This window comes from Mauremys reevesii, linkage group 16 (genome assembly GCF_016161935.1).
Source record: "Mauremys reevesii isolate NIE-2019 linkage group 16, ASM1616193v1, whole genome shotgun sequence".
NCBI classification, from domain to species: Eukaryota; Metazoa; Chordata; order Testudines; family Geoemydidae; genus Mauremys; species Mauremys reevesii.
The window spans coordinates 356928-429016 of record NC_052638.1 but is presented as its reverse complement, the minus strand read 5'-3'; the positions used below and the strand labels follow the sequence as shown (position 1 = coordinate 429016).

At 50.8% G+C, this 72089-nt stretch overlaps 1 long non-coding RNA gene across 1 annotated transcript; it reads right to left on the bottom strand.

The window, feature by feature from the left end:
- Positions 1 to 25745: 25745 nt before the first annotated feature.
- LOC120384692 lies at positions 25746 to 53715 on the bottom strand. Its single transcript, XR_005589029.1, has 3 exons — positions 53674 to 53715; positions 44413 to 44492; positions 25746 to 25777 (listed from the first exon to the last, which is right to left on the bottom strand). It is a non-coding gene; the product is annotated as an uncharacterized LOC120384692 (long non-coding RNA).
- Between the last annotated feature and the right edge of the window lie 18374 nt (positions 53716 to 72089).

Here is a 72089-nt window from a genome sequence, read left to right as displayed (position 1 = left end):
TAATGCAAGAAACCTACAGGACAAAAACCTGCATTTTAAGCTAAAGCAAAGTTAGCATAGCTATATCCTGTGCCCTTTTACCCAGAAAAGGAACTGTTTTTCCTATACCCAAATAAAGTGCCTATGCTTAGGTCTAAGACCCTTTACCTAGACCAATAAACAATGAAGAATAGCAAAGGGGATTTTTCAAAGTTGAACTCACAGACTTAACAAGTACCCCACAAGTGCGCAGATACCTGCCATCCATACGCACATACATACTAGCCTATGGAGTAAACGTACCCTACCATTTCTATGGGGGAAGACTGAAATTTGGGTATAAGAGGAAGGATTTCCGGCATTTATTTCTATAAAAAGAGGTAACCTACCTCACTATGGTATCCCCACCCCCACCTCGACCTCCTCCTTCTTCTCTACACTTCACCATCTTCAACTACGTATTCATGCTATCCATCAAGTGATCTCTCTCCTGCCATCCATCTCCATCCTCTGACGAACAGAGGCTAGGGACACCATTCTTACCCATCCTGGCTAATAGCCATTTATGGACTTAGCCACCATGAATTTATCCAGTCCCCTTTTAAACATTGTTATAGTCCTAGCCTTCACAACCTCCTCAGGTAAGGAGTTCCACAAGTTGACTGTGTGCTGCGTGAAGAAGGACTTCCTTTTATTAGTTTTAAACCTGCTGCCTATTAATTTCATTTGGTGACCCCTAGTTCTTGTATTATGGGAATAAGTAAATAACTTTTCCTTATCCACTTTCTCAACATCACTCATGATTTTATATACCTCTATCATGTTCCCCCTTTAGTCTTCTTTTTTCCAAACTGAAGAGTCCTAGCCTCTTTAATCTTTCCTCATATGGGACCCTCTCTAAACCCCTAATCATTTTAGTTGCTCTTTTCTGAACCTTTTCTAGTGCTAGAATATCTTTTTTTAGGTGAGGAGACCACATCTGTACACAGTATTCGAGATGTGGGCGTACCATGGATTTATATAAGGGCAATAATATATTCTCAGTCTTATTCTCTATCCCCTTTTTAATGATTCCTAACATCCTGTTTGCTTTTTTGCCCGCCTCTGCACACTGCGTGGACATCTTCAGAGAACTATCCACCATAATTCCAAGATCTTTTTCCTGACTCGTTGTAGCTAAATTAGCCCCCATCATGTTGTATGTATAGTTGGGGTTATTTTTTCCAATGTGGAAAGGGACTCAGCTAAGCTTGGTCTCTCTAAAACTTTATTTTAATTTGTGTATTAGATTATTTAGTTGAGCTAAAAAGTAAATTCCAAAGTAGCTTTGGCAGCTCTTTACATTAGTTTCCCTTGCAAGAGCTGTGAAACCAGAACCACCAGAGGCGAGGCCAACGCCAGTTTATCAAAACAGGGTGTGAATATTAACCAAAGTTTGCAGCACATAATATTGTATCATCATGTGTGTCTCCTGAATAACAGTAATACAATTGTAACTCTGTAATTCTACCTGTTTTACAATTTACTTACTATTTCATTGATTTTAATAAAAAGTCTTTATGACTATATCTGTCTCACTGTGAGCTTCCTGTCATACCCCCCGAAGGTCCCTTTATCAATTCTGTGGAACCCGATTCGAAACACGAACTTTTATCTTCTGATCAAACAAATTGACGAGCCTAAACTCATATTAATTAATATAAATGATTAAGTATTATTATTAATGAATTGAAATAATTACAATACAAATTAAATTAAGTTGATAAATCAAATGAACATTACTAACACACTCCAAATAAGGCTACGCATCCCAAGGCCATCTTCCTTGGCTCAAAGTGGCAGGAGAGTTACTATTATAACAAATCATATTCACTACCTTAGTGCCTAAGGACCAACTAACAGTGGGTCCCCATTGTGCTAAGCAAAGTGCAAACAGAGAATAGTAGATGGCCCATGCCCTGAAGAATTTACAATCTAAATCAGGGGTAGGCAACCTGCGGCAGCGAGCTGATTTTCAGTGGCACTCTCACTGCCTGGGTCCTGGCCCCTGGTCCGAGGGGGGGCTCTGCATTTTAATTTAATTTTAAATTAAGTTTCTTAAACATTTTAAAAACCTTATTTACTTTACATACAACAATAGTTTAGTTCTATATTATAGACTTATAGAAAGAGACCTTCTAAAAACGTTAAAATGTGTTACTGGCACACGGAACCTTGAATTAGAGTGAATAAATTAAGACTCGGCACAGCACTTCTGAAAGGTTGCCGACCCCTTATCTAAATACACAAGACAGACACAGAACGGGGGAAGGGCTAGAACCCACTGTTAGAATAGACATATTCAGGCCTGCCTGTAAAGCCTAGACTTTAAGAACTTAGGGGTATTTTTATCACTTGTCTTTATACCCCTGTAACTAGCTAAGAATCAAAATCTCAGTCTGCCTGTGTCTGGGCCTTCTCTCACTGTGACAGTCTGAGGCCTTGTTCTTACGCTAAGGCCTTTGACTAAGCAGCAGGGGCAGCCATAAGCTGGGAAGCGAAGGGTCACATCCTCACATCCCAAACCCGTCACACTGAAATAAGGTGCTATTGGGCTGTTAGGAAGACGATCCTGTCCTGATAGTGCCCATCACCACCAGATAAAGAAACAGATCTTAAGATGGTTCAAGAAAACTTAGTTTGATAGCAGCCTGTCTGGCAAGAAATCCCTTCTCAACGCTTGTGGTTGTGAAACACTCATTTCTGTATTGTTTTATCTTTATGGCCACCACTTTTACCTTGTTAATCAGTCTGGTTCTCTAATTGTTTCTGTCTGCTGTATAAAAGACGGTTACTCACCGTAGTAACTGTTGTTCTTCGAGATGTGTTGCTCCTATCCATTCCAGTCAGGTGTGCGCGCCGCGTGCACGCTCTTCGAACATTTTACCCTAGCAACTCCGCGGCCGCTGGGCGCCCGGGAGTGGCACCGCCATGGCGCTGAATATATACCCCAGCCGGCCCGTCCGCTCCTCAGTTCCTTCTTGCCGGCTACTCCGACAGTGGGGAAGGAGGGCGGGTCTGGAATGGATAGGAGCAACAAATCTCGAAGAACAACAGTTACTACGGTGAGTAACCGTCTTTTCTTCTTCGAGTGATTGCTCCTATGCATTCCAGTTAGGTGATTCCCAAGCCTTACCCAGGCGGTGGGGTCGGAGTGAGACGTGGCAGAGTGTAAGACTGCTGAGCCGAAGGCTGCATCGTCTCTGGATTGTTGCACCAACGCGTAGTGGGAAGCGAAGGTGTGGACAGAAGACCAGGTGGCCGCTCTACAGATGTCCTGGATGGGAACATGGGACAGGAAAGCGGCCGACGAGGCTTGCGCTCTTGTTGAGTGAGCGGTGAGGCGGCATGGTGGCACGCGAGCAAGCTCGTAGCATGTCCGGATACATGCCGTCACCCAGGAGGAAATCCGCTGCAAGGAGACCGGCTCGCCTTTCATGCGGTCGGCAACCGCCACAAACAGCTGTGGCGAACGCCGGAAGGGCTTCGTCCGCTCGATATAAAAAGCGAGGGCCCTGCGGACGTCCAGGGTGTGAAGCTGTTGCTCACGAGGTGAGGCGTGCGGCTTCGGGAAGAAGACCGGAAGGAAGATCTCCTGATTGAGGTGAAAGGCCGACACCACCTTAGGGAGGAAGGCCAGATGTGGTCGAAGCTGCACCTTGTCTCCGTGGAAGACGGTGTATGGTGGACTAACCGTTAGTGCCCGGAGTTCAGAAACTCGTCTTGCCGATGTAATTGCGACTAGGAAGGCTGTCTTCCAGGAGAGGTAGAGTAGAGAGCACGTGGCCAGGGGCTCGAAGGGCGGTCCCATAAGCTTGGCCAGAACGAGATTTAAATCCCAGGTTGGGGAAGGACGCCGCACTGGCGGGTACAAGCGGTCCAGGCCCTTAAGGAAGCGGAAAACCATCTGGTTGGAGAAGATGGACCGACCTCCCATAGATGGACGAAAGGCGGACACGGCTGCCAGGTGCACCTTCAAGGAGGAGACCGCGAGTCCTTGTTCTTTAAAGGTACCAGAGGTAGTCCAGGATTGTAGGGATAGGGACTAGGAAGGGATTAAGGCCGCGCTGATCGCACCAGAGCGCAAAACGCTTCCATTTCGCGAGGTAGGTGGAGTGAGTGGAAGGCTTCCTGCTTTCAAGTAGGACTTGCTGTACTGCCACTGAACAGTCCCTCTCTGCATGGGTCAACCACGCAGGTACCAAGCTGTAAGATGGATGGACTGTAGGTTTGGGTGGCAGTCCTGCCGAAGTCCTGTGTGATGAGGTCCGGCCATAACGGAAGGGGAACGGGATCCCGAACGGAGAGCTCGAGCAGCAGAGTGTACCAGTGCTGCCTCGGCCAGGCCGGAGCGACGAGTATTACGTGGGTCCTGTCCCTCCGAAGCTTGAGTAGCACCTGGTGTATGAGCGGGAACGGAGGGAAGGCGTAGAGGAGGTGATCCGTCCAGGAGCACAGGAATGCGTCCAACAGGGAGCCTGGGGAGCGACCCTGGTACGAACAAAACAGGTGGCACTTCCTGTTCTCCTTGGAGGCAAACAGGTCTATCTGGGGAAACCCCCACCTCCGGAAAATTGTGTGCGCCACATCCGGACGGAGAGACCACTCGTGGGAGAGGAACGATCTGCTGAGATGGTCGGCCAGCGTGTTCTGCACTCCTGGAAGAAAGGACGCTTCCAGGCGAATCGAGTGGGTCACGCAGAAGTCCCACAGGAGCATCGCTTCCTTGCAGAGCAGGGAGGAGCGAGCTCCGCCCTGCTTGTTCACATAGAACATCGCCGTCGTGTTGTCCGTGAACACCGCCACGCAGCGGCCTTGCAAACGGGCGCGGAAGGCGAGACACGCCAAGCGGATCGCTCGCAGCTCCCGGACGTTGATATGGAGGGAGAGCTCTTGGGGCGACCAGAGACCTTGTGTGTGAAGGTCGCCCAGGTGAGCCCCTCATCCCAACACTGAGGCGTCTGTGGTCATGGTGACGGATGGGCGAGGAGGGTGGAACGGGACTCCTGCACACACGACCTCTGGGTCCAGCCACCAGCTGAGCGAATCGAGGGTAGGCTTCGTGACCGTGACCACCATGTCTATGGGGTCGCGATGCGGGCGGTACACCGACGCCAGCCAAGATTGAAATGGGCGAAGGCGCAGCCTGGCGTGCGTGGTCACGAATGTGCAGGATGCCATGTGGCCCAGGAGGCGCAGGCAGGACCGAACTGTCGTCGTGGGAAAGGTGTGTAGGTCCCGAATGATGGAGACCATTGTCTGGTGCCGAGACCGAGGGAGGCAGGCCCTGGCTAAACTGGAGTCGAGGACCACTCCGACGAACTCCACTCGTTGTGATGAAGTTAAAGTGGACTTCTCGGCATTGATGAGAAGGCCCAGGAGCCGAAATAGGGATAGTATTTCCATCATCTGGTCCATTACCAGCTGTCAGGATGTCCCGCGAACCAGCCAGTCATCGAGATACGGGTAGACGTGTATGCGATGACGGCGGAGGGCTGCGGCCACCACTGCCATACACTTGGTAAAGACCCTTGGCGCGGTGGACAGGCCGAAGGGCAGCACCACAAACTGGTAGCGCGCACTGTTGACCATGAAGTGCAGGTAGTGTCGATGGGGAGGGTAAATCGCGACATGGAAGTAGGCGTCCTTCATGTCGAGGGCGGCAAACCAGTCTCCCGGATCCAGGGAGGGAATGATGGTCCCCAGGGTGACCGTGCGAAACTTGAGCTTGAGCAGGTACCTGTTGAGCTCCCGGAGGTCTAGTATGGGTCGGAGACCTCCTTTCGCCTTGGGGATGAGAAAATATCGGGAATAAAATCCCCTGCCCCGCATGTCGTGCGGCACCTCCTCTATGGCCCCCAAGCCCAGCAGAGTCGCGACCTCGTGTAGGAGGCCTTGCTCGTGCGAGGGGTCCCTGACGAGGGACGGGAAGGTGGGTGGGAAGGAGGCGAAACAAACTGAAGGCGGTAACCATACTGGATAGTGCGAAGGACCCAGTTGTCCGATGTTATTTGGGACCACGCCGGGAGGAAGTGGGACAGGTGGTGGTAAAATAACGGGGTAGGATCCGGGAAGGAGACTGATGGGCTTTCCTCGGGCGTCCCATCAAAAGGCCTGTTTGGGCCCTTGAGGGGCCTTGGACGGGGCCTGGGCCTGGTTGCGTCTGTTGCCCGATGGTCTACGGTGGTTTAGGTTAGCACGCCGACTATTATAGGGCCTTGACCTGGCCTGGGTAAAGGGCCGGTAGGGCTGTTGCCGGAATGACCTCCTCTGGGTAGCCGGTGTGTGCATACCCAAGGTGCGAATGGCAATTCGACCATCTTTGAGGGTCTGAATTCTGGAGTCCATTTTCTCCAAGAAGAGACCCTGGGTGTCGAACGGGAGGTCTTGAAGGGTGTACTGCACCTCAGGAGGCAAGGTGGAGGACTGCAGCCAGGAGATACGCCGCATGGTCACACCAGAGGCCAGGGTTCTGGCTCCTGAGTCCACAGAGTCCAGAGCGGCCTGGATGGAGGACCGGGAAGCTTTTTTGCCTTCTTCCAAGAGGGCCGAAAACTCTTGACGTGAGGCGGTCGGGATCAGCTCCGAAAATTTCGCCAGGGACATCAAGATGTCAAAGGTGTAACGGGCGAGAAGAGCCATCTGGTTGGCAATCTGGAGCTGGAGGCCACCCGCCGAATAGACCTTCCGGCCCAACAGGTCCATGCGCCGTGCGTCTTTGGATTTTGGCGCCGGGGCAGGCTGCCTGTGCCTCTCCCGGTCATTTACGGACTGTACCACGAGGGAGTCCGGAGTCGGGTGCGTATAGAGGTACTCGTATCCGGTGGGCGGGACCGAGTACCTGCGCTCCACGCCACGCGCAGTGGGAGGGACAGACGCCGGTGACTGCCAGATGGTAGTGGCATTCCGCTGTATGGTGCGGATGAAGGGCAGGGCCACCCGCAGCGGGGCCTCGGCTCCAATGACGTTCGTCACCCGGCGAAGAAGGTCTTGGTGGGCCCTCAAGTGAATAGGAGGGGGTCTGCGGTAGAAGCCCCTGCCACGGCCTCATCCGGCGAGTATGATGAGGACAGACCCTGGACCACCGCTTCTGGAGCTGGTTCTTCCAGGGGGTGTGAAGCCGCCTCGGACCCTGGATGCTGAGCGGGACCAGGTGGCGACAAGGCCTCACAGGGTGGAGATGGGGGAGGTCTGCTCACCGTGGCTTCGGGCACCCTATGTTCGGCGCCCACGTGCCTTGGGGGAAATGGGAGACCTTGAGGCTCGTGGTAGGCCCAAGGGACCCAAAAACCCCACTGCTGCGGTCCGTGGTCCTGGCCTTGGGGGACGGCCCGGAGATCTCTCCTGCTGCCCGCCTGAGAGGCGACTGAGGGCTGACGCGAAGGCCAAGGCGGGGCAGAGGCGCTGAAAGATTGCGCCGTGGATGCCGGCAGTAGGTCCCTGGACAGTGCCGAGGATCGGTGCCGGTCATTGCGGTGCCGGGATGGAGAGCGGGACCAGCGACTGTTGCGGTGCCGGGAGCTCGACCGGTGCTGGGAGCTTGACCGTGACCTCGACCGACGGCGTCGGGAGCGGCTTCGGGAGTCGGTGAAGGAACGGTACCGGGATCCGGACCTCCCTCGGTACCGACGGTCGGGCGACGGAGTCGACGGTACCGTGCACGGTTTGTGCACCACCACAGCCGGTACCGGAGGGGCTGGTGGTGGCTGGGCAAGCGGTCCCGAAGCATGCGGCTTGGAGGCCGTCTGCGCCGTCTTCTGTTTCCTCGTTGGAGAGAGGGAACGGTGCCGGGACGCCGGTGCCGGCTGCGGAGCTCGACCAGTCTCGGTACCGGAGCGGCTCGGGGCCGCCGGTGCGCTGCGCGCCGATGACGATTTCGGTGCCGCTGGGGTTGGCGCGGGAGGTTGAAGTGTCGCCTCCATAAGGAGCTGCTTTAGGCGAGCGTCCCGCTCCTTTCTAGTTCTCGGCTTAAACGCCGTGCAGATGGGACTCTTATCTGGATGATGGGTCTCCCCGAGGCAGCGCAGGCAGGAGTCGTGCGGGTCCCCGAAGCCGCACAGGGCTTAAACCCCGGTGCCTTGGGCATGAGCCCGCACCGGTTGTGGAAGAAGAGGGGCTAAACCCCCCTAATTCCCTAACTATACTATATCTAACTAAACTTATTCAACTAATCTAACAACTAAACTAACTTAACCAACTATGAACACGTAGGAAATGGAGAAACGCTAGGGCTGTGGAGGTAAAGGAGCACTCCACTGTTCCAACTGGCTGTCACGGGCGGTAAGAAGGAACTGAGGAGCGGATGGGCCGGCTGGGGTATATATTCAGCGCCATGGCGGCGCCACTCCAGGGGGCGCCCAGCTGGCCCGCCGGAGTTGCTAGGGTAAAAATGTTCCGAAGAGCCGTGCACGCGCAGCGCGCACACCTACATGGAATGCATAGGAACAATCACTCAAAGAAGAATTAATTTTTCTAGGTGTAAGTTCATTAGGGCAGTGGAATATGCTTGCTTGGAAATAACCCCAATAAACATCGCATTATCTGTGCTTCGGACTTCTGGTCTTTTGCTGCTTGCTCTCTGCGTGACAAGAACCAGGGAAGTGGGAGGGTGAAGGGAAAATACGCCACCTGATAACCAAGGAGGTGAGCCTTTAAGGAAGGTTTTAATACACTTTGGAACTGATCAGGGATTCCCCTGAGGACTGATGAGGGGGTGATGGTAAATACACATTTAGATCCTTTTCTTGTTTTATATCTTTTCCACCATAAGGCTGAACCTCTGGCACTGTCATGGATCCATAGGATCTCTGCAATGCCCTGGCTTTTAAACAGTCCTTGGGAGGTGCCCCTTGAGTGCACTAGACCCCTCAAGAGCTCCCACTCTTCCACAAGGAGAGGCCACTTAGCTTCAACACCTGAGAATGAGCCACTTCCTCAGTGCCCTTCCTCCACACTCCTCTCCACTTCTTCCCATTACTCTCAGCCAGCACCACCTTCCGGTACCTTGGGAGCTTCTTGTGTTCCCTCTACATCTCTCACTACCTCATCCCTCCCTGCTGCTTCTTAGCTCTAACCCTGCACACACCCTCCCCATGTCCTGGCACCCCAGAATTATCTACTCCCCCCTTCTCCTCCCCTCCCACAGCTCTGTTCTCCCTTCACCCATGGGCTCCTGAATGGCAACATTATACGCTCTCCTATCAAAATAGGAGCTCATCTGACTGTCACACAAGCCATGCATGAGTCATACACCCATTTACTCAATTTAGAATTCTACAGGTGGCGTATTTTCCTCTTAAAATGAGGAAAAGGCATGAAAGCTGCAGTTATTAATGTATCCAATAAGGATACATACAATGCAATTTTAAAATGACTGACGGCACCAAAAAGGCACATGACAAAAATGATACTAGTGGGTGGGAGAGGGCAAGGAAACTTGTCAAAACTTGTGTGACAAATAAAGGTATAACGTTATCACTACTCAGGTTTTTTAGAGATCCCACAGCTTCTAATAACCCAGGGGACAGGACTCCTTACCCAGCGAGGTCACCGTCTCATAGTTCTCCTGCATGACATCCCTGTAGAGGGCTCTCTGAGCGGGGTCTAGCAGAGCCCCCTCTTCCCTGGTGAAATACACAGCCACCTCCTCGAAGGTCACCGGCCCCTGAAAGAGCAAGAGTCCAACACTCAGGACCTGCTGCCCCACTCACAACCCCACTGTTCACAGAACAGCAGCACCAGGTAAATGGAAGCTCCGGGAAGCCCATGTTAACAGTCCCACCTCACCTTGCTTAGAGCAGCCAGGTGGCATCAGAAGGTGGAAAGAGAGAAACTTTGTGTCTCCCAGCTGACAGACGGAGGCAGGGTCATCACATTTATCACATAGCTACTAACCAGAGCTTAATATAGGAGATGGGGCAGGCTCTGGACCCTGCTGTTGGCTCCCTGGTTGGAATCCCAACTCTCTCCAAATAAAATATATGGAAGAAAGGGGAAGTCAATAGTAAAGAATTTAAGTTCGAAGGTCAGAATTGTAGAAAGCTGGCAAGGGAAGCTATCAGAAATCAATGATTAACCAATGAAAATAAGAAGGAAGTTTTTAAAAGTACAAAATTAATCCTAACAATGGTAGTGATAAATTACTAGATGGATATGGCAGAATTATCAACAATCATGCAGAAGGGGTAAAAGTGTTCAATAAATATTTCTCTCCTGGATTTGCAGAAAAACAGATGATGTAACTCATATCATAAGATGTTGACGCTGACAGTCTTTCCATTTCAACAATAACTCACGAGGACGTTAAACAGCAGCTATTCAAGTTAGATGTGTTTAAATCAGTGGGTCCAGATAACTAGAGTTTTGAAAGACCTGCTGGAGGAGCGTGGTGGACTGTTAATTTTAATTAGGACTTGGAACACTTGGGAAATTCCAGAAGACTGGAATAAAGCTAATGCTGTGCCAATATTTTAAAAACTATAAAAGAGATGACGCAGCTAATTACAAGTGTGTCAGTCTGAAATCGATACTGGGCAAAAGAATGGAGCAGCCGATACTGGATTTCATTAATAAAGAAAGGAGAGTAATGTAATTAGTATCCATTAAAAAGGTTTAGACACAATAGATTCTATCAAACTAAGTGGATATCCTTATTGGATGAGATCAAAAGTTTGGTTGCAGCTAATAGTACTGATGTAATATACGTAGGCATATGAGTTGCTTCAGCACAATATTTTGACTAGAATGTACAAAATACACACGGCATACATTAAATAGATTAAAAACTGGGATTATAAATAGAGAACCATGGTTGAGTGGATTTCTTTCTAGGGGGTTCCCGTAAGATTGGATCTTGGCCCTGTGCTATTAACATTCTTATCCATGACCTGGAAGAGAATATAAAATCATCACCGATAACGTTTGCAGTTGCCACAAAGATCGGGGGTGGGGGTAACTAATGAAGTGCCAGTAGATTCAGGCTCCAGCACTGGGAGTCTGGGAATTTTTCCCAGCCCTGGCTGGACGGTTATTTCCTGTTCCACAAAGAGGGCAAGTTCCATTCCCAACACCTGTGCCTTGACATTAGGAGCTATCTGACACTACAGCCCATATTCAGCATAGTGGCAGGATTATAATATGATTAGGACATGAGGCATTTTGTACAAGATGAGTCACGTGCGGTGTCACTGGAAAAGTTATGATTTGCTGAATATGATTATCCTACCTGTGTGCATGGATCATGTTTGTATCTGAAGTTATGGATATTGACTTGTGCTTACTCTGGGTAACACCCACAACGAGCCTTTCAGGTACAACAATGAAGAAGCCAGACAGTGCTGATGGCTTATCAACAAAGAGAATGGACTGTGGAAGAGCTTAGCCTTCCTGTGAATGTTTCAGCCAGCCTATGAGTCATGGCTACTATGACTCAGCAGGGCACTCTAGGGCATGTGACCAGACCACATGACAATGAACTTCATTTTGGTACCTGTATTTTTCCACAAACCGGACTGGGAACTGAGTTTGGAACAAATGGTTCCTGCCCTATGGAAAAGCTACATAAGGTGGGGTGTGACATCATCTCTTGGCCTCATTCCCCACACACAAGAGAACTCCTGGCAGCACCTGAGCAACAAAGACTGAACTGGGGGAAGTACTGGTCCCAGGGTAAAGGGATTTCTAGGTTGTGTATGGAAACTTGGTGGACTATCATCAGTCAGGGTGAGAAATTGCTAATTCAAATTCTATCCAGATAGTATGTTAGGCTTAGTTTGAGTTTTTGGTTATATAAGTAATCTGCTTTGATCTGTTTGCTAACATTTATTGCTGGGAAATTGGCTGTTGTCTTCTCTCTCTCCTTGAGTGGCTCAGGTAAAGCACTCAGGTAGCTTAGTTGGGTGTATGGCGCCACCTGCTGTCGCGTTGGGTGATAACAGGCCCTGGAGAGGCTGGCTGAATCTCCAGCAAAGCAGTGTGAGAAGGGCCAGCCCAGCTTGAGGGTTAGAGCAGCGGTCCCCAACCTTTTTGGCACTAGGGACCAGTTTCGTAGAAAAAATAATTTCCGCGGACCTGCCCCCTATCTGACCCCCACCCACTTCCTGCCCCCGACTGCCCGCCCCCTCAGAATCCCGACCCATCCTGCTCCTTGTCCCCTCACAATCCCCCAGAGACCCTCACCACCCTGGGACCCCACCCCAGCTCTCTGTCCCCGGACTGCCCCAACCCCTATCCCCACCCCGCTGAGTCCTGACAGACTCCCCCGGAACAACCACAATCCAACCCCCCCGCATTCCCTGACCGCTCCCCCAACCTCCGCCCCCTCTCTGTGCCCTGACTGTCCCCAGGACTCCCTGCCCCTTAGCCAACCCCCCTGGCCCCAGCCTCTTACCCCCGGCTCCCTCCTCACCCGGAGCCTCAGCGCCTCGCCCGACAGCTGCAGCGTGTCTCCGGCGGGGCCTGAGCTCCGTCCTGCTCCGAGCCACGTGGGGAGGGGGCGGGGCTGGGAGCTCCACGCCGAGCGGAGGCAGCTGAGCTCAGCCCGGAGCTTGCAGCCCCGCCCCCTCACCACGCGGCCCTGAGGGGGCGGGGCTTAGGGGCCCTGCCGGAGACACGCCGCTTGATGTGCTAGGGGTCGGTTCGCGGCCCGGTTCCTAACAGGCCGCGGACCGGTACCGGTCCGCGGCCCGGGGGGTTGGGGACCCCTGGGTTAGAGGGCACAGCGATTCCCAGACTGCCCCCTGGGGGTGACAACCCATCACACCCTAAACTACACTAGTGTCAGCAGGTTTGTCACATCCTGTCCCCTCCCTTTCTCCACCCAGGATATTTCCTGCCTCCCACCATCTCTAGCAGCTCCCACCAGTGGTGAGCTCCAGCTGGGTCGCATGAACCGGTTGTTAAATTTAGAAGCCTTTTTAGAACCGGTTGTTCCAGGACAACTGGTTCTAAAAAAGCTTTTAAATTTAACAATTGCTCGGGCAGCTGTCCACCCGGCCCCCGGCCCCAGCTCACCTCCCCTTCTCCTCTGAAAGCTCCACCCTTCTTCTCCTCCCCCTTTGAGGTTGTGGGGGGCTGGATAGGGGTCGGAGCAGTCAGAGGGCAGGGTACAAGGGGGCTGAATGGGGGCAAGGGTCCCGGGGGACAGTCAGGAAGGAGCAGGGGTTGGATGAGGTGGTGGGGGGCAGTCAGGGACAGAGAGAAGGGGTGGTTGGATGGGGCAGAGGTTCCAGGGGGGCATCAAGAATGAGAGGAGGGGTTTGATGGGGCGGCAGGGGGCAGTCAGGGGACGGGGGGGATGGGTCAGGGGTCCCCGGGGGGGTGTCAAGGAGCATGGGGGGTTGGAAGGGGCACGACCCCTGGGGGGGCATGACCCCCTCGTGAGGTGAGGACAAGGGAACCTGTTGTTAATATTTTGGCAGCTCATCACTGGCTCCCACCCTCCTGTACATTTACTGCTTCTTTCCCTCCAAGCAGAACCCACCACCAGCTCCCTGAGAATCCCTTACCTGAGCCAGCTCCATTGCAGCCATTTCCTTCCCCCTGGGAGGAGGGGATGATTTGGGGAGAAACGTGGACGTTATTCTGTAGCCTGCTAGGGCGAGAAGGGCAATGTGAGAGAATTCAGACAGGGTTTCTGTCCTTTCCACATGTCGATTCCCCCCAGCATTGTTCCCTGCTAATGGACATTCTAGGTTCTGCCACACTGTGAAGCACAGAGTGACCTTATCCCAGTACAGGCCTAGCCCCCTCCCACCAGGGTGTAGCCCTCTGACACATGATGAAACCCTCCCAGGAGCAGAGTCTCTCTCTTACACTTATCAAGTTTGCAGGCGATACCAAGCTGGGAGGGGTTGCAAGGACTTTGGAGGATAGAACTGAAATTCAAAATCATCTGGACAAACTGGAGAAATGGTCTGAAGTAAATAGGATGAAATTCAATAAGAACAAATCCAAAATACTTTATTTAGGAAGGAACACTCAGTGGCACACATACAAAATGGAAAATGACGGCTTAGGAAGGAGCACTGCGGAAAGGGATCTGGGGGTCGTAGTGGATCACAAGCGAAATAGGAGTCAACAGTGTAGCAAAAAAGCAAGTATCATTTTGGGAAGTATTAGCAGGAGTATTGTAAGCAAGACACGAGAAGAAATTCTTCCGCTCTACTCCACGCTGATTAGGTCTCAACTGGAGTAATGTGTCCAGTTCTGGGGGCCACATTTCAAGAAAGATGTGGACAAATTGGAGAAAGTCCAGAGAAGGGCAACAAAAATGATTAAAGATCTAGAAAACATGGCCTGTGAGGGAAGATTGAAAAAAACTGGGGAAGACTCAGAGGGGACATGACCATAGGACAAGAAGCAATGGATTTAAGGCGGTTTAGGATGGAGATTAGGAAAAAAACTCCCTAACTGTCAGAGTGGTTAAGCACTGGAATAAATTGCCCAGGGAGGTTGTGGAATCTCCATCACTGGGGATATTTAAGAGCAGGCTGGACAAACACCTGTCAGAGATTGTCTAGATAATACTGAGTCCTGCCTTGAGGGCAGGGGACTGGCCTAGATGACCTCTAGAGGACCCTTCCAGTTCTATGATTCTAAGAACCAAAGGCCAGAGAAGAGCAGAATCAAAGGAGTCATTCTGGGGATTCTCCCTGTCACTGTCCCCAAGGCAGCTCTCTCAGGTTAACTAAGTTGTTGGATGCTCCAGCCTTTATCCAGTCTCTCCTGGCAGTGCCCCTTTCATGGGCTGGGCCTAGTTTTAGCTTTTGGGAAGTGTGACCCTGGGGGTGCTGAGACTGGGCCTTCTTGCTGCAGCACATCTTGTTCCTTTCTGTGGCTCCCAGTGAGTCCAAATGAGTAGATACTCCTCATACAGACTGTGAACATAAGAAGGGCCCACTGCATCAGAGCAATGGTCCATCTAGCTCAGTGGCCAATGCCAGGTGCCCCAGAGGGAATGAACAGAACAGGTAACCATCAAATGATCTATCCCGTCACCCATTCCCAGCTTCTGGCAAACAGAGACGAGACACCCCATCCCTGCCCATCCTGCCTGTGACACTGGCAGACGAGGTGTTAGCTCTTACACAAGCCTCTATGTCTTAATTGAACATGGACAAACACACAGTGGAATCGGTCTGACTCAACTGTGTTAGTATTGTTAAAACAGGTATTAGGATTCTAAGAACATGTTTAGACTTTATTGAGTGCTTGTGAGTTGCTGCCTGTGTTAATATCTGACTAGTTGCATTGTGAGCCTCTGTGGCTCGGTAAATCACCAGACAGGAGAGAGACTTTACCTAGGTGAAGTGCTGATTGACAGCCGAATGCATTACACCCTGCCTGGCAGGAAAGGTCCATCCACACCAGAGAGACTATTATGGGATGTTAAAGACAAAAGACTGTTGTGCTCTTGGCTTCCCATTAGCTGAGTTTCCAGCTCAGAGCACATGGCAGGAAGGGGATGAAAAACCTCATACAGAAGGAACTGATGATCTGTATGCTGCTTGGACTCTGGGGGGCAAAGTTCCTAGGCATAAGCACGAGATCCCCAGCTGCTTAGCCGGGGTTAGTGCTAAAGAATATGCAGAGCTTGCTTATTAGAGAAGCTTCTATTACCTTTGAAATTTAAGACTGTAATTTGTCTGCATCTGGATGATTAGCTGCTGTGACAGGGCAAGGCCAGCTGGCTATAGGAAAGTAGTGAGAAACAGGTATGTTAGCCCCAGGCTAAACAAATCCCTGTTACCATGGTAACCAAATGACAGTTGCTCCAGGTTAATCAAGACACCTGGGGCCAATTAACATCCTTCCAGAAAGCTGTGGAGACAGCTAGGTTGATTGGGACCCCTGAAGCCAATCAGGGGCTGGCTGAAACTAGTTAAAGAGCTCCCAGTTAGGCAGGTGGGAGTGCAGAACAGGAGCTGTGGGAGCGACTGAGCAGCGCACACCAGATCAGGCACAAGGAAGGAAGCCCTGAGATAAGGGTGAAGTGGAGCCTGAGGAAGTGGGGGCTGCTGTGGGGAAGTAGAACAGGGAATTGTATGTATGTGTCCTGTTTCTAAAGGGTCAGATACCACAGCTGATACTATTAGGGTCCCTGGGCTGGAGCCTAGAGTAGAGGGGGGTCCTGGGCTCCCCCTTTGCTGCCCTGATTAATCACTGAGACTGGGAGACAACACAGACTGTGCAAGGGAGGGTAGCTTTGCCTCCCCTCCCTCGCTGGCTTACGATGAAAATGGCTCAGTGGGCTGTGATCCTTGTCCCTAGAGAGAAGGGCCACGTGGAGGGTCACAGTGAGCCTCTGAGGCTAGCGAAATCCACCAGGAAATGCAGGGCCCATGGAGACAAGGACAGAGCTTTGTCACACTGCGTTAACTTTGTAAACAATTCTCATTTCCTTTCAAATAAATCTTAATACAGGTTGTGACAGGACTGGCTACAAGTGTTGTCTTTGTTGGGAGATCTAAGAGTCATTTGACCTAAGGAAGTGACTGGTCCTTTGGGCCTGGCAGTAACCTGAACGTTGCTGTGACTCGTGGGGTAAGGGAGGGGTTCTCAACCAGGGGTCTGGGGCCCCCTGGGGGGCCGTGAGCAGCTTTCAGGGGGCTGCCAAGCAAGGCCGGCATTAGACTCGCTGAGGCCCAGGGCAGAAAGCTGAAATCCCAGCGTATGTGGCTGAAGTCTGGGCCCCTGAGCCCCACCACCCAGGGCCAAAGCCGAAGCAATGTAGCTTTGTGGGGGTCTGGAGCCCCAGGAAGTTGCCCTGTTTGCTACCCCCTAACACCAGCCCTGGCTGTGATGTTATTAATATAACCTGTGACTGTGTAGTTCATTGGTGCAACCACGGTTATATTTGCAGCAAATGTTGTACAACGGTTGTCGTGTAAGGTGCCTATGAAAAGGTTATAATTTGCTGCTTCTGCTGATACTACCTGTGTGGGTGTATCATTTTTGCAGTTAAAGTTATGAATATTGGCTACGTTCTTGTACATCGATGTGTTTTGATTCTGAAGTAGCCTTAGTAAAGCATTAGGTCAGCTTCTTCAGAAAGGAATTTGCAAATCAAGTGCCCAATCAAGAAACACTTAAAGGACCTTGGGGAAACTCCAATCCACATACCCTGGTGGGCCGGGCCAGTTTCTTTACCTGCCATGTCCACGGGTCGGCCGACTGCAGCTCCCACTGGCCAATGGGGGATGCAGGAAGTGGCGCAGGCTGAAGGATGTGCTGCCTGCCACTTCCCGCTGCCTCCATTGGTCTGGAGTGACAAACTGTGGCTAGTGGGAGCCGCGATTGGGCAAACCTGCCAACATCTCAGGTGAACAAACCGGCCCGGCCTGCTAGGGTGCTTACCCTGGTGAGCCGCGTGCCAAAGGTTGCTGATCCCTGAGCTAAAATATTTAAGAGACAAGTCAGTTGAAAATATAGTGGTGCAAGAACAAAGTAACATCGCTTCCCATTGTTACACAGCTTCCAGCTGCTGGAGGCTGCAATCCCCTGTTGTTAACATGGTTATTGGGCTGAAATCTCCCCACGGCCAGTCAGAGACAGACACGTACCTGTGTCGCTCCCCAGCTCCCGTCGCAGCGTCTCTAGGGGAAGGAGAAGATGGGAGAGGTGAGAATTCAGGCCCTCACATTCATGGAGAAATCCCCATTGCTTATTAATGGAACTGCTGTTAACGACGAGATGGTGACAGAGATCAGAAGCCGATAACGCAGCCGCTGCAGACAGAGCCAGCCCCACAGGGCTGCTCCATGGGGAAGGGCGACTCGCTGAGCTGGGCTGTGAGATGGAGCCCAGGATCAGTGACATCACTAGAGTCCCCGACTCCTTCCCAGAGTCAGGGTTGCTCTAACCAGAGGAGACGCCACCCCCAGACTCCAACTCACCTTTGAATCCCAGCAGCACCTCCTGCAGCACGGCACTTTGCAGAGAGAAATCGCTGAGTCTCTTCTCCAGCTCCGCAAACGACGGCTCTGGCTTCCGAAACGTCCCGTCCTCCCTGCTGGGGAAAGGAGGGGTGAGAAATAGGCCTGAGCCCCACACCCTGAGCCCAGCAACCCCCAAACTTCACGAAACCTGGATCTGAGCTTTGTAGCCTGAGATGGTCAATGTCAGGGTGAGTCACCTCAGCCCTGTGCTCCCCAGAGAGACGGGAAGTGGGGAGACACTAGAGCAGGGAACGGAGACATTGTTCGGGGCTTTCTCAGGGACGCTCTGGTTCTATGGGGGGCAGAGCCACCCCTACGCTGGGTTACTGCAGTAACAAGTGACACCAGCACGGGGATTATGTGGAAAGGGAGGAGACACAGACCAAAGAGTGGGCAGGTCCTACATGCTGACAGTGGCCACAGACAGAGCCCAGGGCTCCAGCAGGGAATGAACGTGGGCCCGTTAATGCCAAAACCCCCCAACCCTTCAACTGAAGGAGTAACCCTGGGGCATCCAGCTCCTTTGGCAGAGAGGGCCACACTGCCCTGTCCGTTACGGCCAGTGGCCAGGGCATCAGGTTAGGACTCTGTGCCCTGCTCCATTCACAGCAGAACACCCACTGCTCTCCATGGGACACCCACGTATGAAGAACAAGGGGGGAATCTGCCCTTCGTATGGGAAATAAAATTTTAGTTTTTTGCCTGTCACGTTCAGTGTCACTCAGGAGGAAAACAGCCCCCTCCTGGACACCCCTGTAGGGCCCTGCTGGTTCTTCCCTGCGTTTCCCTGCCTTTCCCACCCTCCTTTCTCCATTTCTCTCTCGCTTCCTTGTCCTTGTGTCTCTCCTCTGTTCTTCCCTCCCTACAGCAACCCCCTATTCCCACCCCACAAAGGCTTCACTCCCGCCCTCTCCCCGTTCCACCTGCTTGAGTGATCAGCCAGGAAACACTCCTGCCATTTCAGTTGACACCCCGCTGACATTAGCAGGGGACAGGAGAGTTCACGCTCTCAGAGCTACGGCTTCAGGCTGCTGGCAGCCCCAGCAAGGCAACACTGTCTCCGTTTACACTGGGGAGGTGCTGAGGGCCGGCAACTCACTTTAACAAATGCGAAAGCTGAGATTCTGCGCCCTCTGAGTACGTGACGCGGCCACGTCAGTCCAGGAGACATGCCTGGTCTGTCCCATCGGCCCTGGGTCTAGCAGCCCTGCTGTGACCTCATGAGCGACCAGACAGTAACCAGCTCGTCTCCTACCCGAGTCAGCCACTATGGGAGACAGAATCACACGCTCCCAGGGCAGGGGGCAGCTTCCTATTCAGTGCAGTTATCAAACCTAGCGGCCCATGAGGGGGAGCGAAATGGAGCCCAGGACTTACCTGCCTCCAGTGCTCCCAGCACCCTAAAAAGGAGAGAAAGAGGAGGCCGTCAGGGGGAGTGTCCCTGGGTGGGGAGGCCTCCTGCTCTGCAGGGGTCACCACTGAGGGCTCGGGCAGTAGGGGAATTTCAGGTTTACATTCCCAGAGCTGCTGCCCCCCTACCAGCCCCAGCAATCCCTGCGGGCAGGTCCCACTGTGGAAATCTTCTCCCCGGGAACTTTATAGGCAGAAGATATTTCTCTGCATTGAGAATCAAATTCCCCCCATTGCTGAGAGACCCAGAAGGCCCCTGGCCCCACTAAACCCATTAACCTGCAGTGACAGGGGCCTTAGGCCTGGCTCGGGACCTCAGCATGGTGGGGGAGGGGATTTCACCCTCCAAGTGCAAATGCAGAGAGACATTTCCAGGAGAGAAGGTCTTGGGGCTGCAGCATCCAGGACTCCCAGGGCCCATCCCTGGCGCCGCTGCCAGACTCACTGGGTGACCTTGGGCAGGGCTCTGCCCCTCCCTCTGCCTCACTTTCCCCATTTGTCCCATAGGGATAATGCCCCTGACCCCACTCTGTAAAGTGCTTTGGGGTCCAGGGCTCAGAAGCGCCTAGAGAAATGCTGCGTATGATCATTGCAATGACAGCCTGACCTGCAGGGGTTGGCTCAGCGGCTGCTGCCCCTTCTCTCCTCCCCTCTCGCTGAGCAGGGAAATCTGCCAGGACAGGCTGCAGACACCCTCATCCCTTCTCTGGACAATGGCTCTCTCTAGCTCCTCCAGCCGGGACAGCAGCCGCTGCTCCTGCTCCTCCAGAAACCCTCGCAGCTCCTGCCACTCCCAGACGAGCTTCTGCCTCTCGGCTTCCGTCTGTTTCTGCATCAGGGAGAGGGCGGCTCAGTAACAGGGGAACAGAGAACATAAGAACGGCCAGACTGGGTCAGACCAAAGGCCCATCTAGCCCGGTATCCTGTCTTCTGACAGTGGCCAATGCCAGGTGCCCCAGAGGGAATGAACAGAACAGGGAATCAAGTGGTCCATCCCCTCTCGCCCATTCCCAGCTTCTGGCAAACAGAGGCTAGGGACACCATCCCGCTCATCCTGGCTAATAGCCCCCAAGGGACCTGTCCTCCATGCACTTCTCTAGTTCTTTTTAGAACCCTGTTAGTGTCTTGGCCTTCACAACATCCCCTGGCAAGGGGTTCCCCAGGTTGACTGTGTGTTGGGTGAAGAAATACTGCCTTTTGTTTGTTTTAAACCTGCTGCCTGTTCATTTCACTGGATGACCCCTAGTTCTTGTGTTATGAGGAGGTAAAGGTGGGGGAGTAGCACTGTATATCAATAATGAGGTAAAATGTAATGAGATAACTAGCGCTGCAATGGACAATACAGAGTCTGTTTGGGCAATGGTCACATTGGGGAAGAAAACTACCAGAGCCTCATCCAGGATAGTGATTGGGGTGTGCTATAGACCGCCAGGATCTAGCTTAGAGATGGATAGAGAGCTCTTTAATGTTTTTAAGGAGGTAAACACTAATAGGAACTGCTTGATCATGGGGGACTTTAACTTCCCGGATATAGATTGGGAAACAAATGCTAGTAATAATAATAGGGCTCAGCTTTTCCTAGACGTGATAGCTAATGAATTCCTTCATCAAGTGGTTGCTGAACCGACGAGGGGGGATGCCATTTTAGATTTGGTTTTGGTGAGTAACGAGGACCTTGTTGAGGACATTGTTGTAGGGGACAACCTTGGCTCGAGTGATCATGAGCTAATTCGTTTCCAAATAAATGGGAGGATAATCAATAGTGCATCTGAGACTAGGGTGTATGATTTCAAAAGGGCTAACTTTACTAAATTAAGGCGACTAGTTAGGGAAGTGGACTGGGCTAACATATTTAGGGATCTAAGGGCAGATGACGCCTGGGGTTACTTCAAGTTGAAGTTGCAGGAGTTGTCAGAGGCATGTATCCCGAGAAGGGAAAGCGGCTCGTACGTAGCAGTTTTAGACCGAGCTGGATGAGCAAGCGTCTTAGAGGGGTCATTAAGAAAAAGCAGAAAGCGTACCAGGAGTGGAAAATGGGAGGGATCAGCAAGGAAACCTACCTTATTGAGGTCAGAGGGTGCAGGGAAGCTGTGAGAAAGGCAAAGCGACGAGTGGAGATGGACCTAGCGAAGGGATTAAAACCAATAGCAAAGCGGTTTTTAGCCATATAAATAGGAAGAAAACCAAGAAAGAAGAAGTGGGACCGCTTAAAACTTTAAATGGAGTGGAGATTAGGGATAATCTTGGAATGGCACAATATCTGAGCGAATACTTTGCCTCGGTCTTTAATGAGGCTAATGAAGGGCTAAGGAATAGTGATAGAGGACCGATGGGAATGAAGATATGGGGGTAGACATTACGGTATCTGAGGTAGAAGCCAAACTTGAACAGCTTAACGGAAGTAAATCGGGGGGCCCGGATAATCTTCATCCTAGAATATTAAGGGAATTGGCGAGGGATATTGCTAGCCCGTTAGCGATAATCTTTAATAAATCCCTAAATTCGGGATTGTACCGACTGACTGGAGATTAGCTAATGTAGTTCCTATATTCAAGAAGGGGAAAAAAGTGACCGGGAATTATAGGCCTGTTAGTCTAACATCTGTAATATGCAAAGTCATGGAAAAATCTTAAAAAGAGAGTGATTCCGGAGCATGAGGCCGATGGCAACTGGGATAGATTACAGCATGGATTTACGAAGGTAGATCGTGCCAAACCAACTTGATCTCCTTCTTTGAGAGAGTAACAGATTTTTAGACAAGGGAAATGCGGTGGATCTCATATATCTGGATTTCAGTAAGGCGTTTGATACGGTACCGCATGAAGAATTACTGGTTAAATTGGAAAAGATGGGGATCGAAATGAAAATCCAGAGGTGGATAAGGAGCTGGTTAAAGGGAGACTGCAGAGGGTAGTATTGAAGGGGAACGGTCCGGTGGGAGGGAGGTGACCAGTGGAGTTCCTCAAGGCTCGGTTTTGGGTCCGATTTTATTCAATCTATTTATTGCTGACCTGGGAACCAAGAGTAGGAGTGGGCTGATAAAGTTTGCGGATGACACCAAGTTGGGGGGTATTGTCAATTCGGAAGAGGATCGGGATATTCTCCAGGAAGATTTAGATGACCTTGTAAACTGGAGTATTAGTAACAGGATGAAATTCAATAGTGAGAAGTGTAAGGTTATGCATTTAGGGATGTCTAACAAGAACTTTAGTTATAAGCTGGGGCGCACCAGTTGGAAGTAACGGAGGAGGAGAAGGACCTAGGTGTCCTGGTTGATCGCAAGATGACTATGAGTAGGCAATGTGATGTGGCCGTTAAAAAGCTAATGCGGTCTTGGGTTGCATTAGGCGAGGTATTTCTAGTAGGGATAAGGAGGTGCTAGTCCCGTTATATAAGGCGTTGGTGAGACCTCATTTGGAGTATTGTGTGCAGTTTTGGTCTCCCATGTTTAAGAAGGATGAATTCAAACTAGAACAGGTACAAAGAAGGGCCACTAGAATGATCCGAGGAATGGAAGGCCTTTCGTATGAAAGGAGACTTGAGGAGCTCGGTTTGTTTTCCTTAACCAAAAGAAGGATAAGAGGAGATATGATTACACTCTTTAAATATATCAGAGGATAAATACCAGGAAGGAGAAGAATTATTTCAGCTCAGTGCTAATGTGGACACGAGGAATGACGGATATAAACTGTCAGTCAGGAAATTCAGGCTTGAAATTAGACGAAGGTTTCTAACCATCAGGGGAGTGCAATACTGGAACAGTCTACCGAGGGAAACAGTGGGGGCGAAGGACCTCCATGACTTTAAGATTAAGCTAGATAAGTTTATGGAGGGGATGGTATGATAGGATAAACGGGCTTAGTCAATAGGTCAATTATGTGCCTGGTATGATATAACCTTTTCCAGAGGGTTTGGCTGGAGAGTCTTGCCCGCATGCTCGGGGTTCAGCTGACCGCCATATTTGGGGTCGGGAAGGAATTTTCCTCCAGGGAAGATTGGCAATGGCCCTGGAGGTTTTTCGCCTTCCTCCAAAGCATGGGGCAGGGGTCACTTGCTAAGGAGTGGGTGGATCGGCTTATGTGGCCTGCATCTTGCAGGAGGTCAGACTAGATGATCATAATGGTCCCTTCTGATCTTGAATTCTATGATTCTATGATTCTATGATTCCTTATTTACTTTCGCCACACAAGTCATGATTTTATAGACCTCTACCATATCCCCCCTTAGTCGTCTCTTCTCCAAGATGAACAGTCTCAGGCTTCGTCTACACTGGCACTTCTCCCCTGCCAACAAAGAGAAGCTACACTGCGCGCCTGGCAGCAGAACGGCTGTAGCGGCTCAGCCGTGTGGCTAAAAGCTGCGGAGTGTAGCCATAGCCTCAGTCTTATTAATCTAGCCTCATGTGGAAGCTGTTCCATATCCTTCATCATTTTTGCTGACCTTGCCTGAACCTTTTCCAATTCCAATGTATCTTTTTTGAGATGGGGCGACCAGATCTGAACACAGTATTCAAGATGTGGACATACCATGGATTTATATAGAGGCAATAGGATATTTTCTATTTTATTGTCTATCCCTTTCCTAATGATTCCCCACATTCTGTTTGCTTTTTTGACTGTTGCTGCAGATTGAGTGGATGTTTCCAGAGAACTATCCACAGTGACTCCAACATCTCTTTCTTGAGCGGTAACAGCTAATTTAGACCTCATCATTTTCTGTGCATTTGATATTATCTTTTCCAATGTGCATTACTTTGCATTTATCAACATTGAAATTCATCTGCTCGGTAACTGGGGAAAATCATAAATGCACCTGGGGGTGGGTGGCAGAGTTATTTACCAGAACACAAGATCTCTGGGGGATGGGAAGTTCATTTATCCCGGGAAGGGAGAAGGGATCAGGACCGGGGTGAGCTGTACATCACCTACAGGAGGGACACTTCTCCCCAAAACCTCATCAATGTGCACTGAGCCAAATCCTCCATCTCTGCAGCCCACATTTCATCTCCTTCCTCCCCATCCCCCAAGGAGCTAGAAAGGATCCCTGGTCACTGTGACATCCAGACAGCCCGTGGGCAGGGGCTCTGGGCTAACACAGACTGACCCTCTCCTGCTCAGCAGCCTCCTGCATCCTAAGGGCATCATGTTACCCCCGTGTCTGACCCTGCAGGCTCCCTGGGCTCCAGCGGGGATGGGTCCCTGGCTGAGGCTGGCAGGTGGGCCCTGCATTCATAGAATCATAGAATCTCAGGGTTGGAAGGGACCTCAGGAGGTCATCTAGTCCAACCCCCTGCTCCAAGCAGGACCAAACCCAAAAACTAAATCATCCCAGCCAGGGCTTTGTCAAGCCTGACCTTAAAAACCTCTAAGGAAGGAGATTCCACCACCTCCCTAGGTAACCCATTCCAGTTCTTCACCACCCTACTAGTGAAAAAGTTTTTCCTAATATCCAACCTAAACCTCCCCCTCTGCAACTTGAGACCATTACTCCTTGTTCTGTCATCTTCTACCACTGAGAACAGTCTAGATCCATCCTCTTTGGAACCCCCTTTCAGGCAGTTGAAAGCAGCTATCAAATCCCCCCTCATTCTTCTCTTCTGCAGACTAAATAATCCCAGTTCCCTCAGCCTCTCCTCATAAGTCATGTGCTCCAGCCCCCTAATCATTTTTGTTGCCCTCCGCTGGACTCTCTCCAATTTGTCCACATCCTTCTTGTAGTGTGGCGCCCAAAACTGGACACAGTACTCCAAATGAGGCCTCACCAGTGCTGAGTAGAGGGGAATGATCACATCCCTCGATCTGCTGGAAATGCCCCTACTTATACAACCCAAAATGCCATTAGCCGTCTTGGCAACAAGGGCACACTGTTGACTCATATTCAGCTTTTCGTCCACCGTAACCCCTAGGTCCTTTTCTGCAGAACTGCTGCCCAGCCATTCGGTCCCTAGTCTGTAGCAGTGCATGGGATCTTCCATCCTAAGTGCAGGACTCTGCACTTGTCCTTGTTGAACCTCATCAGATTTCTTTTGGCCCAATCCTCTAATTTGTCTAGGTCCCTCTGTATCCTATCCCTACCCTCCAGCGTATCAACCACTCTTCCCAGTTTAGTGTCATCTGCAAACTTGCTAAGGGTGCAGTCCACACCATCCTCCAGATCGTTAATGAAGATATTGAACAAAACCGGCCCCAGCACCGACCCTTGGGGCACTCCACTTGATACCGGCTGCCAACTAGACATGGAACCATTGATCACTACACGTTGTGATCATTCACCAGGTCATTCTTATGCCAGGCAAACCTAAGTGACGGGGGGCTCTGAGCACCTACCAGCAGCTCCTCGCTCTGCTGCTCCTCCTCGGCTTTGGCTGCTTCTCTCTCTTTTCCCAGGGGGGCCAGATGCTTTTGTGGTGCCTCCTGGAAGAAGCAGGGGAGGGAGGGTTAGAAACTGCTGCAAACCTCCCAGCTGCCAGATTTCAGGGCCCGTCCTGCCCTGCAGATGCCTGTGCAGGGTCCCTGGGACTCAAACTGAGAGGAGATGGTGAAACAGGGAGCAGCTTTTCCAGAGGAAACGCAGAGCCCCAGGCTGCAGTGACAGGGGTGCAGCCCAACCCCCAGCTCCCCGGGGCCTCAACCACATGCCAAGCAGCCAACTTCAGACAGTCCCCCACTTTCCCCAGCGCCAGCCCCCAAAGCTCCCACGGGGCCAGATCTGAACATGGAGCCCCCCAAACATCCCCCAGCCCTGACCCCACAGCGCACCCCAAACTCCCAGCTCCCCCAGAGCCCCCATCCCTGGCCGCTCCCCCCAGCCCTGACCCCCTCAGCGCACCCCAAACTCACAGCTCCCAGCAGCCCCACAGCTCCCATCCCCAGCTGCTCCCCCCCAGGCTCAGCCTGGGCTCCGAGCTCTGCAGCCGAGCCGTGCTCCGGCCCCTCCTGCCACTCCCGGCCCAGCCGCTCCCAGGCTCTGTCGCCCCGGCCCCGCCCCGGGCAGCCCCACTCCGGACGCACGGAGCTCGGGGATCCCCCCGGGCAGGGGGCGAACCAGGCAGCCGGTCCCGGTCCCCGGCAGGAGCGTGTCCGCCCCCCCGCGCTGCCCCGTAGGCTGCAGGGCTGGAGCAGCCCCCGCGCCGCGCTCCCGGCCCCGGCCATGGCCCTGCTGCCGCACAAAGGGCCGGGGGCCGGGCCGGGCCGGGGGCAGGAAGGGGCGGCTCCTCTCCGGGCCTGGCCCCGCCCCCGGGCCCCACACAAGGGGGTGGGACACGCGGGGAACTGCCTCAGCCCGGAGCGGGTAGGAGGGGGTGGGGCGGGGGCTGCTGAACCATCAGACTCAGGAGCCCCCGGGCAGCGTATTAACGCGCCTCCCGCAGCCATGTGCCGCTCCCGGGCACTGCGCATGCTCAGTGACAGCCGCTGAAGCCGCTGCCCTTCCCCCTGCCCGTATCAGCTCAACATTCTGCTCCTTCCAGGGGCGGGAGCGGGGCGGGGGGAGTGACAGGGACCGGGGCTGAGCAGGGGGCGGGAATTGCCCAGCCGGGGGGTCAGGCAGCTGGAGGCAGGGGCAGGAGAGGGGCTAAAGGACAAAACCAGGGCTGGGGGGAGGAGCAGGAGTGAAGCCCAGGAGTGAGGCTCTGGCAGAGGGTGACTAAGGGCAAAACCCAGCACAGGCGGGGCACAGGGGGCAGCAGTGACCCCAGTGGGACTGAGCCCAGTGTTTGCAAAAATGGTGGGGGGGGGGCAAAGCAGCTTTTTTTATTTTAATTTCCCCTCCCCCAGACAGCACCGCTCAGCAGGGGCTTCCCAGGGCTGGTTCTTACAGACACAGGCATACCCCTGCCTAGCCAGTGCAGCTCCCCTCTGTCTGACCCAACCTACGGAGGCTCAGTCTGCACTACACAGTTCAGAGCGCTGCGGTGGGTGCCGGTGCGCCTGGTAATCCACCTCCACGAGGGGATGCGCTCTGAGCACTGGGAGCCGAGCCTGTCCACGCTAGCGCTTTAAAGCGCTGAAACTTGCTGCGCTCGGGATAGGTGTGTGTGTGTGTGTGATTTTTCACACCCCTGAGCCAGCGAGTTTGAGCGCTTTAGCTTGCCAGTATAGATAATCCCTGAGACTTAATTCAGTAAAACATTTTACACAGGTCCCCTCAGAAACAAAGAATCCCTTCTCTCTCTATCTGAATGCACAGAGTCTCCAATCAGTTTCCTAAGTTGTTTTATCTGCTGCTGGGATAACCTGAATTCCCTGAATTTTTAAATTTAATTTTTTCTTCTCATTTTAGAGCTGACAGAATTTCTGGCCTAGTGTCAAAACTTTGTTTTGAGTCAATCCACCACTGGGGATTGCATTTTTGCAACTGTTATTGTGCCTCAGTCTAGCCCTTAGTGTTTTTCCACATGCCGTTGTGTACAGCTTGATGCTCAAATATTCAGTAAAGGCAGGATACTATCGCCTATAATGTCTTTCTCCCTGGAAAAAAAATCTATTGTAATTTTTGCAGAAAATTAGAACTGCCAACATGGGTCAGACCAATAGTCCGCCTAATCTAGTATCCTGTCTTGTGGCAGTGGCCAATGCCAGGTGCTTCTAAGGGAATGATCAGACCAGGCAATGACACAGTGAACCATCTCATTGCCCACTCCCAGCATCTGGCAATCAAAGGACGGTTTAGGAACATGCAGAGCATGGGCCTGCATCCCTGATGATCTTGGCTAATAGCCAGTTTACTTATCCTGAGGGACTGATCTAATTCTTTGTTCAACCCATTCATAGTTTTGCCTTTCAAAATATAATGAAACACATCTACAACCCCAAGATACCTTGACAACCACAAGAATTCTAAAATCACGAGTTATACACCCTCGAGTCAAGACACTGTAATAAATAAATGAGATCTTTTTTGTGCCTCTTTGTTCCTGAGCCTGTAGGGTGCAGTAAGGCCAGTTCCAATGCCTTGAGCCGAAACACCTGAATGAATCTTTGTCTACCCTCAGACTGTTCCTGTTACCTCTCCCAAACATTTAATATACCTAAGGCCATATCTACACTTTAAGGGTGGGTTAACTCAAGTTATGTCAGCACAGAGTCACTACGGTTACTATGCCACGTATTAGGAGGTAGCCGTGTTAATCTGTATCCACAAAAACAACAAGGAGTCCGGTGGCACCTTATCTGTTAGTCTTTAAGGTGCCACTGGACTCCTTGTTGTTTTTACGGTTACTATGTCACTGGTGCGCATGCCTCCTGGACTCCTTGCCTCAGCCGTCAGGGTACTCACCAGAACCACTTGTACAGATTGAGGCTATGGCTACACTTGCAAATTTGCAGCGCTGCAGCAGGGTGTGAAAAAACACCCTCTGCAGCGCTGCAAATTGCGGCGCTACAAAGCGCCAGTGTAGTCAAAGCCCCAGCGCTGGGAGCGCGGCTCCCAGCGCTGTCCGTTATTCCCCACAGGGAGCTGGAGTACGGACAGCGCTGGGAGAGTTTTCTCCCAGCGCTGGGGCTTTGACTACACTTAGCGCTTCAAAGCGCTGCCGCGGGAGCGCTGCCGCGGCAGCGCTTTGAAGCGCTAATGTAGCCATAGCCTCAGAGTGAGGTGCACCATGAATAGATCTCCCACTGTCCACCCACTGCATTTTGGGACACTTTGGTTTGGCAGTGTCTGCTGGGTACCAAACAGCTCAGTCAGGGGTGGTTGTGGCCATGGGATCCAACTTCTTAGAACGCACTGTTAACTAGCCACTAATGTTATATGTGTCCCCTACATAAACGTATACATAATGTTTACACCGTTTTTTTCTAAACCCACAAACCTGCCTGGCCCTCCTCACTGTCTGCCATCTCACACAGAACCATGGAGCTTGCATGGCTCTGCACTATTGTCATGAGCGTTTGCACCCAAAGGTGCATGCTCCTTTCCTATTTGCAGATCAGCAAACATACATTATACTCTACAGTCTTTATGAAAATATGCTTATGATCTGGATATGACATAGCTAATATATACTTTATGCAAGATGGCTGATGTGAGGTATCATTGCAAAACTTAAGACCTATTGACTGTGTTAATCCAACCTGTATGCATGTAAAGTTTGTACCTGAGACTAGAAATATTAACCATGTCTCTGTATTTCAAAGGTGCTCTGTTGGAGGAGGCCAGACAATGTTAGTGGCTTATTGAAGGAATGCACAAAGACATAAAGCTTACGCCAGGAACTGTGTGCAACAGGAACCTCTGAACGCTAGTGTTATACAATGGGGACTACTTGAGCAGGATCAAATACCCGCACACAGTGGGTGCTGTTTTGTTGTACAGACAAAACTACACGGGATCTTTTCAGGGGGCAAGACAAAGATGCCACATTTATTATGATAACAATTTGATTTATGACCAATAACTAATATTTTAATCCTTATACACACACATTATACCTAATACCTATACACACACACATTCACACACACACATGTTGGTGTCACTAGGCATAACTCTAGGTAACTCGGGGGGGTGGGGGGGTGGAAGACCACGAGTGTCGATGAAGCCCCCCTGCTCTAGGCCTAAGTGAACCAAGGCTCCTCCATGATGAACTTTAACCAACCTAAGTAGCTGCAAAACAAAATGTGTAACAGTCAGCTAACAGCTCAAGGCAGTCTGAAGTGGTAGTGATAAGGGAAGCCTACATGCCTCTGTGAAGGACAAGATAACAGGTCTAGGAAAATTTGCTAACAAGCTACCCTTGCAGCGGCCAAGGTTGCTTACTGTAGCTGCTACGGGGGGAGAGAGGAAAGGGGGGAGGGGGGAAGAAAGGGTGGCAGAAACTAAGCTGAAGCAAACGACTTGAGTATAAGGGTATGGCTACACTTGAGAGTTGCAGCGCTGGGAGTTACAGCGCTGGTCGTCCAGCTGTGCAGGGACAGCGCTGGTGTGTGGCCACACTCACAGCTACCTGCGCTGGTGTGTGCCACATTTGCAGCATTTGCAGCGCTGTTGGGAGTGATGCATTATGGGCAGCTATCCCAGCGTTCAAGCGGCAGCAACGTGCTTTTCAAAAGAGGGGGGTAGGGTGGGGTGGAGTGTAATGTGACAGGGAGAGAGAGCGAGTGGATTTTTGGAGCCGACACTGTGAATCGGCTCCCTGCTTTTGCAAAATCAGAAACTTTTTCCGACCCCTTAGTGTTAACTGCAAACAGCCTGCAGACCAGATAAGCAGCTGCCGCCTCCCTTTCTCGTTGCTGTTTCTCTCCTCAAGCAAAAAGCAAACACTCAACCCCTGTGAATCAGGCAGGCAGGGGGGATATCTCATTTGATTGTTCACATATTGATCACAGCAAACAGGAGCTGTGTTTGTTTTTTTAGATAAGCAGCTCCTGGAGCGGAGCGGAGCCCCGCGTTCACAACAAAACAAAGAGAGGCTGCATAACAAAACAAAGGGGTTAAAAGCATTCTGGGATATCTCCTAATACCCTGGAGGCCAATAGCAGCGCTGGTGTGTGGCCACACTTTACGACCAGCGCTGGATCACCAGCGCTGCAATGCTTATTCCCCAGGCAGACCCAGGTGTACGGCCAGCGCTGCAGCCAGGGAGTTGCAGCGCTGGATGTGCCCTGCAGGTGTGGACACTTACTAATTGCAGCGCTGGAAAGCCTCCACCAGCGCTGCAAATCTCAAGTGTAGCCATACCCTAAGAAGGGAAAGTGGCTTGTATCTGGGCGCTTGATTTGAGACGTGCCAGTCTCCTTGCACCCCTTTGAGATCTCAAATAAACTTTTTCTGCTTCTCCACCCTGGTGTGTTCATTGGCCTTGAAGCACACCGGCACGAACCCGCTGTTACCCCCTCGGGCCCTCTGTGCCGGCAACAGTACAATTATAATAGGATTAGGTCATAATTATGATGCATTATGTGCAAGATGACAGGGTTTCAGAGTCTGTACTGGGCTATCTTGATTATCACTTCACAAGTTTTTTTCTCTTACTTAATTGGCCTCTCAGAGTTGGTAAGACAACTCCCACCTTTTCATGCTCTCTGTATGTGTGTGTGTGCGCGTGTGTGTGTGTGTGTATATATATATATATATATATACACACACACACACACACACCTCAATATATGTTCTGTTCTATGCATCCGAAGAAGTGGGCTGTAGCCCACGAAAGCTTATACTCAAATAAATTTGTTAGTCTCTAAGGTGCCACAAGTCCTCCTGTTCTTTATGTGCAAGATCTGTCATGTGCAGTGTCACTGGAAACGTTATGATTTGCTGAATAGGATTCTCCTATTTGTGTGCACAGAGCATGTTTATCTCTGCAGTTATGAATATTGACTATTGTCTCAGGGTGGTCCCCTGCTCCTGCCCTTTGGGGCTTAAAACAGCCCAGGAGAGGGCTGTAGCTGGGGCAAGAAGCCTGGGCTGATTGGGGAAAGCAGGCTCAGCTGTGGCCAGGTCCCAATCAGGCCCAGCTGGCCCCAATCAGGCCCAGCTGGCCCCTATAAGAGGCAGTGAGCCAGGAGCCCAGTCAGTCTCTCTCTGACTGTAGAGGGAGAAGGGCCTGGCTGCACGAGCTAGACAAGGTACCTGGAGTGGAGCAGGGCTGGGGAAAGGCAGAGGAGCTGGGGAGCTCCTGCCTGGAAAGCCCCTGCGGCCTAGCATTAGGCCAAGAGGTCCTGGGGGTGGCAAGTGGCAGCCCATGGGTAGGCAAAGGCAGCAGGTCCAAACCCCTTTGCCTATGATGAGTGGCTGATACTGCAGTCTGCCCCAGTGAACAGGGGCTAGATGGAGACTGGGCAGTAGCCAATACTGAGGCAAAATGGGGATAGTGGGGTGGGGGTTCCCCTGGGAGGGGGAGACCCAGTTACCAGAGGCACTGGGGTCCAGGGAGGGACTCGCGGCCAGAGGACAGGCGGATCACTGGCCTGCAGAGGGCGCTCCGGGCTGGAAATTGAGCTAATTCCCAGAAGTCACCAGTAGGAGGCGCCGCAGGGGTGAGTCTGACTCCTCTACAACTATGTATCTTTATTTCAAAGGTGCTTACTCTGGGTAACACCCACAATGAGCCTTTCAGGTAGAACAATGAAGAAGCCAGACACTGCTGATGGCTCATCAACAAAGACAATGGACCGTGGAAGAGCTTAGCCTTCCTGTGAATGTTTCAGCCAGCCTATGAGTCACGGCTACTATGACTCAGCAGGACATGCTAGAGCATGTGACCAGACCACATGATCCTAAACTCCATTTTGTTACCTCTATTTTTCCACAAACTGGACTGGGAACTGAGTTTGGAACAAATGGTTCCCACCATATGGAAAAACTACATAAGGTGGGGTGTGACGTCATCTCTTGGCCTCATTCTCCACACAAGAGAACTCCTGGAAGCACCTGAGGAACAAAGACTGAACTCGGGCAAGTGCTACTCCCAGGGTAAAGGGATTTCTAGCTTGTGTATGGAAACTTTGGGGACTGCTTGTACCATCAGTCAGGGTGAGAAATTGCTAATTCAGATTCTATCCATCTAGTATGTTAGGCTTAGTTTGAGGTTTTGGTTATTTGCTAAGTAATCTGCTTTGATCTGTTTGCTAACACTTAGAATTGTTGGGACATGTTATGGTTCAGTAAAAGAGCTGGGAACTGCTAATGAGCAGACATGGGATTAGGGGACAAAGGCATAAGCAGGCAGGAATTCTTTGCTTAATAAATAAGTTGCCATATTTTTCCTTTCCCTGTTGCTTGTAAGAATTGCTAAGGATGCAGCTGCATGAGAAATGTAGTTGTCGGAATGAATGTCCTTTGTGTGAAAAAGGTAAAAGAAATGTTACCTCCCCTCCCTTCCTTTCCCAGCTACATAAACAAGCCCTGGTTTATGGCCTCTTCCTCCCTCCCCTGAGAACTGCTGATTAATGAAATTTGTAGCAACACATTAATACAAAGTACTGTATTTTCAAGGTAAAAATGTCTGTATAACATGCGTAATCCTGTGACTAACAGATAGGGGTGGGTATACTAACAGTATGGGTGTTTCTATTACTTAATAAGGGCTTTGGGGGTGTTGTAATGGATGTAGGCGTGTACATACTGTGGAAGCCAGTAAATAATTAACAAGGTTTTGAAGAGATCTTAATGAATGTTAGTTAGCATGAGTTAGGTTAACTGTGACCCTGGTGACGTGAGGAAGCAAGATAATGTAAGACAGACAGTGAATTGTGTGAAAGTTATTACGACCTTGCAATATGCAGTCTTGCAGTCTTGTTTTTCTAGTAAGATAGCAGAAAAGCTCATGAATAAACGAAATGTATTTGTTGCTTTTTACTGTCTGTATTATTGCTAGAAATTGTCTGAAACAACGGTATAAAGGCTTGATGTAATTGTTTACCAGTTGAGAGACCTGTCCAGGACTGGGGTGACCCTGTGTCCTATGGCACTCTCTCCCTCCATGGTAATTACTGGAGAAATAATAAAGAATTTGATTTTGCTGCACCCAAACAAAAAGCGAGAACTGAGTTTTTCTTTGACAATTTGGGGGCTCGTCCGGGATGGCAACGCCCACGGACCCACAGACAACTACTACGGATCATTCCCCTTCGAACCCCACGGCACCACATGAGAGGTATGAGACCTTTTTGAAATCTCTATTGGGGTATCGGAGGAGGACTTTCCGTGAGGACATCTGTCTCTGTTGGGCTCACGCCATCTGAACTTATTGACTGTGCAGCAGGATCAGATGCAAAGTGGTATTGGGGAGAGGCCCCAATAAGGTTAGTTTATAGCAGTACTGGGAACTGCTGAGTTGGCCAAGGAAATGCATAAGGTAATGCATAAGGTAATGCATTAGAATGCACCGGTGCTGAGGGGTTTTTACCGCCTCAAGAGGGGTTGTCATACTGCCTCATGGTATTGGTCCGGACCAGGTAAAGATGCATCATGGTTTAAAAAAAAAAAAATTTAAAAAGATAAAAAGGGTTAAAAAAAGGAAAAAGGAAGAAAAAGAGGCCTTGGGGTGGGTGGGTGTGTACACCAGTGTGAGTGGCTAGCCTGGTAACTAGTGGATCTTTAGGAGATCCGACCCACGGTGGGCTGACTCAGCCTGGCATAGTCCGGCGAGGAAGCTGCCTGGGTCTAGGAATGTGTGAACCCATCTTCCCTCCCCTTTCCTTGTGAGTCTCTCCTGTGTGAGTGGAAAATGGGTAAGAGACTGTCTAAATATTCCACCTCACCCCCTAAGGGTACCCCAGCATATTACATGTACGTACATTATGGTCCTAAAACCTGCAGGTATTTAGCGAATTGGAATCTTCACACGCGTGAAAATCCATCTAAATAATGCCCATTAGAAGGTACCTTCAATCTAGATAAGATCATATATCTCAGTGAAGCTTTAATCACAAAGAAAAACCTCTGACACAGTGTGAGCAATTTGTCTAGGAACAGGTTAATTTGAAATTCGGCTTAGCCCAGAGATAAAGGAGAAGTTGTTTTGTGTTCAAGGTCATGAATTAGTGCGGACTATGCTAAGTGCAAAGAAAAACTGCTTTCTGCCCCAGCTGCTTGTGGAAAATAGAAACTGAGGCAAACCAAAAGCAGGAGTTACAGAATTGGAATTATATTTGCAAAGCTTAACTTCCCAGTGAGACATGTGTGAGTATTAAAGTGGTTTAAGGCTTGGGGCATTCATATTTTTCCCGAGTGATGTGGGAGCATTCCCAACACTCTCCATTGTTGTTTTATTATTTTTAATGAAGCTTTAAAATTTGATTATATGCTCTGTTGGTCTGATCACCTGACATGAGGGATAAATTAGTAACAGGAATTTGTCACAGTTTGGTGAGCACTTAATAATGGGGGAGCACTGCAGAATTTACACCATCTATCTGTTTTACCCTTGTTAGTTTGTTTGCTTTGTTTGGTACTGTTGGTGTTTTGTGTTAAGAATAGCATGATTATAGGTGAGCTCTAATAGAATAAGGAAACACTATTTGGTTTTGGTGCACTATTTAGCTTTGGCTCTGTTTTGTTTAACCGGTTACTGATGTTTTTCTGCTCTGTTCATTTGGGCGTTAGGTGTGTGAGCGGAACTGAACTTCTCGTTCGTAATTCCTCAGGGTGGAAGCCATGTGTGCGATGAAGCTCTGAGGTTGTATTGAGATAATTCTGTCTCCCCCCCCCCCCCCCCCCCAATAACGGACAATGTAATAGAAGTGGAAAAATCTGGCTTAGACTGTAATTTTCTCTGCTCTCTGTGTACTTTTCTTTTTTGTTTAAGTGTCAGCAGACAAATGGGTGGGTCTCTGGGTAGACCCCCAAAGGGGTTTGGATTATGTGTTAAGTAAATGGCCTTTACCCAATGGCCATGTATTTTTGCCCAGGTGGCAAGCCTTACTAGGGAGGATTCGAGTAATTTGGGAGTAAAAATGTTTTGGGGACAAGACCAGAAGGGTGAGGGCTAGTTGTGAAGCCCACCCTCCTAGCTAAACTGGTAGTGCCTAGGATAGGGACGATTCAGCGAGGAAAAAGGATCGGGCCCAGGCAGGCGGGCAACAGACAGAGTGATTGGAAAACAGGTTGGAAACTTTTGAGGGTGTAGTGGAAAGAAGGAGTAAGTGAATATAAGCATGAGGATTTCAAATACTCAGAAGGATATTTGGAATGGTGATTTGCATTGGTAAAGTGGCTGTTGGAAGGAAAAAAGCAATTGATTTTTAAGGGAAAATGAAAAATTGACTCTGTTTGCTGGGGGGAACAGCACTTGAACTTTGTAAAAATGCTAAAGAGAACAGTTTTTTGGTGTCTTTGACATGTTTGTGAATTCAGGCAAAGAAATTATTAGATTGCACTCATTTGGCTATGAACAATTTTGTTAAATCAGTTGAAGAATGTATACAGTGCTATGTAATGAAATTTTATTAGGCCCTACAGGCACTATACGTGGGGATGGTATTCTTTCAGTGTTTAAAAGCAGGAGTTAACAGTAAAAAAAAGCAAGCCGGAGAGCATCTGTGTTAATGCAAATTAACTAACTGATAAGGTAGAGGCCGCTGAACCAGGGCTGTCTAAGAAGCACATACGAGAAAATATGGGGTAATTCCTCTGTTTTTTGCCTAGAATCAACAAGAGTATTTGTATATTTTAAGTATTTAACTGCCCCGAAGGGGTGGACCTCTGTTTTTGTCTTTCAGATAATCAAAGAACATTAATGCCAGCTACACAGCATTCAACGTACTATGATTTACTGGCAGTCACAATTATGTTGTGTGTTCTATGTTCTGTTTTGTGGTGTTTTGTCTCGTGGCCAAAAATTGTTGTGTTTAATATTTTCATGAGATGGTCTGATTTGACATCAAGCGAAACTGTTGCATTGCAATGCAGATACTTGTTTTGTTCAACTTAGAATACAAAGTGTTTGGTTACATCAGAAAAATGTGATATACTAAAGTCTAATACATTTTCTTCAGTAAGAGAAAGAAACAACTCCACCAGAGAGGTCCTTTGGGGCCATCTGCCTGTCCCAAGTCAGGGTAAAGGAGGAGGGTTGGGCGTGGGGCTAGCAACTCCACCCTGTAAAAATCAGCTTGCTACAGAAACGCCAACAATAGAGTTAACAGAGACTTTTAGCCTGGAAAAAGAAGGGTCTTCAACTCGAAGATGCATGACGCTGGGTGGTGAAAGCCGCGAGGAAGCCACTAAGCCGATCACCCTTCTTGCAGCCAGGAGGATTACCATCGGCACATGGAACGTGAGGACCATGTACGAGTCAGGAAAGACGGCGCAGGTTGCAGCAGAGATGAGGAGCAACAACCTGACCCTACTAGGCATTAGCGAGACAAGATGGACGCAAGCTGGACAGAGACGACTGTTGACAGGAGAGCTGTTGCTGTATTCAGGACATGAAGAGAGCGACGCACACCACACACAGGGAGTAGGCTTCATGTTGTCCAAGCAGGCACAGAGAGCACTGATTGGTTGGGAGGCACATGGTCCCAGGATCATCACAGCATCCTTCAGAACTAAAATGAAGAGGATTAAGATGAATGTTGTTCAGTGCTACGCTCCAACCAATGACAGTGAAGAGGAGGACAAAGACTACTTTTACAACAGACTCCAGAAAATATTAGAGACTCTCCCAGACAAAGACATTACCATCCTTATGGGAGACTTTAATGCCAAAATTGGACCTGATAACACAGGATACGAACAAGTCATGGGGACCCATGCTCTGGGAGAGATGAGTGAGAATGGAGAGAGATTTGTGGATCTGTGTGCACTTAACAATCTGGTCATAGGAGGCAGCATCTTTCCTCACAAGCGGATCCACAAGAGTACCTGGGTATCGCCAGCAGGCATGACAGAAAACCAGATCGACCATGTCTGCATTAGCAAGAAGTTCAGAAGATCCTTGCAGGATGTTAGAGTTAGAAGAGGAGCAGACGTGGCGTCCGACCATCACTTAGTGGTGGCCAGATTGAAGCTGAAGCTGAAGAAGAACTGGACAGACGCGTCAGACAGAAGAGCGAAGTACAACGTCAACCTTCTGAAGGACCATAAGACCAAGGAAGATTTTGGATTGACGCTGAAGAATAAGTTTTCAGTACTACAGGATCGGTCTGAGGAAGAGGAAGACAGTGTACTCAACAGATGGCAGAAAGTGAGAGACACACTTAGGTCAGCATGCCAGGAAGTGCTTGGAATTAAGAAACACCAGCAGAAAGAGTGGATCACAGCAGAGTCCTTGACAAAGATAGAAGACAGAAAGAAGAAGAAGGCAGCAGTCAACAACAGCAGGACTAGAGCAGCAAAGGCCAAAGCTCAAAAGAGTATGCTGAAGCCCACAGAGCAGTGAAGAGGAATATTAGGAAGGACAAGAGAGATTATGTGGATGGACTGGCAGCAGAAGCAGAGCAGGCAGCATACAGCGGTAACATGAAACAGCTGTACGATACTACCAAGCGACTGTCTGGAAAGTTCAGCAAGCCAGAACGTCCCGTTAAAGACAAGCAGGGAAAGTCTATAACAGGAATAGAACTACAGATGAACAGATGGGCAGAGCACTTTGAGGAACTCCTGAACAGACCAGCACCACCAAATCCACCAGACATCGACCCAGCCAACGAGGACCTCCCAATCAATTGCGATAAACCAACCAGAGACGAGATCAGAAAAGCCATCACCATGATGAAGAACAGGAAGGCGGCTGGACCTGACGATATCCCAGCAGAGGCCCTGAAAGCAGACCTGGATGCCTCAGTGGAAATGCTGTACCCCCTCTTTGAGAAAATATGGGAAGAAGAAGTGATTCCGGCTGACTGGAAAGAGGGATATCTCATCAAAATCCCCAAGAAAGGAGACCTCAGCAACTGTGCCAACTATAGAGGAATCACACTCCTGTCAGTGCCAGGGAAGGTCTTCAACCGAGTCCTCTTAGAGAGAATGAAGGATGCCGTCGATCCACAGCTACGAGATGAACAGGCAGGTTTCCGGCAGAACAGATCATGCACGGACCAGATAGCAACTCTCCGCATCATAGTCGAGCAGTCTATGGAGTGGAACTCCTCGTTGTACATCAACTTTGACTATGAGAAAGCATTCGATAGCGTGGATCGAGAGACCCTCTGGAAGCTCCTTCGGCACTATGGCATCCCAGCAAAGGTGGTCAACCTGATCAAGAATTCATACGACGGCATACACTGTAGAGTGATCCATGGAGGGCAGCTCACAAAGAGCTTCCAGGTGCGAACCGGAGTCAGACAAGGATGCTTGTTGTCACCACTTCTCTTTCTTCTCGTCATCAATTGGATTATGAAGACATCCACTTACAAGCGTAGGAATGGAATCCAATGGTCATTGTGGACCCAGCTTGATGACCTGGACTTTGCCGATGACCTTGCACTCCTTTCGCACAGTAAACAGCAGATGCAAGAGAAGACCAACGTAGTGGCAGCCACGTCATCACAGGTTGGCCTCAACATCCACAAGGACAAGACCAAGATCCTTAGGATCAATTCCATCAGCAACGACCCAGTCACACTGAATGGAAGCCCCCTGGAAGAAGTGCAGTCCTTCACCTACTTAGGTAGCATCATCGACCAGCAGGGTGGCACAGACGCAGACATCAAAGTAAGGATTGGTAAGGCAAGAGCAGCCTTCTTACAGCTCAAGAACATCTGGAGCTCCAGAGAGCTGTCTTTGGCAATAAAGATTCGACTGTTCAACTCCAACGTGAAATCAGTCTTACTGTATGGAGCTGAAACCTGGAGGACAACCAAAACAACCACCAGGAAGATCCAGACCTTCATTAATAGCTGCCTCAGAAGGATTCTCCAGATCCGCTGGCCAGACACCATCAGTAACATCCACCTCTTGGAGAGGACCCATCAACTCCCAGCAGAGGAAGAAATTAGAAGGAGAAGGTGGGGCTGGATAGGACATACACTACGCAAGCAGCCAACCAACATCACCAGACAGGCACTGCAGTGGAACCCCCAAGGCAAGCGGAAAAGAGGCCGCCCAAGAAATACCTGGCGACGCGACCTTCAGGTTGATAGCAAAAAAATGGGCTATACCTGGAACCAGCTCGAGCGAATGGCCCAGGATAGAAGACTATGGAGATCTGTTGTTGGCGGCCCATACCCCGGTTGGGGTGACGGGCATGAATGAATGAATGAATGAAGAGAAAGAAACTACATTGGCCAAATCTTTTAATTCAGAATTGCTGTTAAAATCATACTGACAGTCTTTGGAAGCAAGGACATGAAAAGTTAACCCACTCCCCATATTGTACAAGGGATCCTTCTGGCTACCTCAGACTTTTAGCCAGAGGGCTGGGGATGGTGGATAGCTATTGGACTAGAAGTTATATTAAGTGAATTTCTCAAAGTGGGTGTGCTTGTCCTGGCTTGTTGTTCCAAAGTTCTGTAATAAGGTTATTTTAGTAAAAGGGTATATGTGGCATACTTGATTAATGAGACTAATGTACTGTATAACAGTAATGTTTATGTGTTCATGGTATAAAAGAAGGTGTATGAGTAAAGGGTAAAAGTTTTCTTTGTATGTTAACGGAAAAAAAAAAAAAGCCAAGAAGGGAGAAAAAAGAGAATGGCTAACATGCGCTGGCCCCAGTCAAGGACACCGCTTGGCTGCCTACCAAGGGAAGCGGGGGGGGGGAGGAATGGTTGCTGCAGTTACACGAGATTGGTGTGCAGCGGCCAGCCCACTCTCCTCCTTGGGGACCTTTTGTAAATATTCAGATTGATTTTATTTCGATGTCTACATGTTGTGGTTATGGATATGTATTTGTTTTAGTTGATGTATTTACCAATTGGGTTAAAGCTTTTCCCTGCAGGAAAGCAGGTGTCAGGATTGTTGTGACATTTTGCTTAAAGATTTTGTGCCACGTTTTGCCATCCCTGTGACTATCAACAGTGGTCGTGGAACTCACTTTACTGGACAGATTGTAAAGGAGTTATGTGCAACTCACTGCCCTCACCACCCAGAATCTGCTGGGACAGTGGAACGCCAGAACGGGATTTTAAAGAATAAACTGGCCTAGATTTGTGCTGAAACGAACTTAAGGTGGCCGGATGCCCTTCTTTTGGCACTGAGGTGTATGAGAGCCATTCCCAATCGAACGACTGGACTCAGCCCTCATGAAATTTTGACAGGACGCCCAATGTGACTACCAACTGCATCCCCACTAACCCCAGCTCAGATGGACATTCATTTGCTGGATAACATAATGCTTAAATATTGTCAGGCACTAATGAAATGTGTTAAGTCTTTTTATACACAGGTGATGGAAGCACTACCAAAGGATCCTGTGCAACCTTGCCACTCGTTGGAACCAGGAGCCTGGGTCTACATAAAGATCCATCAACGAAGGACTGCCTTGGCTCCACGCTGGAAAGGCCCTTTCCAAGTCCTGCTGACTACCGACACCGCTGTGAAGTGCCACAGACTGACTGCTTGGACCCAGGATTCTCACTGCAAAAAGACCCCTCCACATCAGAAGAATTTTCCTATTGATGATTAGCCTATTCTTTCTTCTAGTTCTACTGTGCTTCTGGACAGCAGGGAAAAAGCTCCCTTGTCCACTGACAGACCAACTGTGCCTTTAGACTTTTCTAGGAAAAGCAAAGCCATTACAGGGTAATATGTGCTGGCAACCTCTCCCCTGTAGGATGCTATACCTCGATTGTTTTGGGGAAGAAGAAGAAGAAACACTCACTCCACTGACATTGCCAAAGTCCAGGAATTCCTGGCTGAAAAGGACACTGAGAACTGACCCTGGTGAAGAAACAAAGAATTACATACTGGCAGGAAGAAATTTGTGGGACCCATGCTTGGGACTGTGGTATTAATTGGATTTTGGGGTTTATTCTACAGGCTGTGCCCTGTGTTCTGGATAAATCCTTCAGTATGTATTGCCCTCCCTAATTGGATTTTAACTGACATTGCCCTTATCCAGTTTTCAAATCACTTCTACATACCCAGATTGCTCACAAGGGGCTGCCATTAGATTAGCACAACAAAAGGCCTGGGTTATTTCCTCTGGACAAAAAGGGAATTGACCAGATCCCTGTGGGCTGGGGCCAATAGTGTAGTAGTCATTTGGACTATTCTTAAAGGCCAAGAACATGATAAGAAATTGGGGCAACTAGAAAAGGCCACTAGTCTTATTTTTGAAGCTCAGCTATCTTAAGTACAGGCTGGAGTTGGTGAGTTACATGTCATTTCCACCCTTAGTTCTATGACCCAGAAGTTACTGACAGAGATGGTATTGAATATCACTGAGGCTGGGAAGGCATTGCAGTGGGATCTGGACCAGACTTGGCCCACTGCCCTTACAGACACGTCAGGAGTACCATCTGATCTGTGGTCATGAAGACATACTTGGACACTTTCTGGATGGAAGTGTGGACATTCACAGTGCTCCTTCCAAGCATATAGACCGGTTAGGGTGGGTGTGGGCTCCCACATACCGAATCCTGCTGGGTCCATGGGGAGGATGCCTGTGGGACTGTAATTGTTTACCGAGACATCTGGGGAAATTAGACCACCTGGTATCTCCAACTGATTTCTAGACAGTACCCCTAGAATGACACCTGACATTTTGGATAAGAATAGAGAGTCAATGGACATTTTGGCCGTTAGAACCACCACAGCTCAGTGTATCTATAAACTGAAGCTAGGGGAAGTTGTCACTGTTTATGACAATATTTGTTGAGAGGGTGGAGGTCAAGGAACTACCCTGATGGGACACCAATTTTTTTCAAGCTAATGATAGCTGTGTGCGTGTTAATGCCACCACTTTACAAGATATACATATTGATCTTACCACTGCTGCAGGCAATCCTATCATTTCCTGGCCTGCAGATAGAATGTTACATGTAGCTCTTAGAGTTCAGGTATATTTTAATTGGACTAGAATAGTACCTGATCGGTTTCAAAATTTGCTTTCATTGTTACCAAAGGTTCAAAGAATCTCTGAATTGCAAGGGCAAATTCCCATGCTTTAGAATATATATATCAAGCTGGAAGGAATGCCTTTCATACAGCTTATAGAGTGTTTACTTTATGTACTAGGTATGATGTTTTGTGCTTTGTGTTCACGATTGTACAACAGCCCCATTATATTATTCCTATAGGATTGTTATTATTTGTGGTGTTGTTAGTTAATTTAGGATTATGTTGTTGTTGTTGTAAATAACGTAAGAATAGCAATACCTTTCATGTTCATGCTAATCATGCATTGTCATTACGTCCCATGACGGTTGACATGTTTGCTGTAGAATCTGAAGTCCATGGTTTCATGCGAATTGAGATTTGAAATTGTTTGTTGTACTAGAAGTACAAAAGGGGGGAGTGTGGAAGCCAGTAAATAATTAACAAGGTTTTGAAGAGCTTAACCTAACTCATGCTAACTAACATTCATTAACTGTGACCCTGGTGACGTGAGGAAGCAAGATAATGTAAGACAGAGTGAATTGTGTGAAAGTTATTACGACCTTGCAATATGCAGTCTTGCAGTCTTGTTTTTCTAGTGAGATAGCAGAAAAGCTTATGTATAAACAAAATGTATTTGTTGCTTTTTACTGTCTGTATTATTGCTAGAAATTGTCTGAAACAATGGTATAAAGGCTTGATGTAATTGTTTACCAGTTGAGAGACCTGTCCAGGACTGGGGTGACCCTGTGTCCTATGGCACTCTCTCCCTCCATGGTAATTACTGGAGAAATAATAAAGAATTTGATTTTGCTGCACCCAAACAAAAAGCGAGAACTGAGTTTTTCTTCGACAATACTAAGTTAGATAAAAGGAGTATGATGTAACTAATCCAGTGCTTACTCGACAATTGGGTCGAGGGGAACAAGCATCGCAATAAAAAAGGCTGTACTCGTATCCGCTTCCGGGTCAACCTGCTCCTCTATTCTTCTAACAAATCACTTTATCTTTCTGCAGTTAATAAACTTGTTTTATGCTTTATCTTAACCAGTGTTAAGTATTTTGAGTGAAGTGTCTGGGGAAAATCTCAGCTTGGTTAGCACAAGCTTGCTGTGCACATCTTTCCCGTATCAAGGGGAAGGCAAATTATATTAATGAGCTGACATTATAGAGATCCCAGTGCACTATAAGATGATACAATTCTGAATTTATACTACAGCAAGTGTGCAAGGTTGGGGAGCTGGGAAATTGGCTGTTGTCGTCTGTCTGTCCTTGAGCGGCTTAGGTAAAGCACACAGGTAGCTTAGTTGGGTGTATGGTGCCACCTGCTGTCGTGTTAGGTGATAACAGGGCCTGGAGAGGCTGGCTGAATCTCCAGCAAAGCAGTGAGAGAAGGGCCAACCCGGCTTGAGGGTTAGAGGGCACAGCGGTTCCCAGAAGCCCCCCAGACTGCACCCCGGGGGTGACAACCCATCACACCTTAGAGTACACAAGTCTCAGCGGGTTTGTAACATCCTGTTATTTCCTGCCTCCCACCACCTGTAGCAGCTACCACCTTCCTATGGCTTTACTGCTCCTCTCCCTCCAAGCAGAGCCCACCACCAGCTCCCTGAGAATCTCTTACCTGAGCCAGCTCCATTGCATCCATTTCCTTCCCCCTGGGAGGATGGGATAATCTGACAAACGTGGACGTTATTTTGTAGCCTGTCAGGGCGAGAAGGGCAATGTGAGAGAATTCAGACGGGGCTTTTGTCCATTCCACAAGCCGATTTCCCCCCAGGATTTTTCCCTGCTAATGGACATTCTAGGTTCTGCCACACTCTGAAGCACAAAGTGACCTTATTCCAGTACAGGCCTAGCCCCCTCCTACCCGGGTGTAACCCTCTGACACCCTCTGAAACTCTCCCAGTAGCAGAGTCTCTGTGTTACACTTATCAAGTTTGCGGATGATACCAAAATGGGAGGGGCTGCAAGTGCTTTGGAGGATAGGATTAAAATTCAAAATGATCTGGACAACCTGGAGAAATGGTCTGAAGTAAATAGGACGAAATTCAATAAGGACAAATGCAAAGTACTCCACTTAAGAAGGAACAATCAGTTGCACACATACAAAATGGGAAATGACTGCCTAGGAAGGAGTGCTGCGGAAAGGGATCTGGGTGTCATAGTGGATCACAAGCTAAATATGAGTCAACAGTGTAATGCTGTTGCAAAAAAAGAAAACATTCTGGGATATATTAGCAGGAGTACTGTGAGCAAGACACGAGAAGTCATTCTTCTGCTCTACTTCGAACTAATTAGGCCACAACTGGAGTAGTGTGTACAGTTACGGGTGCCACATTTCAGGAAAGATGTGGACAAACTGCAGAAAGTCCAGAGAAGAGCAAAAAAAATAGATCAAAGATCTAGAAAACATGACCTATGAGGGAAGATTGAAAACACTGTGTTTGTTTAGTCTGGAGAAGAGAAGACTGAGAAGGGACATGATCAGAGTTTTCAAGTACATAAAAGGTTGTTACAAAGATGCGGGAGAAAAATTGTTCATTTTTAACCTCTGAGGATAGGATAAGAAGCAATGGGCTTAAATTGCAGCAAGGGCGGTTTAGGATGGAGATTAGGAAAAAAACCTTCCTGTCAGAGTTGTTAAGTACTGGAATAAATTGCCCAGGGAGGTTCTGGAATCTCCATCACTGGGGATTTTTAAGAGCAGGTTAGACAAACACCTGTCGGGGATGGTCTAGATAATACTGAGTCCTGCCTTGAGGGCAGGGGATTGGCCTAGATGACCTCTCGAGGCCCCTTCCAGTTCTATAATTCTATCAATCAGAGGCCAGAGAAGAGCAGAATCAAAGGAGTCACTCTGGGGATTCTCCCTGTCACTGTCCCCAAGGCAGCTCTCTCAGGTTAACCAAGTTGTTGGATGCTCCAGCCTTTATCCAGTCTCTCCTGGCAGTGCCCCCTTCATGGGCTGGGCCTAGTTTTAGCCTTTGGGAAGTGTGACCCTGGGGGTGCTGAGACTGGGCCTTCTTGCCTCAGCACATCTTGTTTCTTTCTGTGGCTCCCCAGTGAGTCCAAATGAGTAGAGCTGCCCACTGCCTCAGATTAATGGCCCATCTAGCTCAGTGGCCAATGCCAGGTGCTTCAGAGGGAAAGAACAGGGAATCATCAAGTGATCCATCCCCCATCACCCATTCCCAGCTTCTGGCAAACAGAGGCTAGAGACACCATCCCTGCCCAGCCTGCCTGTGACACTGGCAGATGAGGTGTTAGCTCTTGCACAAGCCCCCATGTCTTAATTGAATATGAACAAACACGTAGCTGGAATCAGTCTGACTCACCTGTGTTAGTATTGTTAAAACAGGTATTAGGATTATAAGAATGTGTTTAGTGTTTAGACTTCATTGAACGCTCGTGAGTTGCTGCCTGGGATAATATCGGACTAGTTGTATTGTGAGCCTCTGTGGCTCTGTAAATCACCAGAGGAGAGAGACTTTACCTATGTGAAGTGCTGATTGGCAACAGAATCCATTACATCCTGCCTGGCAGGAAAGGGCCATCCACACCAGATGGACTATTACAGGATGTTAAAGAAGACAAAAGATTGTTGTTGTGCTCTTGACTTCCCATTAGCTGACTTTGCAGCTCAGAGCACATGGCAGGAAGGTGATAAAAAACCCCACGCAGAAATGTAGTGAGGCAGTGTGGCTCCCCGCCGCACCAGAGGGGGAAGAGCCCATCTGGAGGCTGGAGTGGGCGGAGCTAGGGAGTGCTGGGCCCACCCCTCAGAGGGTCAGGCGGCAACCCAGAACTATAAAGGCCGGCCCTCAGAGCTCAGTAGGAGCCCAGCCACCGGAGAGAACAGACATCCCTAGTGGAGCCTGTGACTGGGAAAGCCCCGCGGCCCAAGGCGGCCGCCCAGACCAGCCCTGCGCCCGCTATCCGGAGGAGTTGCCAGGCCTGCTGATCAACCCCTGCCCCGAAGAACCCATGCTCCTGGATCCCCCAGAGGCCAATACCAAGACCCAGTTTGGGCCCGAGGGGGAGTGTGGAAGTAGCCCGGGGGCAGATGATCCCAGTCTGGCTGCAGCACTACCAGAGCCTATGTCAGTGTGTTGCAGCCAGGATCCCCACTGACTACGCAGCGGGTCTGCTGCTGCTAGGGCCCCGGGCTGGGATGCAGTGGAGTGGGAGGGCCTGCGTCCCCCCTGCCACCCAACTCCTGGGTGGAAGACTCTCCCTCTCCCTGGCCTGAAGAGGCTGGGACTTATTGTTACTGCTCAGCCCTCCCTGAGGGCCTGAGCCCCTGACTCAGTGTTTGTTGCCCCGCCCTGAGCCGGGGCCAGGCTGACCAGGTTTCTGCCGGTTACAGCAAGGGCTACCGAGGGAGACCCCCACGGCCGGACTAATTCCCCAGGATCAACTGTGGGCAGTAAGCCGGAGGGTCGAGCCCTGGCGAACCCTTGTAGAAGAAGGAACTGATTATCTGTATGCTGCTTGGACTCTGGGGGGCAAAGTTTCTAGGCAAAAGGAAGAGATCTCCAGCTGCTTGGCCTGGGTTAGTAGTAAGGAAGATATAGGGCAACTCCAGCAGAGCCTGGGGGCTGTGGGCATGGGTAGCTGTTCTGGAGCTGTGGGCATGGGTAGCAGTTCTGGAGCTGGGCCTCTGTCCTCTCTAGCTCCCATGGCAGATGGCTCTGGCAGCATCAAGTGGGTCCATCACTGCAGGGGAAGGTGGGGTAGTGTCTGAGATCAGGGTGAGAATTGGAGGGGAGTACATGCTCAAGAACGGGGGATGGAATTCACCTCTCCACCCCGCTGCAGAGCTCAGCAACTAGGGCTTTATCCAGTGAAGTGAAATTCACGCTGGATGATTTTGAGACAGTCACTGAAAGATCCTTGTTCCACACTGGCCACAGGAGTTTACTAGTTCTCCCTCCCCAGACTCCCGGGGGCAGCCAGGGATAATTAGTGGGTTATGGGAATTAGAAGATGAAAATTCACTAAGAATAAAGATATTTGTGTGTTTATTATTAAATCCCCAGACACCCACCTCCTGTCCTCCTTCCGATGAGCTATAAATATCTAAGGGACTCAGCTACTGATCCTGCAGTCAGTTCCTGCCCGTCCCCACTTTCTAAAGCAGCACTTTTAAGAACAGGGCAGGGAAACATGCAAATACTTTGAACCAAATTCCAGGAGCTGCTGAGCATGGAGAAGTTAAAATAAAACCAAGGTTCCGTCTCTCCAAGGACCTGGCCACTAGTGCAAAATAACAGACACTCCCCAGAAATCTGAAATGGCCACTTCATAACTGATAATGTTATTAATCTGTTCACTTCTGGGAATTACCACTAAGAGAAACAACCCAGTGACGGTGATATTCTGAGGAAAAGATCTCATGTGTCTTTAGATCATACCGATTTGTAATCTGGAACAATATACACTAAAATGCCTAATTCGTAGCCCTATGGCAATTGCAGAATTAAGGTTGGTGCCTTAGTTGTGAATTTCCATCCCCTAGCATATTGCAATTGCTGTTAAGTGGGTTTGACAAAATTCAGTTTGTCTATTTCTTTCTTTTAATTTCAATAGATAGCGATATTTATTTTTAAGCCCTTTTTTCAATGTTTACAATTTCAATGTTCAGAGCTGTGGGAAGTTATGGGGGTCGTCAGACAACAATTATTTAATAACAGTAACTGTTGAGATTCCAAAAGCCAAATCATATAACTGTTCAAGGAGAAATTGTCAATGTCACATGCAAAATATACAGCATAAATATCCTTAAATCAAACTCCACTTTCTCCAGAAGCATTTCTGTATATTACCTATATAAATATTTTTTCATCTGTGTGTGTGTACAGTAAAATCAACATTTACTGCAATTTATTCATAAAAATCCAATTTTTTTAAGCGTAATTTTAAGTAATGAAGTACTTGAAGTCTTTCACTTCCTAGACTGGAATGTTTCATTTCAGGATAATTACTCCCTCCCTGTGATGTATTTCACTCTCAGTACCATAACCCCCTTGTGATATAGCTCCTGTCTGGGAGCTCTGCTGAGGCCAGTGGCATTATGATCAGGTGACACACGAGCAGAGACACATGGGGGAGGGTGGAGGATGAGGTAACATGGAGGCTACCAGAGTTGAACATGGCCCTAAGAGCAAACACTCTCTCAGCCTCTCCTCTCTCCCACCTCCCAGAGTCAGTAATTCTGGGAAATCGTTCCCTGAAATCTAAATAGCCCCAGTATGAGAGAGAGTGATTAACACAGGTACCTTAGGGGCTGCAGCGCCAGCCCCCTGCCTGGACGAGGAGGGTGAAGAATTGCAGTAGAAATGGGTTAGGCTGGGAGAGGGCACAGCTGATGGGGGACTGGGAGGCAAGCTGACCAAGAGGCCAGGACTCATGGGAGGTTTAGGAGAAGAAGTTAACAGGACTGGGTAGAGGCATTTCAGTGTATTTTCCCCATTAACCATTCTGCCATGTATTTAATTTAGAAACTTTTCATTCCCATCTAAACAACACCTTGGAGCTAAGCTGGGTTGATGCATTTCCACTTACAGTGGTACAGTTGTAATTAGGTGCTTAATCAGATGCTCATGCAGCACAAAGCAGTCAATAATGGGGGTGCTTTCATTCATTAACTTGACTGTGTGCTGTGCATCGCTTTGAAAAAAAAGAATTGGTTAAAGGGGAGTCTACAAGGGGGTCATATTGAAGTGTGAGTTGTCAGGCTGGAGGGAGTTACTAGTGCAGTTCCTCAGATCAGTCTTGGGACCAGTCTTACTCAACACTTTTATCAGTGATCTTGGCACAAGAAGTGGGAGTGTGACACAAAGCAGGGAGGGATTGCCAATATGGAGGAGGACAGGAAAATCATACAAGAAAATCTGCATGTCCTTGAAAGCTGGAGTAATAGAAATGGGATGAAAATCAATAGTGCACAAATTCTAGTTGTTAGTCCCCAAGTGCATAATTTTGCAATAAGCTGGGGATTTGTCAATTGGAAGTGACAGGAGGAGGAGACTGGTTGGCAGCTCATAATTATCCTGTGATCAATGTGATGCAGCCGTGAAATAGGTTAATGCAGTCCTAGGATACATCAGGTGAGGTATTTCCAGCAGACACATAGAATCATAGATTATTAGGGTTGGAAGGGACCTCAGTAGATCATCTAGTCCAACCCCCTGCTCAAAGCAGGACCAATCCCCTGACAGATTTTTGCCCCAGATCCCTAAATGGCCTCCTCAAGGATTGAACTCACAACCCTGGCTTTAGCAGGCCAATGCTCAAACCACTGAGCTATACATGAAAGGGTTAGTACTGTTATACAAGGCACCGATGAGACCTCATCTGAAATACACCTCTACCTCCTGCCCTTAAAGTCTGTGAGTCTATAAGCTGTGCCTTGTGTTGCACAGACACTGATGAATCCTGTGGCACCTTATAGACTAACAGATGTTTTGCAGCATGAGCTTTCGTGGGTGAATACCCACTTCTTCGGATGCAAGCAGTGGCATCACTGCTTGCATCCGAAGAAGTGGGTATTCACCCACGAAAGCTCATGCTGCAAAACATCTGTTAGTCTATAAGGTGCCACAGGATTCTTTGCTGCTTCTACAGAACCAGACTAACACGGCTACCCCTCTGATACTTGACAGACACTGATGGAGATCAGGGTCCCATCATGCAGCACATGGCAGAGAACCTGACTGAGATCAGCAGCCCCATTGTGCTGGGCACTGCACAGACAGAGAGGGACAGTCCTTGCCCCAAAGAGATCACAATCCAAGTAGACAATGGGGAGGAGGAAAGCACAGAGGGGCTGTGACTTCCCCAAGGTCACCAAGCAGGTCAGGGACAGAGCCAGGGACAGACCCCGGTAACGCCAGAGTCCCGTCACCTGCAGCTTGGGAAGGTCCCCAGACCCCACTGTATTAGGCTGCAGGAAGAGGTGGTTTGTCCATGGATGCACAGGCTGTCTTGGCAGGGCAGCTCAGCTGCGGTCCCTGCACACAGCTGGGTGTGTGGGTCATGGGTCAGGAGAAGTCAGTGTCCAGCCCTGTGGGGCTGTGCTCCTGGCTCATACCTCCAGCACTCTCTGCTGCCCCTCCCTTACCAGCTGCACTGTTCAGCCAGCCCCAGGCCTCTGTGAGGTCACTTCCCCCCGCCCCCACCACCTCAAACCTTCAAACAGGGACATGGTGCACCAGTACCAATCAGAGTGCACTAGTGTAAATTCTGTCTACACTAAGGGTTTGCACCAGTGCCTAAAACAGCAGTGTGGCAGAGACCTTCAGAAACAGCAGTGCGGTGGCACTAGAACCTATTTCTAGCTCGGTCACAGACAGCCTGGGTGACCTTGGACACGTCAATGTTTCTCCTCCCAACTTCAGTCTCTTTACCCAGCTGCCACTCACTGGGGTCTCCTCTCTCCAGAGCTGCTCACCACTACAGTCTGTGTGGGTGTCCTCTAGGGTGACCAGACGTCCCAATTTTATCAGGACTGTCCCGATATTTGCTTGTTTGTCCCGCGTCCCGACCGATGTTCAGTCGGGACACTGGACGGACAAACAAACAATTTTGCCCTCCGCTCCGGCGGACAGGTGGAGGCCGGAGGGGCTCTCCCCCTCCCCCCCCCCGCGCCCTGACCCCTCCTTCCCCCATTAGATCCCTCCCCAAATCCCTGCCCCCAGCCTCGCCCCCTCACTGCCCCATTGGATCCCGAGCTGGGCCTGGGGAGGAGACGCCTTCGTGCAGCAGCCTGGGCACACGGGCCATGGCCGGTTGGGGCCGGGAGCGCTGCAGTGTTCCAGCCCTGCAGCCCGTGGGGCAGCGCGGTGGGCCCGGGGGCAGCGCAGCCCGGGGGTGTGGGCCGCTGGAGACATGCGGCAGAGGGGGGCTGCGGGGGCGAGACTTGTCCCAGGTGGGGCGGACAGCGGACAGGGGCGAGGAGCCGGTCGGTGTCCCCCAAACCCATAAACTTCCCCGTCACTGCCAGGAAGGAGCCGCTGGAGCACAGCTGAGCGGGAGAGGTGTGGGGCTCCCCACTGGCAGCGGGACGTGCCACATGTGCCTGGGGCGGGCTGGGGGGCAGGAGGCTCCGTGGGGAGGGCAGCGTGTGCTCCCGTTGTACTGTGTGCGATCCCGTGGCGCGGCCCCTGTGAAACTGCTGGGGTTTTTTTGTTTGTTTTTTTTCCCCGCCACCTTTTTTTTTTTTTTTTTGCTCTCCTCCTCGCATCCCGATATTTCATCCCTCTGATCTGGTCACCCTAGTGTCCCCAGAGCTAAGGCAGGTCAGCTCTGGAATAGTCTTACAAGGGGGGCTGGGGAGTCTCTGTCCCTAGAAGTTTTTAAGAACAGGTAGGACAAAGCTCTGTCAGAGACAATATACAGATACTTGGTCCTGCCTCGGCAGAGAGAGCTGGACATGACAACATCTTGCTATGATGTTATGCAATATAGATACGTATAAAACAACATCGCTAATGAAACCAAATGAAAACATGGTGTCAGGCCATTCAAAAAAACAAAGAACAACAAAAAACTACACTGCACAGCATAAAATGACAATACTAAGGAGAAGAAAGCAACACAATGCAAATTAACACACCTTAGAACAAAAGTACACAATGCAAAAGAGCTCAACTCAAACCAACATAACACAGACACCAAACCAGCTGAGGCAAAATAACGCATCATAAAACTATGCAACTCAGCATGGTGCATCATAGTTCCAAAAGGCAACAGGCAAAACAGCTCAGCGTAGAACAGGGCACAGCACAAAAGAGAATTATTTCAGTGTAGACTTGGAAGGGATCTTGAGACGTTGTCTCCTCCAGCCTCCTGTGCTGAGGCAGGACCAAGTATCCCTAGACATTCCCAGTCTGGGAATATCTCTAACCTGGTCTTAAAAACCTACAGTGAAGGAAATTCCACAGCCTCCCTTGGAAGCCAATGCAAGGCAAACACAGACCAAAACAACACTGCACACACACGCTGGGCCTGGGGTTAAGGGGAGAGGCAAGAATTCAAACAATCTGGGTTCTGCCCCAAATTCTCCATGCAAACTTGAGCAAATTACTTCAGCTCTCTGAGCTTCAGTTTCCTCATCTGTAAAATGGAGAGTCGCCTCCCACCATTGGCCTATTTAGCCTTTGAGCTTTTTGTGGCAAGGCCTCTGTCCCTGTGGGCATGTCCACACTGCAGTCAGACACCGGCGGCTGGCCTGTGCCCGCTGACTTGGGCTCACACGGCTCAGGCTGTAGGGCTGTTTAATTGTGGTGTCGATGTTCCGGCTGGGGCTGCAGCCCAAGGTCTGGCACCCTCCCACCTCGCAGGGTCCTACAGCCTGGCCCCAGCCCGAGCCCAGACACCTACACAGCAATTAAACAGCCCCTTGGCCTGAGCCCTGTGAGCGAGTCACCTGGCATGGGCCAGCTGGGGGGGTTTTATGGCAGGGTAGAGATACCCTTGGTGTCTGTTCAGCACCTGTCACAATGGGGACCCTGATCTTGGTCAGTGTCGCTGCAGAGCCCTGCGCAACAGGGGGCCTGACCTCAGTGGGGGACTCTGCAACTCCCGGCATTACAGGATCACGGATTTTGTTTAGGGCCCCTGCAGCAACTGGTAAAATACGGGGGAAGGATCTCTGTCAGGGTCTGTTCAGTGCCCAGTACAGTGGTGTGACGTGATCTGGGTCGGGGTCAGTGCAGGGCCAGGCCCAACAGGGACACAGATCTCAGTCGAGGTCTCTAAAGTGCCCAGCACAATGGACGCAGCAGTTTGGGTCACAGTCATGCGCTGCCTGGTATAAAGGGGGCTGTGATCTCGGTCCAGGTCTCAGTTTTCCTGGCACAACAGTGGGGTCTGATCTCACCTGCCGTCTCTTCAGTGCCTGGCAGAACAGGGCCCAGATCGCAGTTGGGGTCTCTGCAGCAGCTGTCAGAACAGGGCCACGCTCAGTACGATAAGAGCCCTGATCTCAGTCACACACCTGGAGAGAAAAGTGGGAAGATTTTTGAGAATTCGGTATCAGTATTTCAGAACGGAGGAGAAAATGGGGCACAAATTAAATATTGGAAATTTGAGGGGATTATACAGGGATATTCAATCAACAACAGAATGAGATGGATTATTTTTGCCTCACACTCACAGGTCCAGCAGGTGCTGGGGAGTAGCTGGGACTGGGAAACCTGGGGCTGGGCCATCTCCATGGGGGACACTTGCTCCTACCTCCCCTTCCTGGCCCTTCCCAGGCCCCGTTGCCAGCAGAGAGTGGCCCCCCCAGCCCAGCCCAGAGGTGTCCCTGTCTCAGGGCCCCCCCCAGCCTCTGCCCATTCACCCTCTGCCCAGCTCAGGAATCACTCGGGGGAACCATTTCCCACCCGCACAAGGACAAATCCCTGCAGGTGGGAATGGGGGAAACCCCCCAACCCTGAGACCTGAACTGGCCACTGGCGAAGGGGAGAGAAAATGGGGCACAATCGGGGGGGGGGGGAGACAGGGAACTTCTCAGGGTTGGGGGAGGGGGGGTCACCCTGGGCGCTGCTCGTGGCTCTCTAGGGAGAAAGGGGGCAGGACGGGGGAGGAGGGGGGTCCCCACGGGAGGGGGCAGCGGTAAATCCGAGGGGATCTCAGCCCCCCCCTTTCTCTCCCCGCTCCTCGGGGGTCACCTGCCCCCCCCCGGCCATGTCCGGGCTGCACCGACATTTCCCGCCCGCCCGCCCAGACCGGTCTCACCCCCCGGCCCCACGCAGGGACCCCAGGGTTAATTAAGGGCTCTCCCGCCGCGATCTGCGCATGCCCAGAGCTACACCGGCACCAACCCTTCTCCGGCCCGGGAGAGGCTCCAACGGCCCCGCGCGAGCCAGGCGGAGTCGCAACACCCCGCGCACGTTAACAGCTCGGCTTGGTCGCTTCCCCCCAACGTCAGTTCCGGTCCACGGAGAGTCAGGAACTACATCTCCCAGCCTGCCCCGGGGCCGCTTCCGCTCTCTCCAGCCCAGGTAAGGGAGGCCCCCGTGGCCAGCCTGACCCTCCCCCCACCGCTCATCCTTTCCCCCGGACTGTAATGACAGGAACAGCTACCTCTCCGGATTTGCTACTTGGGTGGCATTGAGCATGCGCAGCATAACGAAGCATGCGCAGTAACCGCCGCTGTCGCCGCTGCCCGCTCTCTGCCCTCACCGCTCCCGGCGCTTCGCTGCCCGCGCCTCAGGGGGGTGAAAAGCCCCGGGGGGCAAATCGCAGCGGGGGGGAGGGGCTGCCAGGGGCTGACCGAGGCAGAAATTCACTGGCCGGGGGGGTCGAGCTGCTGCAGGGGGCGGCGGGGGAGGGGCTGGGGGGGAAATGGGGGGGGAGCCGCTGACAGACCCTGTGCGGGGACAAACCCCCGTTTGGGGGGGGGAACAGGGGCCCCTCGGGCCGAGCCCCCCGCTGCGCGCGCAGGTCTGGCGGGGCCGGGCGGGGGGGGCAATCCTGCCGCCCCCAACTCCCCCGAGCCCGCATGTCCGCACCCCCTGCACCCACATCCCCTGCCCCAGCTCAGAGCCTGCACCCCTCACTCAACCTCCCCAGAGCCTGCAACCCCCACCCCCCCACCTCCCTCCCCGAGCCCGCATGTCCGCACCCCCCTGCACCCCTCCAGCCCCAGCTCAGAGCCTGCCCCCCTCACTCAACCTCCCCATAGCCTGCAACCCTCCCGCCCCCAACTCCCTCCCCGAGCCCGTGTGTCCGCACCCCCTGCACCCCCTCCCCTGCCCCAGCTCAGAGCCCGCACCTCCTCCCTCAACCTCCCCATAGCCTGCAACCCTCCCGCCCGCCACACCCTCTCCGAGCCCCCGGGTCCGCACCCCCCTGCATCCCCAGCCCCTGCCCCAGCTCAGAGCCTGCACCCCTCACTCACCCTCCCCATAGCCTGCACCCCACCCCCAACTCCCTCCCGAGCCCGCGTGTCCGCACCCCCGCTGCACCCCATCCCCTGCCCCAGCTCAGAGCCTGCACCCTCACTCAACCTCCCCATAGCCTGCACCCCCACCCCCAACTCCTTCCCGAGCCCATGTGTCCGCACCCCCTGCATCCCCATCCCTGCCCCAGCTCAGAGCCTGCACCCTCACTCACCCTCCCCATAGCCTGCACCCCCACCCCCAACTCCTCTCCGAGCCCGTGTGTCCGCACCCCCTGCACCCCATCCCCTGCCCCAGCTCAGAGCCTGCACCCTCACTCAACCTCCCCATAGCCTGCACCCCCACCCCAACTCCCTCCCGAGCCCGCATGTCTGCACCCCTGCACCCCCATCCCTGCCCCAGCTCAGAGCCTGCACCCCTCACTCAACCTCCCATAGCCTGCACCCCCACCCCCAACTCCTCCCGAGCCCGCGTGTCCGCACCCCCGCTGCACCCCATCCCCTGCCCCAGCTCAGAGCCTGCACCCCTCACTCAACCTCCCCATAGCCTGCACCCCACCCCCCAACTCCCGCCCCGAGCCCATGTGTCCGCACCCCTGCATCCCCATCCCCTGCCCCAGCTCAGAGCCTGCACCCCTCACTCACCCTCCCCATAGCCTGCACCCCACCCCCAACTCCTCCCGAGCCCGTGTGTCCGCACCCCCTGCACCCCATCCCCTGCCCCAGCTCAGAGCCTGCACCCTCACTCAACCTCCCCATAGCCTGCAACCCTCCCGCCCCAACTCCCCCGAGCCCGCATGTCCGCACCCCCTGCACCCACATCCCTGCCCCAGCTCAGAGCCTGCACCCTCACTCAACCTCCCCATAGCCTGCAACCCCACCCCCAACTCCCTCCCGAGCCCGCATGTCCGCACCCCTGCACCCCATCCCTGCCCCAGCTCAGAGCCTGCACCCTCACTCAACCTCCCCATAGCCTGCAACCCTCCCGCCTCCAACTCCCCGAGCCCGCGTGTCCGCACCCCCTGCACCCCCATCCCCTGCCCCAGCTCAGAGCCTGTACCCCTCACTCAACCTCCCCATAGCCTGCAACCTCCCGCCCCAACTCCCCGAGCCCGCATGTCCGCCCCTGTACCCCATCCCTGCCCCAGCTCAGAGCCTGCACCCCTCACTCAACCTCCCATAGCCTGCAACCCTCCCGCCCCAACTCCCCCGAGCCCGCGTGTCCGCACCCCCTGCACCCCATCCCTGCCCCAGCTCAGAGCCTGCACCCTCCTCAACCTCCCCATAGCCTGCAACCCCCGCCTCCAACTCCCTCCCGATCCCGCGTGTCTGCACCCCTGCACCCCATCCCTGCCCCAGCTCAGAGCCTGCCCCCTCACTCAACCTCCCCATAGCCTGCACCCTCCCGCCCCAGCTCCTCCCAGAGCCCGCGTGTCCGCACCCCATCCCTGCCCCAGCTCAGAGCCTGCCCCCTCCTCAACCTCCCCATAGCCTGCAACCCTCCCGCCCCAACTCCCCCGAGCCTGCCTGTCCGCACCCCTCTGCACCCCAATCCCTGCCCCAGCTCAGAGCCTGCACCCTCACTCAACCTCCCCATAGCCTGCACCCCTCCCGCCCCAACTCCCTCCCAGAGCCCGCGTGCCTGCACCCCTGTATCCCAATCCCCTGCTCCAGCTCAGAGCCTGCCCCCTCACTCAACCTCCCCATAGCCTGCACCCCTCCCACCCCACAACTCCTCCCAGAGCCCGTGTGTCCGCACCCCCTGCACCCCAATCCCTGCCCCAGCTCAGAGCCTGCACCCTCACTCAGCCTCCCCATAGCCTGCAAGCCCCCGCCCCCCAACTCCCTCCCAGAGCCCGCGTGTCAGCACCCCCCCTGCCCCCATCCTCTGCCCCAGCTCAGAGCCTGCCCCCTCCTCAACCTCCCCATAGCCTGCACCCTTCCCGCCCCACAACTACCCCCGAGCCCGCGTGTCCGCACCCCCTGCACCCCATCCCCTGCCCCAGCTCAGAGCCTGCCCTCCTCACTCAACCTCCCCATAGCCTGCAACCCTCCCGCCCCAACTCCTCCCGAGCACGCGTGTCCGCACCCCCTGCACCCCTATCCTCTGCCCCAGCTCAGAGCCTGCACCCCTCACTCACCCTCCCCATAGCCTGCACCCCTCCCGCCCCCCCACACCCACCCCGAGCCCGCGTGTCCGCACCACCCTGCACCCCAATCCCCTACTCAGGGGCGGCTCTAGACACCAGCGCGCCAAGCAGGCGCTTGGGGCGGCCGTTTCCCGGGGGGGCGGCATTTAGCTCCGGTGGAGCTCCCGCCGGCATGCCTGCGGCAGGTCCACCGGAGCCGGGACAAGCGGACCTGCCGCAGGCATGACTGCGGCGGGTCCCGCCTTCCCGCGCTCGGTTGAGCTCCCGCATGCATGACTGCGGCAGGTCCGCTCGTCCCGGGCTCCAGTGGACCTGCTGTAGGCATGCCGGCAGGAGCTCAACCGGAGCCGCGGGAAGAGGGGACCCGCCGCGGGACCGGGGAAGGGCGGCGCAGCGCTCCGCGCTGCTTGGGGCAGCCCGATTTCTAGAGCCGCCCCTGCCCCTACTCCAGCTCAGAGCCTGCACCCCTCACTCAACCTCCCCATAGCCTGCAGCCCTCCCGCCCCCCAACTCCCTCCCAGAGCCCGTGTATCTGCACCCCCCTGTACCCCCATCCCCTTCCCCAGCTCAGAGCCTGCACCCCTCACTCAACCTCCCCCTCGCCTGCAAACCTCCGGCCCCCAACTCCCTCCCAGAGCCCGCGTGCCTGCACCCCTGTACCCCAATCCCTGCCCCAGCTCAGAGCCTGCCCCCTCACTCAACCTCCCCATAGCCTGCACCCTCCCGCCCCAGCTCAGAGCCTGCCCCTCACTCAACCTCCCCATAGCCTGCAGCCCTCCCGCCCCCAACTCCCTCCCGAGCCCGCGTGTCCGCACCCCCTGCACCCCCATCCCCTGCCCCAGCTCAGAGCCTGCACCCTCACTCAACCTCCCCATAGCCTGCACCCTCCCGCCCCCAACTCCTCCCAGAGCCCGCGTGCCTGCACCCCTGTATCCCAATCCCTGCCCCAGCTCCGAGCCGGCCCCCCTCACTCACCCTCCCCCGAGCCTGCACCCCTCCCGCCCCCCAACGCCCTCCCAGAGCCCGCGTGTCCGCACCCCCCCTGCACCCCATCCCCTGCCCCAGCTCAGAGCCTGCACCCCTCACTCACCCTCCCCATAGCCTGCACCCTCCCGCCCCCAACTCCCTCCCCGAGCCCGCGTGTCCGCACCCCCCCTGCACCCCAATCCCCTGCTCCAGCTCAGAGCCTGCACCCCTCACTCAACCTCCCCATAGCCTGCAGCCCTCCCGCCCGCCAACTCCTCCCAGAGCCCGTGTATCCGCACCCCTGTACCCCATCCCCTGCCCCAGCTCAGAGCCTGCACCCTCACTCAACCTCCCCATAGCCTGCAACCCTCCGGCCCCCAACTCCTCCCAGAGCCCGCGTGCCTGCACCCCTGTACCCCAATCCCTGCCCCAGCTCAGAGCCTGCCGCCCTCTCTCAACATCCCCATCGGATGCACCCCTCCCGCCCCAGCTCATAGCCTGCCGACCTCACTCAACCTCCCCATAGCCTGCAGCCCCCCCACCCCCCAACTCCCTCCCAGAGCCCGTCTGCACCCCTGCACCCCATCCCTGCCCCAGCTCAGAGCCTGCACCCCTCACTCAACCTCCCCATAGCCTGCACCCTCCCTCCCCAACTCCTCCCCGAGCCCATGTGTCCGCACCCCTGCACCCCAATCCCTGCCCCAGCTCAGAGCCTGCCCCTCACTCAACCTCCCCATAGCCTGCAACCCTCCCGCCCCCAACTCCCTCCCCTAGCCCGTGTGTCCGCACCCCCTGCACCCCAATCCCTGCCCCAGCTCAGAGCCTGCCCCCTCACTCAACCTCCCCATAGCCTGCAACCCTCCCGCCCCAACTCCTCCCAGAGCCCGCGTGTCCGCACCCTCCTGCACTCCAATCCCTGCCCCAGCTCAGAGCCTGCACCCTCAGTCAACCTCCCCATAGCCTGCAACCCTCCCGCCCCAACACCCCAGAGCCCATGTGTCCTCACCCCTGCACCTCCATCCCCTGCCCCAGCTCAGAGCCTGCCCCCTCACTCAACCTCCCCATAGCCTGCAACCCTCCCGCCCCAACACCCCCGAGCCTGCGTGTCCGCACCCCCACACCCCCATCCCCTGCCCCAGCTCAGAGCCTGCCCCCTCACTCAACCTCCCCATAGCCTGCAACCCTCCCGCCCCAACTCCCTCCCGAGCCCGCGTGTCCGCACCCCCTGCATCCCAATCTCCTGCCCCAGGTCAGAGCCTGCACCCCTCACTCAACCTCCCCATAGCCTGCAACCCTCCCGCCCCCCAACTCCCTGCCTGAGCCCGCGTGTCCGCACCCCCCCTGCACCCCAAACAGGGCTAGATTAACGTTTTGTGGGCCCAGTGCTAAACATATTTGTGGGTCCCTATGGGGGAAATGGGGACATGGGGCAGGGGAGCAGAGTCCTCAGAGCGAGGGGCTGGCCAGGGGCAACGGCAGATGGGTCATGGCACGGCAGGGACAGCCCCACTCCACCCAGCCCAGTACAAGGGCCCTGTTTACAAACCGGGAGCTGCCACACCCACCCTGTCCAGCCCAGCCCTGCACTGCCATCGTGCTTCTTCTCCTTGGGGGCGGGCCCATGGTGCACCATGCTACCCCCTGCCCAGCACCCCTCTGGCTCCCTACACCCATTGCCAGACCACCCAGAGACCCCCACAAACCCCCTGCCCAGCACCCCTCCAACTCCCTACGCCCAGTGCCACACCACCCAGAGACCCCCACAAACCCCCCTGCCCGGCACCCCTCCGACTCCCTACGCCCAGTGCCACACCACCCAGAGACCCCCACAAACCCCCCTGCCCAGCACCCCTCCACGTCCCTTCGCCCAGTGCCACACCACCCAGAGACCCCCACAAACCCCCTGCCCAGCGCCCCTCCGACTCCCTACACCTAGCGCCGCACCACCCAGAGACCCCCGCAAACCCCCTGCCCAGCACCCCTCCAACTCCCTACGCCCAGCGCCGCACCACCCAGAGACCCCCGCAAACCCCCTGCCCAGCACCCCTCCGACTCCCTACGCCCAGTGCCACACCACCCAGAGACCCCCACAAACCCCCCTGCCTGGCACCCCTCTGACTCCCTACGCCCAGTGCCACACCACCCAGAGACCCCCACAAACCCCCTGCCCAGCACCCCTCCGACTCCCTATGCTCAGAAAAAGAGAATCTGGCACATCAGAAAAAGGCAGGCTAATAAACAAGGACAAGTTTTTAAAGTGCGTGTACACAAATGCCAGAAGTCTAAATAATAAGATGAGTGAACTAGAGTGCCTTGTGATAATGGAGGATATAGATATAATAGGCATCACAGAAACCTGGTGGACTGAGAGCAATCAATGGGACACAATCATTCTGGGGTACAAAATATATCGGAAAGACAGAACAGGTCGTGCAGGGGGAGGAGTGGCACTATATGTGAAAGAAAGTGTAGATTCAAATGAAGTAAAAATCTTAAACGAATCCACATGTTCCATAGAATCTCTATGGATATAAATTTCATGCTCTAGTAAAAATATAACATTAGGGATCTATTATCGACCACCTGACCAGGACAGTAATAGTGATGATGAAATGCTAAGGGAAATTAGAGAGGCTATCGAAATTAAGAACCCAATAATAGTGGGGGATTTCAATTATCCCCATATTGACTGGGAACATTTCACTTCAGGACAAAATGCCGAGATAAAATTTCTCGATACTTTAAATGACTGCTTCATGGAGCAGCTGGTACGGGAACCCACAAGGGGAGAGGCAACTCTAGATTTAATCCTGAGTGGAGCGCAGGAGCTGGTCCAAGAGGTAACTATAGCAGGACCGCTTGGAAATAGTGACCATAATACAATAGCATTCAACATCCCTGTGGTGGGAAGAACACCTCAACTGCCCAACACTGTGGCATTTAATTTCAAAAGGGGGAACTATACAAAAATGAGGGGGTTAGTTAAACAAAAGTTAAAAGGTACAGTGACTAAAGTGAAATCCCTGCAAGTTGCATGGGCCCTTTTTAAAGACACCATAATAGAGGCCCAACTTCAATGTATAACCCAAATTAAGAAACACAGTAAAAGAACTAAAAAAGAGCCACCGAGGCTTAACAACCATGTAAAAGAAGCAGTGAGAGATAAAAACACTTCCTTTAAAAAGTGGAAGTCAAATCCTAGTGAGGCAAATAGAAAGGAGCACAAACACTGCCAACTTAAGTGCAAGAGTGTAATAAGAAAAGCCAAAGAGGAGTTTGAAGAACGGCTAGGCCAAAACTCCAAAGGTAATAACAAAATTTTTTTTTAAGTACATCAGAAGCAGGAAGCCTGCTAAATAACCAGTGGGACCCCTTGACGATCGAAATACAAAAGGAGCGTTTAAAGACGATATAGTCATTGCGGAGAAACTAAATGGATTCTTTGCTTCAGTCTTCATGGCTGAGGATGTTAGGGAGATTCCCAAACCTGAGCTAGCTTTTGTAGGTGACAAATCTCAGGAACTGTCACAGATTGAAGTATCACTACAGGAGGTTTTGGAATTAATTGATAAACTCAACATTAATAAGTCACCGGGACCAGATGGCATTCACCCAAGAGTTCTGAAAGAACTCAAATGTGAAGTTGCGGAACTATTAACTAAGGTTTGTAACCTGTCCTTTCAATCCGCTTCGGTACCCAGTGACTGGAAGTTAGCTAATGTAATGCCAATATTTAAAAAGGGCTCTAGGGGTGACCCCGGCAATTGTTGGTACCGGGCAAATTAGTCGAAACAATTGTTAAGAATAAAATTGTCAGACACATAGAAAAACAAACTGTTGAGCAATAGTCAACATGGTTTCTGTAAAGGAAAATAGTGTCTTACTAATCTATTAGAGTTCTTTGAAAGGGTCAACAAACATGTGGACAAGGGGGATCCGGTGGACATAGGGTACTTAGATTTCCAGAAAGCCTTTGACAAGGTCCCTCACCGAAGGCTCTTACGTAAATTAAGCTGTCATGGGATAAAAGGGAAGGTCCTTTCATGGATTGAGAACTGGTTAAAGGACAGGGAACAAAGGGTAGGAATTAATGGTAAATTCTCAGAATGGAGAGGGGTAACTAGTGGTGTTCCCCAAGGGTCAGTCCTAGGACCAATCCTATTCAATTTATTCATAAATGATCTGGAGAAAGGGGTTAACAGTGAGGTGGCAAAGTTTGCAGATGATACTAAACTGCTCAAGATAGTTAAGACCAAAGCAGATTGTGAAGAACTTCAACAAGATCTCACAAAACTAAGTGATTGGGCAACTAAATGGCAAATGAAATGTAATGTGGATAAATGTAAAGGAATGCACATTGGAAAAAATAACCCCAACTATACATACAATATGAGGGGGGCTAATTTAGCTACAACGAGTCAGGAAAAAGATCTCGGAGTCATCGTGGATAGTTCTCTGAAGATGTCCATGCAGTGTGCAGAGGCAGTCAAAAAAGCAAACAGGATGTTAGGAATCATTAAAAAGGGGATTGAGAATAAGACTGAGAATATATTATTGCCCTTATATAAATCCATGGTACGCCCACATCTCGAATACTGTGTACAGATGTGGTCTCCTCACCTCAAAAAAGATATTCTAACACTAGAAAAGGTTCAGAAAAGGGCAACTAAAATGATTAGGGGTTTGGAGAGGGTCTCATACGAGGAAAGATTAAAGAGGCTAGGACTCTTCAGCTTGGAAAAGAGAAGACTAAGGGGGGATATGATAGAGGTCTATAAAAACATGAGTGATGTTGAGAAAGTGGATAAGGAAAAGTTATTTTCTTGTTCCCATAATACAAGAACTAGGGGTCACCAAATGAAATTAATAGGCAGCAGGTTTAAAACAAATAAAAGGAAGTTCTTCTTCACGCAGCGCACGGTCAACTTGTGGAACTCCTTACCTGAGGAGGTTGTGAAGGCTAGGACTATAACCATATTTAAAAGGGAACTGGATAAATTCATGGTGGTTAAGTCCATAAATGGCTATTAGCTAGGATGGGTAAGAATGGTGTCCCTAGCCTCTGTTCGTCAGAGGATGGCGATGGATGGCAGGAGAGAGATCAGTTGATCATTGCCTGTTAGGTTCACTTCCTCTGGGGCACCTGGCATTGGCCACTGTCAGTAGACAGATACTGGTCTAGATGGACCTTTGATCTGACCCGGTACGGCCTTTCTTATGTTCTGTTCATGAACCACTCCAGTGGTCCCTGCAAACTGCTCTGCTGGGGCAGCAAAGGGCCACCAAATGTTCTGAGGGCTGGAGAAAAATGCCTTCTAGGGAGCTATTGAAAGAGCTCAACCTGTTTAGCTGATCAAAAGAAGATTGAAAGGTGACTTCACTGAAGTGTTGAAGGGCCTTCAGGGAGAGAAAAGATTGGGTATTAAAGGGGTCTTTAATCGAGCAGAGAAAGGCATAACAAGACCCACTGGCTGGAAGGTGAAAAGAGACAAATTCGTATTACAAATAAGGCACAAATGTTCAACAGCGAGTATGATTGACCACAGGAACAAGCTACCAAGGAAAGTGGTGGATTCGCAATCTCCTGATGTCATTTCATGAAGACTAGCTGCCTTTCTGGAATGTGTTAGCTTCAAAAAGTAGCTATTGTGTCATACAGGAGGCCTGTGATATGCAGAGGGTCAGATTAGATGCTCTAATGGTCTCTTCTGGCCATAAAGTCGACTAATTTCTGAAAAACTGAGTATAGCATTGGGAGAAGCGTCTGATGTTTCCCTGTCTAGCCGGCTAGCTGCCTAGAACGAACGCTCCTTGAGTGGGGTGATCCACAGGGAGTAGCTCAAACCTGCAAAGTGCCTGGCCAGGGGCAGGACATTGGCACAGCAAGGGAGGGGTGTGGCAGTGACATCACAAAGGCCTTTTGCAGGACCTCAGACTATTGGTCAGAGGTGGTGGGGAGGTGGTGACCTCACAGAAAGATGCTGACATCAGCCAGGCAAGACAGGGGCAAGGGGCCAGGGAAACCTCAGAGACCTCTGTGGCTTTGCTTCAGCAAGTCTCCTTCTCCAGGTCTCTCTCTGAGGACTGAGAGAGTATTCGGATTCACGGACGTGAGCGCCAGGAGGAACCTCTTCCGAGTTTTCTCCTTCCCTTTCAGTGATTTTACTAGAAAACAGCCGTCCCTGTTTAGAAGGTAAGACCCTCCTGGAGGTTTGAAATCTGTTCAGTCTGATCCATCTGGTGACAATTGAATTCTAGGCATGGAAAACACGAGGTTAAGGAGGCAGAATTTTATTCCGCACCTGGGATTTTGTCCCTTAGAATCATTGGGGACATTAGGGTTTGTCCTTTTTGTTTCACCTTTTCCTTCATCCCTCCCTCCTTTCTCTTTGTCTCTTGCTTCTTTTGTCCTTTCTCCTGTTCCCCTCCCAACACCAGGTTTTTTTCTCTTGCTGATAACAGCTCACGTTAACTGATCGCTCTCGTTATAGTGTGTATGGCAGCACCATTTTTTTATGTTCTCTGTGTGTATATATATCTTCCTACTGTATTTTTAACTGCATGCATCCGATAAGAACATAAGAACGGCCATACCGGGTCAGACCAAATGTCCATCTAGCCCAGTATCTGTCTACCGACAGTGGCCAATGCGAGGTGACCCAGAGGGAGTGAACCTAACAGGCAATGATCAAGTGATCTCTCCTGCCATCTATCTCCATCCTCTGATGAACAGAGGCAAGGGACACCATTCTTACCCATCCTGGCTAATAGCCATTTATGGACTTAGCCACCATGAAGTTATCCAGTTCTCTTTTAAATTCTGTTATAGTCTAGCCTTCACAACCTCCTCAGGTAAGGAGTTCCACAAGTTGACTGTGCGCTGCGTGAAGAAGAACTTCCTTTTAATCAAATAAGTGGGTTTTAGCCCACAAAAGCTTATGCTCAAATAAATTTTGTAGTCTCTAAGGTGCTACAAGGACTCCTTGTTCTTTTTGCAGATAAATTAATGATCACACAGGTCCCTTCCGACCTTAAAGGCTCTGAGTCTAACAGGGAGAGGGAAGTAAAGGAAAAAAAAACATCAACCAAACATTGTAATACCAGGATGACTCCACCTGCTCACTCTATAGTCCTGCCCCTTTCTTCCTCCACTGGGTGTTTAATGACCTGCAGGACATTGATTCTCTCCTTCCATTGATAAACTGATACAATGTGCCTGAAGTTAAACCAATTCCCACCTCAGAAAATGTCACCTCACAGCATTGGCTGGAAATCGAACGCAAGTCAACTGCTTAGAAGGCAGCTATGCTCACCACTCTACCACCAACGCAGCTGGCAAAAGTACCGCTTATGCTTGCCCAATGAGGCTAGACCAGAATTGAGGCGTTTTCCTACCTGTTAAAATGCACTTGATTCTCATCACAAAACAAACATCTCCATCTTCATCTGGGTTTGAACCATCAGCCTTTCCATTAGCCACCAATGCTATTAATCACAGACACAGGTAACTGCCTACTTCCCACCTACAGGGGTACAACTGGCTACTGAGGGAGGCGCACTGCTGGGGTTATGAGTTCAGGCCTGACCCAAAGCATCGGTTTTCATTAGCCATGGAGCTTCCCCGACTTGCTTTGTCTCAGTCACATGGAAAGTGCCATACGAGGGGGATGAGAGTAAATTCTAAACTCTGAAATGTGGAGGTTGGCCCAGAGATTGGGATAAGGGGTTTGAAGAGAAAAAGCTCTAAGAACATAAAACCAGACAGTCTCCAGGGGCAGGTTTGGTACCTAGGTACAGGGAGCCATTGGGGTGGGGGTTCACTTCCTCTGTTCAATGTCCTGAGAGGTATTTGAAGGTGAAGATAACGCCATGGCTAACAGGTGACTGGCACGTCCTGGGTTAAAGAAAGGAAGGGACTTGGGTTAATAGTCTGAAGATTTGCGTTACCGTCACTGTCTGACCCCCCTTCAGTGTGGAGCAGGTGTGTACATTGCTGAGTGGAACGCACAGACTCCTGGAGAGCAGGGGCAGCTGTTTCCATGGCAGAGAGCCTGGCACTTAGGAGACTTTCTACACTTGCTGTTTTGAAGCAATTCAATAAAATAACAGTGGAGCTACAATGTCCGGTCCAAAATTTCAGCTCCCCGCTGCAAAAACGCTATTTTAGGATCTAAACAGGAGGCTTCCAGCGCTAGGACACCTGAGCAGAGAGCTGGGGGGGGGGGGGGTAACAGCTGCTGACTCTGAGGGTCCTGGGCTAAATCCACTTGCAGGTGGAAGTGTTTTGATTTATTTGATTTATAATGAGCACCAGCTACCAGGGGAGAAGCCCTGCAAGCTGCTGCCACTGGGAAAGGGCAGGGGAGAGGGAGCAAGAGGAGAAAGGTAGACATATTGGAGATGAGGAATTGCGGGGAGAAGAAGGAGAGAACAGAGAGACAATAAATGATTGAAGCAGAACAGGTGTCCCAACTCAGTCTTGATCATCACAGGTGTTCACAGAGACAGGTAGTTGCGGGTTTTCCAGGCTGTGGCAGTGCATAGGATTCTTCCGTCCTAAGTGCAGGACTCTGCACTTCTCCTTGTTGAACCTCCTCAGAATTCTTTGGGCCCAATCCTCCAATTTGTCTAGGTCGTTCTGCACCCAAACCCTGTCCTCCAGCGCTTGGATTCTTTACATGCTTTCACAGAGCAAAGAGCACATGTTCCATGATTTCATAGGGCAGAGTTTTGTGCTATCGGGAGCTTACCCTGTGTGAATTTGACAGGTGGATCAACATAGAGACACAGTGTGACCCTTCTCAGGGTGCTGAGGGCTGTGAGTCTCCTTGTTGGCACCTGCCACAAGGAAGAGGGACTTTTGCATTTGGCAGCTGGATGTTAGTGACCAAACTCACCAGCCTGCTGGAACTCAAGGACCCTCCTCTGAGCTACAGCAGCCACCTTAACCCTTGAGTTCCTTCAATGTGTCCCCCTCTGGGGTCCAGCCCGGATCACCAGATACTCGGTGAAATCCCAGATCCTCTCTTCCCCAAGTATCCCAGGTTACTAGTTTTACTGTGGACCATTGCTACTGTATCTCACACAGCACCTGAGTACAGTTATTGAACAAGCAAAAAATTTATTTTACAACAGATAGAGATTTAAACAAACGTGAGTGATGAAAACCAACTGTTACCACTAAACAAAGGCAGAAAGTAATAGAATAGAAAGGCCAGCACAAAAAACAGAGAGAGGAACAATAAGATAGTAAAAGGACAATGGTTGGAACTCTCCATTTCTCTCAGTCTTTGGATTAATGGGTACTAGAGCTGTAGCAACAGTTGAGGAACCAGGGTAAATTAAATCAAATTAACTTTTCAAGATTAGCCATCATTTCCTGTATGACTAACAAAACACAAAAACAAGATGACTTTCAGTTTTCCAAAATAATTCACATTATCACACAGTCTCTTACTCTTTATCCAATAACTTCACCTATAATTTCATTTTAACTGGTAACAATAACATATTCAAAGATCACAAATTCTTGTCATATATGTTAGTTTTCTTTTAATCCCCATTGCCAACAACTGAACCTTGGCTCAAGTTGTGGTTTCTTCCAACGTGAGTCCCAACACTTCTGTGAGTTCATATATCTCGGGTTCTTCTGCCATGTGTGTTGGTAGAAGGGGTCTTCTATGTCGCAATGTTTGCATCATGGAGAAAAATACCTCTCTTTTCACACTTTTTAATCTTTCAAAGTAGGAGGAGGTAGAGAAGTAAGGTAAATGCATAAAACACAAGAGAAAACTAAGGCCTGGTCTACACTAAAGACATTTATCGGGATAACTATATTGCTTAGGGGTGTGAAAAATCCACACAGCTGAGCAACGTGGTTACTGCTCATGTAGATAGTGCTACATGAGCGGGAGAGCTTCTCCTGCCAACATAGCCACCGCCGCTTGTGGGGGCTGGACTAATCAAGTCTGATGAGAGAAATCTCTCTCATTGGCTTAGAGCATCCGTTATAGCAGTGCTATAGCAGCGCAGCTACATTGGTGCAGCTGTGCCAACATCAGCTTAATTGTGTAGCCACAGCGTCAGACACAAAACCATAGAATCAGGACTCAACATGCGTGTATCTGGGAGTCTGAAATTGGAGGCTGAGAAATACGTTGCCTCATTGGTTACCATCATTTCTACAGCCTGAAAGTCCTTGTTACCCAATCAGGCAGCCAGTTTGGGATCCACAGGGAAGGACTGTCCTATGAAGCACTCTCTCTTTGCATCCAAACAGTGAAGGATGACTGTTCTCAATCTAACCTTGGCATACTTTGGAAGTGTAATCAGTGACACTGAACTAGGAAGTGGAGTTGTACAAACCATTTTCCTTGGGTCACCATAGCTTCCTTTACTGGGGTGGAAACCAAGAACTGGGTGTGGACTCTTTCAACCTCAGCTCTTTCCAAATCCTTGGTTTTGGATAGGGTAAATTTACACTTCTCTGAAGAATACTTTACAAAACCACTTAAAATCTCAGCAATGTTAATGAGGAGTGGCTTCCTGAAACATGCCCAGCTTTTCTTTAATTTGGTGGCACAGGTCCAGGGAAGGGACTGGATACAGGCCTGGGATCAGAATCTTCGTTAGTTACCAGAGCTGGAGATTCTATTCAAACATGGCTATTTTTCTGAAGCTATTACATTTTCAACACTGGTTTCATTTTATACACATCTTTAGCGCCTACAAAGGATAAATTCAACCAAACACTCCACTTCTATTTCCTCAACATCTGTGTTATGAAAGGCTGCATTTCCCATAGCATAGGATTTACTAGGAGAGATCTTCTGTAGGGCCTGGGTTACAAATGCTCTGGGAACCAAACACATGGGCATTTTGCCTAGTTCAAAACCACTTACCATGGAATTCTCTTCCCAGATCATTGGAGACAATATTGCCTTAAACAACTGAAATACGCTGTGATCAGATGCACTTCCTTCAGTTAGTTGGGGTTCTGCTGTTGTTCACCATTTCTGAGTGGAGATTTTAAATCACTGCTATTTCTTTGTTAGCCTGTCCAGTAAATTAGAGAGTTCTCTCCTGTTGATAGAACTGCACTTCAACTTTCTCCGTGTCATCATGGAGGGATGGGGAAAAAGCAAAGCTGAAATCATAAATGAGGACTTTAGCAAAGGGTCATTGTCTTACATTCTTCAATAAATCTGAGCTACATCCTATCAAACTGAACTAATATCCAATTGGGTGACCAAACAGCCTTCAGGGAAGATAGAAACCCACATCACAGAGACACAATACATGACAAAGAAAGTGTCAAGTGAAATTCCAGAGCAGGTTACATCTGATTATTCAGAGTCGGGACAAGAGATTTTCCCACCCCATTGTCCTCTGATCCATTCAAACCTGCTTCCCTCATCCCTGTCTCAATAGTCAGTTATGTTATTTACAATTTTTTTAGTATCCCAGCATGCCCATAATGAGGGAAAAACAGCCCTCTTGCCAGAAGTGGCTTTACAATAGCTGGAACCTGGAATTTAAACTCTAAATGATCACACTGTATTTGGGATCCATTTGAATTCCCCTCCCAGGTCTTTGACACTTTCATCTCCAGTCATAGCGACTCTGATATAGGATTAAAGTAGTCAAAACATCATCTTCAAGCACAGACAACGGAGAATGCTTCATCACATGACACTTTGAGAAGTGGATGGATAGAATGTGATGAAGATAAACTCTACCTGGCTCAGGCAAAAGGTAACAGTTCTGCAGTGAAGGGGAAGGAGGGAATCTCTGAGTCACTCCATCTCCTTCCAGTGTCACAGAAGCTGAAATTATACTTTTTTCCTGCCCCTGCTCCTCTTCATTTACATATAATTTGAAAAATTCTCAACATAACTGCTCTTCAGCACAACCCAGAGCAACGTGAGAACTGACAAGGATACAATCTGTATCACTGGTGACTCTAACAATAACTTTGCAATAGGAGGAATGGTATAAATGTGATGCTCCCTGGTTCCTCATAGGAAGGGCACACTCCAGTTACTTGTGGGACAATAGAAAGGACAAATAGGTCCATCTCAAAAGAGGGCGAACTGCAAAAGGCAAAAATGGGCCACTCATCTGGACAAGCTGAGGGATAACGGTGCTGCAAACAGTTCAAAGAGCTTTAAAAGTTACTATGTGGGAATCAGGAAAAGTATTAAAAAAACAAAGTATTGATAGCCCTAGAGATTTTTACAATGTTGATCTCTCTTGCAGATTCTCTGATGGCTAACATGGGCTGAGTGCCAAGAGAAGGTTTTCCCACACTCACTGCATTCATAGGGCCTCTCCCCTGTGTGGATTCTCTGATGCCCAGAAAGGGCTGAACTCTTAGTGAAGCATTTTCCACACTCACAGCATTTATACGGCCTCTCCCCCGTGTGAATTCTTTGATGGCTAATAAGGTGCGAGCTGCGATTGAAGGTTTTCCCGCACTCACTGCATTCGTAGGGTCTTTCCCCTCTGTGGATTGTTTGATGACTAATAAGGTGCGAGCTGCGACTGAAGGTTTTCCCACACTCATGGCATTCGTAGGGTCTTTCCCCTGTGTGGATCCTCTGATGTCTAGAAAGGGCTGAGCTGTGAGTGAAGCTTTTCCCGCACTCACTGCATTCATAGGGTCTCTCATCTGTGTGGATTCTCTGATGAACATAAAGGGCTGAGCTGTAAGTGAAGCTTTTCCCACACTCACGGCATTCATAGGGCCTTTCCCCCGTGTGGATTCTCTGATGAACAGAAAGGGCTGATCTTTGAGTGAAGCTTTTCCCACACTCTCTGCATTCAAAGGGCCTGTCCCCTGTGTGGATTCTCTCATGATCAGAAAGGGCTGATATTTGAGTGAAGCTTTTCCCACAGTCACTGCATTCGTAGGGCCTGTCCCCTGTGTGGATTCTCTGATGTCTAGAAAGGCCTGATCTGTAAGTGAAGGTTTTCCCACACTCACGGCATTCATAGGGCCTCTCCCCTGTGTGGATTCTCTGATGTTGAGAAAGGGCTGAGCTGCTAGTGAAGCATTTTCCACATTCACTGCATTCATAGGGCCTCTCTCCTCTGTGGATTGTTTTATGCCTAATAAGGTGCGACCTGCGATTGAAGGTTTTCCCACACTCAGGGCATTTGTAGGGCCTCTCCCCTGTGTGGATTCTCAGATGAACAGAAAGGCTTGATCCGTGAATGAAGTTTTGCCCACACTCAGTGCATGTATTTTTTCTCTTTCGCCTAAGGATTTCC